The sequence below is a fragment of the Pollicipes pollicipes genome, unplaced genomic scaffold, assembly GCF_011947565.3.
Source record: "Pollicipes pollicipes isolate AB1234 unplaced genomic scaffold, Ppol_2.1 Scaffold_7262;HRSCAF=8765_pilon_pilon_pilon, whole genome shotgun sequence".
In the NCBI taxonomy this organism is placed as follows: domain Eukaryota; kingdom Metazoa; phylum Arthropoda; class Thecostraca; order Pollicipedomorpha; family Pollicipedidae; genus Pollicipes; species Pollicipes pollicipes.
The window spans coordinates 4236076-4300785 of NW_023597055.1; the positions used below are offsets into that span (position 1 = coordinate 4236076).

Genomic DNA, 64710 nt, shown 5'->3' on the forward strand with positions numbered 1-64710 from the left:
CCTCCAGTAGGCCGTCGTCGGCCCGCTGGCAGCCGGCGGGCCCGGCGCCTGCGCCGCGGGGCAGATGGGGGTCACTACCAGAGGGGCGCGGCGGCGGTCCGACCAATCACCGCACAGGCCGAGCTCTACCGCATTCGCACGAACGCGCCGCGGCAAGCGATGTCAGGCGATCACATTATGGTGGTCTGGTGAACAACAGCACGCCGTTGTGTTATGGAGCCAACGCTGGTGACTCGCGCACACGGGCGGCGTGGCGTCCAGATGGCAGCACCGTCGGAGCCTGCCCAGGTCAGCCGATGCCTGGATGCGCGGGTTCGGCGCGAGACGAACGGAGACGACAGGACACCACGGCGCAATGGATCATCGAAGACCTCCGGAGACCAGACTACGCGACTCTCGAAGTCCACAAAGCTTCGCCCCATCTCCGTAACTGAGCCACGCTTACCAGAACCAAGCCCCGCCGCTGCTGCGCTCCAAGACACCTGTGCGGACCCTGTGCCAGCCCAGTTCCCCACCACCAGCCCCGCCACCTCTGGACAGCACCCACCCTGTCCCAGCTCCCAGGGCCTGACGCCAGCGCCCCAGGTGGCGATGTTCTGCACCACCAGCGCCTCGATGTCGGGCAGCTCCACCAGCCGGCCGTCCATCTTCAGGGTCAGCTTGCGCTGCAGGTCCTTGCACTCGCGCTCCAGCACGTCCTTGGTGCCGTAGCAGAAGTAGATCAGCTGCGGGCGACAGGGCAGGGAGGCTGTCACACCCGGGGGTTGGGGGTACGTTGAGACGGCCGGAAGGCGTCGGAAGAGAGTCCGGGCACGCTGTCACTCACAGGCGCTTCAAGGTGGCGTAATCGATTGAGAGTCTGCCGACGCGACTATCTCGCGGACCACGCAAAAACGTGAGCGCACGTGCACGAAACCGGAAAGATTCAAACCCTAGTTTTATCATGGTAGAGGAGAATACGCTAAGTAAGCACGCAAACCCGAGAACGAAGTATCATAGACACCCGCAGAAGCCACAGTCAATGAGTGCTCAGCTGACTGAATAGTCACCTTTTCTTTGGATTATATCAGTGTCTGTGCTGTTTTGTGTTGCCATTATATGGATCAACTCATCAAAAGGGTCCAGAGTCTGGACTTCAGACATACATGTCGTTCAATTCTACTTGAGACACAAAACAGTCAGAGCAGATAAATGATAAACCACCGTCAATTAGGGAAACTTAACTACCCATAGCAAGTGAACGGGCAGCCTATGACCTATGAACATCTCCCAGATCTTCGCAGCGACCCCACCCGAACAAACACGCGCCACGTGACTCAGCCAAAGCTTCCGGAGCACACCCGGTCGGCAGGTCAGGAGTTTGGCTGAAGGGGCGTGCCCAGGCCTGGCCACGCGTCAGCCCGCCTCCTCTCGGGCCGGAGCGCACCTTGTTCACCAGCTGGCTGCTCCAGGTGCCGGCCCGCCTCCCCCTCTCCAGCCGACTGTTCAGGGAGTCAGCTCGCCCCCTCTCGCGCCCGCACGCACCATGTTCACCAGCTGGCTGCTCCAGGCGTCAGCTCGCCCCCCAGCCGGCTGTTCCATGTGTCAGCCCCCCTCTCCCCCCCCCCCCCTCTCGGGCCGGCACGCACCAGGCGTCAGCCCGTCCCCTCCCCCCTCTCGGGCCGGCAGGCACCTTATTCACCACCTGGCTGCTCCAGGTGTCAGCCCCCCTCCCCCTCTCGGGCCGGCACGCACCAGGCGTCAGCCCGTCCCCTCCCCCCTCTCGGGCCGGCAAGCACCTTGTTCACCAGCCGGCTGCTCCAGAGGTAGTGCGGCGACTCGCGCGTCTTGTGGAAGTTGAGCGTCACCAGCGCGTCCACGCCCAGGCTGACGTAGTTGGTCATGCGAACCGTGGAGCCGGGCAGGTGCACGTGCCGCAGGGGGTCCAGCTGCACCTGCAGCACGGCCAGGGCTCGGCGGTCAGCTGCTGCACCTCCGGCAGGGGAAGGGGCGGGGCGTTAGCCGGTACACCTCCGACGGGAAGGGGCAGGATCAGGTACATCCGCTTCACGGGGGTCACATGAGCCGGCAGCCAGTGTGCTCCACCGAGCAGTGCCAGCGTGCCAGGTCAGTAACGTACCTGGGAGCTACGGGATGTTAATTATAGCCGGACCTACGCGGGGGTCACGGGTCCGTTACATTCTAGCAGGCGAGAGGGTTGACCAGAATAAATCTACCTGACGGCTGTTGAAGCTTCTCTATAGTTGATCTTTCATGTTTGGGATATCAGACTCAATATTCGCATGCGTCGACATATGTATTAGTGTATTCGCAAATATCAGAGTGTTCCTACAGTTAAACCCATAGATATTCCGAAAACACCCAAGCTCAAATCGACCTTAACCAGCTCATCGCATCAGCTGTTTTTGGTTCTACCAACCACGGATTAGGCAGAACCACAAAAGAAAACTTCGCACACATTGGACCTCGCCTCTTACATAATCGCACAATCTCAGATATAGTTGATGCTGTCCAAGCGAGTATAATGGCGTCAGTAGATACAGTAGCTTAATTACTTTACCACACGTTTTAGATGCAAGCAAAGGCCTCAACAATGGAGGGGGGGGGGGGGGCTCAGTGGAGCAAATCATATCCTACACTGATGCCTTCCTATCCAGCTATCCCTGAAAGCAGGTCAAACCGCGAGGGCACGCCACCCGGATCGGCACAGCACCAGCTCAGTCAGCGGCGCGGCCGTCGCCGGGGCCCGCTCACCAGCCAGCGGTCGACGAGGATGACCCGGGCGTCAGCGAGCCGCCGCATGACCCGCTGCGGGTCCACCTCGGTGTAGGCCTCGCCCGAGCCGAGCACGCGCGACAGGTCGTTGCCGGTCCCCAGCGGCAGGATACCGACGGCCGGCGGCGGCTGCGCGACACCGCCAGCGTCAGCGGACAGCGCCACCAGCGGCGGCCCAAGCAAACACCGCTGCTGGTGGCGGCGCATAGATGGCGGCAGAGACACGGGCGGACATGTCGGCGCTCATTGGCTGGTGATCGGTGTGGAAATGTGCTTGATTACGGTTAACTCATGCTGGAGCACACCCACTGGCAGGACGGCGGTGGACGGAGACTTGATCGGTGCCAGTAAAGCTTTACCGCAGTGTGACGCCGCGCTGGTCGGTCAGTGTGTACATTTGGTACATAATCACGCTTCCCAAACACCTGATGGACATGAGACCATCCGACCACGCAAATAAGCTTCGCACGAAAAGGTTCAGGGCTTACAGAAACGGAAATATGTTCAACACGTTCAAGAAATATGTTCAACACAGAATGCTCTGCACCTGCCGTCCGTGCGGAACTGGTACAGCTTAACATAATCCAACTTCTTCAAATGCAACAATACATGGAGCTGAGCAGCGCAACTGGCAATCACAATTTTACCCTGATGCAAAACGACAACAGTGCCAGAGCAGTGCAGTGGACCTGCCTCGAGCTTGAGATTGTCGATGGCGTTCAGTACCCAGTCGACCGTGCCATCACCTCCGGCCACGAGAACGCGACACCTCTCGGAGCCCACCAGGTGGCACCACTCTAGGCCGTCCTCCGGCCGCTGCTCCGCCAGGTCCACCACCTGTCGGCGACATCGACAACTGACAGTCCGGATGTGGCTCACTAGATGGCACCATTCCCGACCGTCCTCCGCGGGCTGCTCCACCAGGGACGCGATCTGGTAGAGACACCGGCAAAGTAGCTGGGGTCTTCACCAGTTCTGGTGGTAGGCCTCCCCCCCCCCACCCCCCCCACTACCACCACAATGGCATGGTCAAATACCAACGCACAAGTCAACTACTGGGCAAAGACACTGTGAACTTATTTTGTTACGTGACCCACTGCAGCTATCAACATTGGAACATATGACAATGCTTGAATCCTTCATTCGAGCTGGTATGAAAACAAATAGACGCAATTATTGGTTAGTACTGACATCAGGCAAAAATGTGAACCATGATATGCGTAGGGAGAACGGAAGATGACAAAATCAACACCGTCACATACAACGACGACACGAAAGAGACACGACAACACGAGCTAATCCCACAGAATCCGCCATGTTCTGATCCACATTTCACCCAAACTGCAATCGCCGAGTCTATACCACAACAGCGACGCCGACTTCGGCGCCAAGCGCAGGCCTGGTCGGCCCCGTGGATTCAATTTCGGCTGGGGGTCGAGCGACGGGGCGTGACCGGGCTGGGGTCGAGCGACGGAGCCGGGCTGGGGTCGAGCGACGGAGCGTGACCGGGCTGGGGCCGAGAGACGGAGCGTGACCGGGCTGGGTTCGAGCGACGGAGCGTGACCGGGCTGGGGTCGAGCGCCGTGGCGTGACCGGGCTGGGGTCGAGCGCCGGAGTGTGACCGGGCTGGGGTCGAGCGACGGAGCGTGACCGGGCTGGGTTCGAGCGACGGAGCGTGACCGGGCTGGGTTCGAGCGCCGGAGCGTGACTGGACACCACCCGGTGCCGGCGGCGGGGCAGGCGGCGCGCTGACCTGCGCCGCCTGCCCCGGGCCTGCCTGCAGGCGGCGTGCTGACCTGCGCCGGGTTGAGATATCTCCGGAACGCCGAGAGCACCTGCTCGCCGTCATTGTTCCCCGACTTCCGATTACCTGCGGACAGGCCGCTCCACCGGCGTCAGAAGCATACGGGGTCCCAGCTGAGTACGCCCGCTGAGTACGCCCGATGGGTACAGTCACGTCAGAGGCAGACGGGGTCCTAGCTGGGTACGCCGGCTGGGTACAGTCACGTTAGAGGCAGACGGGGTCCCAGCTGGGTACGCCCGCTGAGTACGCCCGATGGGCACAATGACGTCAGGGGCAGACGGAGTCTCAGCTGGGTACGCCCGCTGGGTACGCCCGCTGGGTACAGTTCCGTCAAAAGCAGACGGGGTACCAGCTGGGTACGCCCGCTGAGTACGCCCGATGGGTACAGTCACGTCAGAGGCAGGTGGGGTCCCAGCCGAGCACGCCGGCTGGGTGCAGTCGCACGCCGCTGCGCACGAGGTCTGCGATGCAGAGCTGGGTGCAGAGCACGCCGCTGCGCACGAGGTCTGCGACCGGACCTTTGACCCACGCCAAACAAACAGGAGCGCGGCGGCCGCCGACAGTGAGTGCCTGCGATGCACGTGATCAGAATCCCGACTGTTCTGCCGATGTTCGCGTACACGCCCGCGGATCTACGCGGACAGAGCGACAACACAAATTGGAGGTACAACGGCAATATAACTAAGAGGTATAACATGTGTTTTATCTGGATGGTTTGAGAGCAGAACAAACTACCCAGCTACGCCCAAATTCTGTTAATTCTACAACGTGTGACGTCCGCTAAGATCGTAGATATCATCGTACTGTCCCGGCATACTGTCTACCGGGCTGCTGTCCACTGGGCTTATATTGACCGTACACATAACGACAATAATTATCCCACCTCCAGTCCGCCCCATCTGAGTATCCGTCCGTGACGTCACACGACCGCCGGTGGGCAGCGCGGCGCGAAGGCGTCCCCACCCCCGCGCGTGCGCGCCTCTGAGGCCACCTCACTCACCGATCACCACCAGCGGCGTCCAGTCTCTGTTGGCGGCCGCGCCGGGCTCTGCGACCTGGGAGATGGCCAGGCGGCGAGGCACGGTGCGGGTGGCGCGCACTTTGACGCAGTGCGGCGGCACCACGAACTCGGCGAACTCGCCCAGGTCACACACCTGCCGCGCGCAGGTGAACGTGAGAGAGGACGGGTCACGCAGGCGCGCAACATAGCCGGACGGAGAGGGGACCGGCGCCACGTGCCCTGTTTCAGGTACTACCCTTAAGGTCAAACATCTCCGATACCTGGTCGGACGGTTCCTTTGAAACACGCCCCAACAGCAGTCCTCACCATCATGACCCCCAGTGGTAGTCCTCAGGTCAGACATGCCCCCTTCCCAGCGGCAGTCCCCACCTTGGACATATGCTCCTAGCGGCGATGCTCAACATCGACGTGTTCCCCGTAGTAGTCCTCATCTCGCCTACGTTCTCCACAGCAGTCCTCACCTCGGACATATTCCCCGCAGCAGTCCTCATCTCGTTCACCTTCCCCGCAGTAGTCCTCACCTCACCCACATTCCCCACAGCAGTCCTCACCTCGCCCACGTTCCCCGCCGCAGTCCTCACCTCGGACATGTTCCTCCTGCACTCGTCGTGCACGGTGCGCTGGCACCAGCAGCAGCGCAGACCGACCAGCGCCGGCGAGTCGCCCACGCCCGCCTCGCACACCTCGCAGGCCGAGTCGAACGGCAGGTTCCCTGCGGCCGGCCGCGCACGCGCAGGTCAAGCGCCGCCACCCGCGCGCAGTCCTCTCCCCATCCCCTACATTTCAGTCCCCAAACGGCGCGTCTTCCCAGACGGACGCACGGTTCGGCCCGTCCGCGCGGAACCGCCGCGGGCTGGCGGCCGTCCAACGCGGACGAGCCGGAGCACGCACCGGACACGGTCACTGCCACTGGAGCCGGCCCTCGTCACTGGCACCCATGCCACTGGAGCCGGCCCTCGTCACTGACACCCATGCCACTGGGGCCGGTCCTCGTCACTGGCGCCCATGCCACTGGAGCCGGCCCTCGTCACTGACACCCATGCCGCAGGAGTCGGCCCTCGTCACTGACACCCATGCCACTGGAGTCGGTCCTCGTCACTGGCACCCATGCCGGTGGAGTCGGCCCTCGTCACTGACACCTATGCCATTGGAGCCGGCCTGCGTCACTGACACCCATGCCACCGGAGTCGGTCCTCGTCACTAGCACCCATGTCACTGGAGCCGGTCCTCGTCACTGGCACCCATGCCACTGGAGCCGGCCCTCGTCACCGACACCCATGCCACTGGAGCCGGCCCTCGTCACTGACACCCATGGCACTGGAGCCGGTCCTCGTCACTGGCGCCCATGCCACTGGAGCCGGTTCTCGTCACTGGCACCCATGCCACTGGAGTCGGTCCTCGTCACTGGCACCCATGCCACTGGAGTCGGTCCTCGTCACTGGCACCCATGCCACTGGAGTCGGTCCTCGTCACTGGCGCCCATGGCACTGGAGCCGGCCCTCGTCACTGGCACCCATGCCACTGGGGCCGGTCCTCGTCACTGGCACCCATGCCACTGGAGTCGGTCCTCGTCACTGGCGCCCATGCCACTGGAGTCGGTCCTCGTCACTGGCGCCCATGGCACTGGAGCCGGTCCTCGTCACTGGCACCCATGCCACTGGGGCCGGTCCTCGTCACTGGCACCCATGCCACTGGAGTCGGTCCTCGTCACTGGCGCCCATGCCACTGGAGTCGGTCCTCGTCACTGGCACCCATGCCACTGGGGCCGGTCCTCGTCACTGGCACCCATGCCAGTGGAGTCGGTCCTCGTCACTGGCGCCCATGCCACTGGAGCCGGTCCTCGTCACTGGCACTCATGCCACTGGGGCCGGTCCTCGTCACTGGCGCCCATGCCACTGGAGCCGGCCCTCGTCACTGACACCCATGCCACTGGAGTCGGTCCTGGTCACTGGCACCCATGCCTCTGGAGCCGGTCCTCGTCACTGGCGCCCATGGCACTGGAGCCGGTCCTCGTTACTGGCACCCATGCCACTGGCCCCGGCCCTCGTCACTGACGCCCATGCCACTGGAATCGGTCCTGGTCACTGGCACCCATGCCACGACGCCAACCACTCAATGCCACCTATGTTACAATGTCACTTATTCGATCATTGCGGAGCTCGAAGCACGTGCGTGGCAGAGCTGTTAGTTCGCAGCATGCTGCGAAAAAGCTCGATGTCCTTTGCTCGGGCATATTACTTTCGTTTTGAGACCGTTCTGAAGTGAGAATGATATACCTGGCAAAATCACACGCATTCCGGCCGAAGCAGCGGTTCCGTGGCTATCTACATCCTCCATCACCGTGTTACGATACTCGCAGAGCCACGTTGGTGCCGAAACAACTCTGATCGGACCCAACCCAAACTTCGCTCCGGCACTCTCCAATCGTGCCCACGCTTTGCCCATGAAAGGGAACGCGGCAGAGCATGCCAGGCAGCGGGCACATCCATTTGCATGGAGGCAGGCACGGTCCGCTCCAACCTCCTCGTCACATAGGTAGGCGACAAGGACTTAAGTTTGATTAACATGATTAGAGTTTAGATTTTAGCATTATTTCAATTTAAGGATACCTCAACTGCGGAGGTCATTCCACGCCAGCCGATTCCTTCCCACACGCTCTACCGTGGAGCGATCCTGATCTTCCCTACACGTCCTCCCTCCCTCTCTCCACCGGGCGATGCGCTCGGTGGCGCGTCACCGGCCGACTCACCCTGCACCCAGTGGTGTTTGTGGGAAGTCTCGCGTGACGTCACCGCCTTGCAGGTCAGCTGCTTGTTGGCCGAGCGCACGCACGGATGGCAGGCGCACACGCCGCATGCGTCACAGAAGGCGCCCTGTGACGTCATCAGCAGCGACTCGCAGATGTTGCAGTAGCTCGGCTGGACGGAGGGGGAGGAGTGTGAGGGCGCGGGTGGCGAGCGGAAGAGTCTAAGTGGGTTCCTGTTTGTGACAGCTTGTGAGGCATAAGGCATATAGTCCCCCCCCCCCCCCCCCCCCTGAGATAGCCACTGCATCTTCCTCTGAGCTAGCCAATGAGCTCTTCCATGAGCTAACCACTGCACTCCCCCATGAGCTAACCACTGAGCTCTCCCATGAGCTACTCACGAGGCCAATCACCGAGCTCATGACCAACCTCGGCTCTTCACCCAGCACCACGGCACAGCAGGACGCCCCGACGACCACGCCGACTCCGGATGGCTGAGCGCCACTCAGTCTGACCCTCAGTGTCCCACCTGGGAGAACATGCCGGTGTGGGACCAGCGATGGCCGCGCCGGGTGTCGCGGGTCAGCACGCGCGGCGTCCGCTTCAGCATACGGCGCACCAGGAAGCCCACCAGCAGCGCCACCAGCACCGAGGCGGCCGCGTCGCGAACTGACACCTCTGCCTCCATGGCCAGGGGCAGGCTGGCGCGGCCCGGTCACGTGGCGGGGCGGCGCCGCAGTAGGAGAGCGTGCTGACCGACGCCGGCGCGGTCGGATCAGGCTGCTGTGGAGGGTTCCTGTTAGTAGTCACACTTAGACTGGTATCGAGGAGGGGGGAGGGGGATGGGTTACCTCTCTTCATCCTTGCATAAATCTGGCATCACCATACAGGATTGCAAAGAATGGCAAGAAGGAGGGTACGCATTGTCCCCATCCCTCCAAAAAACTTTTAAGCATTAAAGTACAACTACTCATTGCTGATGGCCAGTGCCACAAATGCCAACCCACTTTGGACATGTGCCATGTGCCTACTGAACAGCAGCATGTGTCAAGCAACTGTTTACATCACTAAATCATGCCATCTGATGTGCAGTACCATTGACAGATGATAAACATCAGATGTATGCAACACTATCAGGCTGTGAACCAAACCATAAAAGTCAGGTAATTTTATCTGACAGGCAATCTGATCCAAATTGTCCTGGATAAAGCTTGCATACTGAGTCCAAGTCAAGATCAGGCTGCCCAGCATGTGATTATAATAGCATACCCAATGCCTCAGCTGGAGTCAGTATCATAATTTACAGGAAGTGTTGAAAAATTGATTCTAATTAGATTTTATTGAATCTGGAACAATGTACTCTTGACTCCTTTAATAAAATGTAATACTCCTGTTAGTGTGGCCTGGTACATGGACCAAACTCCTCCATTTTAAAACAAAGTTTTTCATCCAAGTTTACTCTTGCCATGCCACCATAACACCATATATAGATAACACATAATAATAGATGACTATACAAACCCTTTATTTTTCAATATCATATTTATCAGCCCAAACAAAAAGATAACCCCGCTTGCCAGATGTCTGCCTGGATTCCAAGAGTGGGTCCAAGGTCCTATAGGGTTTCACGCTTATGGTACCCTTTGGTAAGATTCTAAGATCTTTTTTGGAAGTTCAGGCATATATCTGCTGCTCACAGGATGACATGTCTTGCTTGCTCTTAGCTCATTCCTCCCAAATTCTACAGTTTCCTTAGTTTCTAACCATTAAATAAGCAACAGGACTTCAAAAAAATCAGCAACGAGAAATATGTTACAAAATATTCTTTTCCCAGGAGCTCTACTAATTTTCCATGAAATGGACATTCCTGAGATAACGGTAATTTCACCAATCTGGTAAAAATTGAGGAGGTATCAAAAGCTACCAAGTCTGATCATCCCTTCCTATTAAATGTATGGCTAAGATCAATCATTGGACATTATCATTAACATAAGTTGTACCAACATAAATCCAGCAAATCTTACAATCTGTTTTCCATTTCGACTTTCATAAAAATGCATAGCAAATAAAATGAACGGAAATCTAAATCTAGTGTGACAGTTAAGTTATCCTTGTAACCATAGTCCCTCCTGAGATCCCTCCAAGCCAAATTTGAGCTGTCTGCCATAATTACTGTGGCACATTTGTGACCAAATCATCGGCAAACTATTATTTACTTAGCTGCTCTGAGTGGCTAAGGAACTAGTCATTTTATCATTCCCGTGCCTGTTCATTTAGTCCAGAGATTGTTCTTTACTGGTAAAATTTGCCATGTTTTCACTTTAATCTGGTTCCTGCTAAATGTAGACATGAGGTACCAGTGATTAAATTGTGGCAGCATCTTAGTCCAAAGATGTTAAGCTGTCAGCTGACTGCTCAGTCCATGTGGCAATCACACCAGTCAATGGTCAATGCACATATGAGCCCCAGGCTGCCTAAAATACATATTATGCTAAACATGCCCAGTATAGCAGCAACATCACTACACAAAATTCAGCTCATGTACACCAGAACTGTTGCAGAAAATAGGTAATTTCAGGCAAAACTTTTAGCACAAAAATAATTGGAAAATATAATAGAGTTCACCCTGGCCTGAGGTTGACACATGCAAATGTGAGCTGTCGTGGGCCGATGTCGCGTGGGCGCCGTGGACAGAGTTTTTGCAGACCGGTATGAGCTTCTCTGGCGTCTCATTAACAATAATTAACCAGCATGGGATCTGACACCGGCACGCGCAGAGACTTCGAAAACACATACCACCCAAATCAGCCACAACGTACCTCACCGTATTTATGTGCACCCCGGACACTTTTTGCACCGCTGACAATGGTCACAGACCGAAGAGCAGCGTCATATCCTAACTGTCGCTGATACGTCGGATTCGTATACCAACTTGGGAATAACTTTATATCACTGCGCGTTCTGCAGCCGGCTTGATACTCGCAAACCAGCCATCTGACTTTCTTGAAATATGTAGCATTTTAACTGCAGTATACAACTACACTAACTGTTATAATTATGATGACTTCTGATCATTGTGTTAATTTTAACAAGTCACGGAAGACTTGAGTCAGAGTCAGAGGCCAACCACGGGAGAACAATGCGGTTGCCTCAGATTTCAGAAACTACGAACAAAATTGCTCGACCAACGAAAACAACTGAAGACTATGGCCCGCATATCACTCAGTTTGTTATCCAAAGTCATCAAAATTGACACGAAGCACACGGATTAATGAATCTTTCTGAAGCGGATGCTCTCAGGTCCCCATTTTGACCCGCAAAAGAGCAAGCTTACAAGGACGCGGGACCGGATAGGGGGGGGGGGGGGAGGGGGGGGCTGTAGTGGGAACAGCTCTGCCCCCGCCCTTCAACATAGAGGGCCTGTGGAGGGCCCATTCTGGTATGTGGATTCAGAGGGGAGAGGGGATATCGCCCCTCCCTCCTACACACACAACGACCACTAGGGGCGGGCAATGTAAATCGGTCATTGGTCGAAACCACATATTGTGTTCATCTCTGACAAGGCACGTTTCGAAGGCAATACGCCTTATTAGCCCACCACATATAAATCAACAACGAGGTATCCCAGCCCTTACGGCCCCTGGCCGCGGGACAGACTCTGCAACTGCAGTCCACCGCTCAGTTAGCGTGGAACTCTGTTGCCATCATTACCTTGACTAACGGACGGCACATGAAGCTCAGTAGGTGCGAAGATCTTTTCCGAACGTTCTGTCCGCCGGGCTGCGCCGTGCCCTGGACCGCTTTCTAACCGGGAGAGCAACTCGATACGCTCCATGGAACTCTTACGTTTTCTATGTCTTGGTTTGTGCGACCGAGTCGACTCATTCAGAATAGACCAGACGAGTCCGAAATCTAAGGAGTGCAAAAAGGCGATCTACAAGCCTGAATGGGCCGCTGTATATGTCAAAATGGACCCGTCACAGTCGGTAATTGGCCATCTGCAGTTCACAATGGGCCTCTGAAGGCCAGAACGACCCTCTACAGATCAAAATTGACCTTCCACAGTTAAGACCCAATCCCTTACAGGCTATAAGGAACTATCTACAGGTCATAACGGGCACTATTAAGGCCAGAAACGACCTGTCCTGAATGAAACGACCTGAATTCTGACCTGTCGATTGGTCATTCTGGCCTGTTGAGGATTCATTTTGACCAGAAGAGGGTTATTTTGCGTCTGTAGAGGGCCCATTCTGACCTGAAGAAGGTTTGCTTCTTATTGTAGTAGCCCCATGCTGGCCTGAGGAGATCCATTTTGATATGTAGACGGCCTATTATTCATCATGGAAGGCCCAATCTGGCGTGCGGAGGGCCCGTTCTGACCTTAAGAGGGGCCCATTCTGGCATATAGGCGGCTCGGATTGAGCTGTAAATGGCCCATTGTGACATGTAGAGGATCCAGTGTCAACTGTAGAGGGACAATTTTGAACTGTAGAGGACCCATTCCGACCTGTAGAAGCCCATTACCGATTGTGGAGGACCCATTTTGGTATGTACAGACATCTATTCATTCTAGAGTGCCTATTCTGGCCCGTGAAGGAGCCGTCATTGGCTGCGGAGGGCCATTGTGGCCTGTAGAAGGCGCATTCTGGCCTGTAGACGGGCTCATTCAGGGGTCATGTCGGCTGATGAGCAACTTACATTACCGGCAGATAGTGCTTTGAAAATGAAATCGCTTGCAAATGGTCGCAGCCGCAGCATACACATTTTAAATTTCACGCTGTAACTGCAAATCTTCACTGTGAATAGACCGAAAGTGTTAAATGGGTAACTGTAGGAAGGGGGGGTGACAAAGTGAAATGGATGTCTCCATCGTACAACTTTGTTGCGCTGGCCGATTGCAGCCCAGCAGCAGCATTATGGGAAGCGCACAGCCGCATTACTTGCGCAGTGTTGAAATCATTTTACCCGCACTGTTAAATGTCGGTAATCACGCCGCCGGTCGAAGTTAGCGATGGCGGTTAGCAATGCTTATCTCCTGGAAGGTTTGAACAGAAAATGTCGTGTCGCCCGATGAGCAATTTGTGTCGACCGTCAATGCTCCTTTTACACGTGGTCGCCTCCACGGCGAAAGACTAAATGTATTATAAATTGGACGCCGTCATTTTGCAATTGCTACTGCGGCCGGCCCACTATCGTTCAGCGTGGCACTCTGGGGTCAACCGAAAAAAATGGATTCCTAATCGGGCAAGCGTATTGCACTGGCAGACGATAGCCCTATCACCGTGTATCTCATGCACACGACCGAACTATTCGGGCGCGTTTGTGAGTTTTGTTTTTGCGCATTGATTTTGTTTCCACTAACCGCCGCATGATTGCAATTACGCTACGAGCCGGCCAGCAGCCTCTAGCAATGTGCCATCAAGGAGTGATTTGATTAAAAAAGTCACGTCGGCAGGTGAAGAGTTAACATTGTCTGCCGATAGTGATTCGATCATGGCATAGTGTACACATGGTCGCATCCACCGCACACCACTTAAAGGAGTGTTTCGCATTTGAGGATATTAAAGCAACCAACAGATATGATGAAAAACCTCACTTGTGACTTTTGATATACTTTGAAGTAGAAATGACTGCTTAAGGCAGCACAGTTGCTCTGTTTAATAAACATGCTCCTCGATGCGTCATTGTTTGATTGCATCATCTTACCTTGTGCAGCATCGATTGGGATCCATTTAACTGTCGTTATATACCTGGAGCTCTTGCTCACGAACGCCACATGTGAATGACTCGACCCTTACATTTTTCTTGACCTTGATCGCCGCAAAGTTTATGGGATGGCGGGATTTGAATGGCGTTAGTACAACGTCATGATTGCCAAGGTGACCTTGAAATACTCTCCCCGAAATGGTCTGCACATCCTCGCGTGTTTGGAGCTAAAAAACTAGAGGGGTTTAGGTCTAAGAAGAGCAGGGCTGTGAACTGTCCCCGAAACGGTTAATTTAATTCAAGTCCCCATATAAATGTGGAACACCACCTTAAAGGATTCTAAAGTTAAATGGGGGGTGGGGGGCATCACCATGCATTGATATGATTACTAACTTAGGGTACTCTGATACCGGTAATACAACAGTTATCACTTGTGTGTTGCCAGGCCATACGACGAACTGGGCGGTCGATTTTGCCGGAATGTTACAAGCACAAGGGAAAACGTCGTTACATATTGACCCAATGATAATTTTGGAACGAATAATGCACAGGCCTGACGTGACAGCTGGGGTACGTTATGTACCCAGAATTTAAGTACAACGAAGGCAACATATTGACCCCTTCGTTGACCTGCGGTGCCCCCGGCTGTACATACTGGGATGACGCGCCATAGTCAGGTCCACATTATACGTCAAATTGATAATCTCTCATGCTTCGGATGTTAAGTGCAGCTTGGGGGCGACTGTGAATTTTTCCGACTGCAATCAAATGATTTTGCCACGAGATGCTAAATGAGTTTCTGAGATGTTTTACGTCGTGATCTCCGCGGGGAACGATGGAGAAAGCCCCACGCGGCACGCAGGCCGCGGCCGATTGCTTGATTGATTGATTGATGAGTTGATTGATTGATTGTTTAGCCGGGGGCTGAAAGGTCCCACTCCTTACAGAAATAAGGGAGTTGGCTTGTCGGTCGATCTCTCCGCGACTCGCAGATGAGGTGGGACACATCCATAACGTGGGATTCGACTTTCAGCTGCCTTTTTGCGATTCCCAGAAGGTGCAAGTCGGAAAAGGGCATTGGGCTGTCGGAAAAGTTAGCTGTTTTTCCTTGATGGATTGGCTTGCGGCCACAGAAGGGGATTTCCTAAGATGACCATGAGTGACGGACCCTCCACGCTGCTCAAGAATTCGGTCACCGCGGGCGCTGTTGTTAGTTAATTCGGTCACCGCGGGCGCTGTTGTTAGTTAATTCGGTCACCGCGGGCGCTGTTGTTAGTTAATTCGGTCACCGCGGGCACTGTTGTTAGTTAATTCGGTCACCGCGGGCGCTGTTGTTAGTTAATTCGGTCACCGCGGGCGCTGTTGTTAGAATCATTACGGTGACTCCAGAAGGCGAGGTTCATACATATGAGCGAACATGTGATTCCGGCGACAAAGTGTTAGGAGCCGACGAGGGATTCCGGTGTGCCGTTGCGCGATTCCAGCGACAAAGTATCATGAGTTGATGTGGGATTCCGGCGTGCCAACGAGGCATTATTCGGTAACGATAGAGGGTGGGGGCTATGTGGTTAAGCTGCGTTGAGCCTTGCACCAGGCGGCTGTTAATTACTGGGCTAAGTCCGAGGTACACGTGGGGTGCCCTGAATGGGGGACCCTGGATATTGAATAATTTACAAACGTAAATGGCCTGTTCTTTCCAAAATACAAACTGCCTGCCAGGTACCAGGGTATCAGTGTGTGTTTTTCCGCGGGCCGCGGATGGAGAGCGGCAGACTCTCTCCCCTCCCCCCCCCCCCCCCCCACCCTCCAACTTCGGGCAGCATCGAACGTTAGCTTTATGACCGTGCGTGGAAAGCAACGAGGTACAAATCACGTCTTTCCACCCCTCCACCAATGTGCAACCGCAACGCTTGTTTCCGAGACAAAGATCGCACGTTAACCGCAATACACTGCAACGTCAATCGGCGTGAATGACGTCAATCGGCCGAATTATGCAAACACGTTTAGAGGCATGAGGTTGACAATGACCTGGGTATGACGTCACCACCTGAAGTCCGCTCGGCAAGCTACTTTAGGACCAGCTGGAGCCGGACCAGCGATGAGCTGCGCGTCTTGTCCAAGAAGTAGGGCGCCTGCCATATCATGAGAGAATCCAAGTCCTCCAACTGCCTTGGCTGTACTCATACCGACGTCGCAGAGGAAACATGGTTGCGGCGTTCCAGCATATTTTTGCCGGTGGGCAAGTTACCAACAAGACACGGCTCGGAAAGACATGCCACACCGACAGGGGCGGATCTAGCCTGGAGTTGTATTTTTAGGGGGGGGGGGGGCAACCGTTCGTCGCTAGCTGGCTGGTGTGGGGATCCGAGGTCCAGTGCATGGTGCCGTTCGCGAGTACCTAGTAGGGACGCCATTCAAAACCGAAAAAAGCACCGAAATGCTTTGAATCTTAAACAGAGGTTAAAACAAAACAGTTAAAACAGTTAAAGTTAAAACAGACGGTCAGTTGACGAAACTTTTATGAAGTTCTGGGATTTTTTTGGGGGGGGAAACATACTTTCATTTGTTTGGGTGGGGGCATGACCCCGTGCCCCCCCAGAATCCGCCTATGCGCACCGATCACATCCATAAAATGGCATTGTTCGAATGCCTGAGCGGGATCTCGAACAGACGGGGATTAACAGGCCGAGTTGCCTTTAAACTCCTGCAGTCGCGATTGGAAAATGTTGGTGATTTCAGACGTTAAACTTTATAGCTCGTTGCCGCAACTACTGACGTAAAGATCATGTTATGGACTGCTAACTAACGCTTTCTGTGGGTGGAGGTAAACAGGCCAACCAAGCAGAGAAGTCTTAGTTGCAGAACAAGCAATGGTCTGACGATATGAATCCACTTAACAAGTGATGACATGGAATACCAGCTACCGTGGGAATGCGTGAGGAATTGGTCGCAGTATTCACTGTTGTAAGATGGAAGTTTCGCTGTGACGCGTTTCTTATTTTGTGTGCACAACACAGCTTCCCGTAGATCCTCAACGTTATTTTAATGAGTAACAGTTTCTACAGTCACCCCGAAGCCGACGCCGCACAGCCCCTCCGACGCTCGGGGAAGGAGCACTCATTTTTCTATGCTGTTTGCATGACAAGCAAATATAAATAAAAGGAATAATTCTGCGGTGTAGGCAAGGCAAGAATGATGACGCCTCGGCATTCACTAGTTCCCTAGACGTTTCTACAAAGCGGACGCTAGTGTGCTTTTAACATTTTTATCCTCTCATCCGTTGTGTTTAATGCGCCAGTGATGCAATAAGCATTACATATATAGGTTAAGGGAATATATAATTCTGTATGACGGCGGTAATATCAAATTAAATATTAGGATTACCTACCTAAATTTTACTTGTACAATTACAGGAGTCAAGTGAAAAGTTTCCCAATAAGACGACTTTTGCAATATGACCTCCGCGTTTAACCGCACTTATGATCTTCTGTGACATCTGAGTATTAGTTTTTCGTCTATGGTTTCAGTTTCAGCTTGTAAAACAGTTTTCAATGGTCGTGTGTGAACCCTTTTTGTTGACCACTTAGATGTGATAAAGTTTACCTGACTGTTTTTTTGTGTTAAATTGCAGTACTTTAGTGTCCCCTCTTTAACCTGGTACCTTAAGTCCGTGAACGTTACCCACGTGGGGCTCATTCCGAAATCTGCCGGGCGGGAAGAGTCTGGCTGTGTTGGTGGTGCGGTTCGTGGAGATTGATTTCCCTCGGTGAAGCGACATAAGTCGCGGAGAGGCTTCTCATATCCATCATCAAACAGTGTCTAAGGGGGCAGCTTTATAACAGCACTTTTTCTACTGCACCGAAGTTAACGAAATGGTAAGGAACTATTTCGTGGAATGCACTGGACGTCCAGTCAGCAAAAAACTTCCTCCTTGCGTCCTCAAAGTTCCTCCAAACTAATCTGATCTTAGATTCTGCCTACACTGGTGTAGTTTTTTGCATACATTTTACTTAGATTTTACCTATAGCAGATTCTTGTCAGTTTTAGAGATATTTTCAGTTTTCAAACATTTTCCTAATATGTTAAGTGTGCATATCAGTGCAGCCAAGATTGTCTGATCCACATGTGGTGTATGTCAGGTTATAGAACATGGGCAGTTCAGCTCCAAGTAAACTTAGTTAAATATTGGTTAGAAATATGCAAAACTTTTTTTTGGAAACATTGGAGGCATTCAGAACTAGGACATGTGATGAATTCCATCTTGAAAACTTCACGGCTTCATTATTTATACCTCCAAACATTTGTGGTGAATGTATCGCTGCACAGATTGACAGTAATATTCATCTTTACATCCATATCTGATAATGAGAGCTAAACTTGATGCTGCTCCAGCCAAAGCAGAAGTTAAACAATGTGTGTTTGAATGGTAGAAATGATATACAGACACTTTTTCATAAGAAGATTAGGGTGCTGGTGCTAACCACTGTATTCTGATTGTGCCATGCAGCTGCTGTAGTTAACAAACCCTGTCAAGGTGTGCTCGATGCTTTTAGGTAAATATTTTGTACTGTTATGTGGGGAAAGCCAAAACAAGTGCTCAAAGCACAAGACTACAATAATTATTCTGAGAACTAAAAAAGGAATCATGTGAAAGTTTTGCATTGCTGCAGAACGGTTTTCATATAATGGCTTGCAAGGCTAAGGTGTTGGAAAAAGAGATCATTGATGGGCGTAGTGGGCTGAGGTATTGACCTAGCAAAATGGAACATTACCAACTGTGCAATCCTGTTCAGGCCAACTCTCCAGTTTTACCTTTTTATGGTGAGGCATTGTTCAAAAGCTAAAACTGTCCAACCTTTTGGAGCTACAGTTTTCTTTGTAGCTGTTCAGTACCATTATAATCATTGCTTGCTGCCAGGGAGATACAAGGGATATTACCATCCAAATGGGCAGTGTGCGGCTGACTTAATTTGAAAAGGACAGTGTATACCTATTGCCTCTCCCCTGTCTGTCTGTGTTGTGAAGGAGATGATCAAGGGTAGGGCAAATCAATGTTGTTTTGGGACATTTTAGTTGATGCATGTGTCTGTTGTGGCACTAGTTTCTTTTTAAAGATTTGATCCAGACTCTTTCAACAGGGGATTTCTGGGATCAGAGCTCACACAAAGCAGTGCTTGCACAAGTCCTGACCCCTACCATCCGATCATGCCGTCCCAGACAACAGCTGGAATTAGTGACAAAAGCTTAACATGGTGCCCGAATGCGAATGCTGGGCGATGTCCGTCTTGTCCTCTAAGGGTCACCTGACTTTGCGTGATGCTGCCACTGGCCACAGGCCATACCTGTGAAGGGCAAATAGGGAGCATTTAAGTGACAGAACTGACCTCGCCACAGGTGGGTTGATCGGAAGGCATATATATATATCTATATATATATATATATATATATATATATATATAATATATATATATATATATACATATAGATGATGGTTTATCTAGAATTGTAGGAAATAGTCCCAAATTGGCTTTCAGTGGTCCAACTATCATCAGGTTCAAATACCACCCTTGTTATGTATGCATGTATGAAGCTTGTTTAACTTTGCCAGTGTTCCTCCTGGCTAATCCCATGTAATCTTCTCACATATCAAGTCCAGAGTATTGCAACATTATAGAAGGCTTTTGTTTCAGATCAGCGGACAGATGTCAAAGTTCAGTGGAAGGGCTGCTTTTCTTACAGTTGTCATTCATGATTATCATCAACCCATGTGTCATGTGCTAGTTGATCAATTCTATGAAAGGATTGAGAGGGGGGTATCAGTACCACAAATGGTTTAATTGTTCAGACTCATCCTCATTTGGTTTGAATCCTGGTGATCCCAGAGAGAATTGGTGCTGTGCTGCATATATGGCTGAAAGGCAGACAGCCTCCAGTCTTTCAGGACTCAGTAATGCCTCACTACAGCTGTAGAGTTAGCTGGCTGAAATGTCGTGTACTTACCAACACACCTGACAGAACAGTGGTCCAAACAATTTTTCCATCCATGATCTGGTTTGTTTTGGTCTGGGTGCATGTCAGACATTCAAAATGTGTCGCGGTCTGAGTGTAGAACAATGATCAACCCTTCCTGCGATCTGTTTGTCACTGGCTAATGGCCAAAGAACTTTCAGCGAATGTGTCATGAAAAATTATTGCTTCATGAAATACTTAAATTGACCACAGGCGGAGCCGGAGGTGAACCCCAAGGCGTACCCGTTGGCGGACGCCGCTCTCACTGCCAAGATCCTGAACCTGGTGCAGCAAGCTGCTAACTACAAGCAGCTGAAGAAGGGGGCGAACGAGGCGACCAAGGCGCTGAACCGTGGGCTGGCCGAGTTCATCGTGATGACAGCCGACGCCGAGCCGCTCGAGATCCTGCTTCACCTACCTCTGCTGTGCGAGGACAAGAACGTTCCTATGTCTTCGTGCGCAGCAAGCAGGGTGAGCCGATGCTGATGTGAGGGAACTTACAGAAATGGAGATCACTTGCAGTGTGTTGATGGGAGTATTTTTTATGGCTGGGTGCATGCATGCACCCAGATTTAACCATGGTGGTTGTGCTTGTTTTACTTCACTCTCAACGGAGTATTTGGTGCTAGGCGCAGTCGCTCATGACAATTAATGATAAAGTGGCTCAGGTCGTCGGCCGGTCGTTGGGGGTTTATGACGCACTCAGCTGCTGAGGCTATATGGGCGTCGCCTGCCTCTCACCGTGGCAGGAAGGGCGGGCACCGCGGGGAATCGAACCCCGTACCTTTGGTTTCCCAGACGCGCAGTGGTTGACGCAGGCGCGTTAACCACTGCACTACCGACACCCCTGGCTCAGATGGGAGGTTCGATCCCTGACTTATGACCGGTTACTCAGGCCATTATTGAACTCTGACCTGTGCCGCAATCCTGCTGGCGTGGTATTGGTTGGCCTAACACTGAGTTCTGATGCCTCTGACAACCGTCAATGCTCTGCCCGATTGGTGGAACTGTGCCCTGACCCTGTGACCCCTGCCTGACCCTGTGACCCGTGTCGCCAGCGCTGGGTCGCGCCTGCGGCGTGTCCCGTGCCGTCATCGCCTGTGCGGTCACCGTCGACGAAGGCTCGCAGCTCAAGCCGCAGATCCAGAGTCTCCACCTGGAGATTGAGAAGCTGCTCATCTAGGCGGGCCGGCCCGCCGCCGCCGCCGCCCGGTCGGCTGACTGTGACGTCATCGGAGACCGGCGGGTTTCTGGTGACGTCACTGGATGACGTCTGACGTGGCACGCGGCGTCCCGTCACAGGTGTTTGCGAAGCTTTTGTGGTCGGATGTGTCATTTCCGTCGGCTCCGATGTTGTATCGACCAGAACTTCATATTGCGTTGTTTCATTTCATCGCGCCTGTTTGAACGATCCCGCGTCTCTATATGGCGTCGCCGACTGTTCTGATGACCACCAACTGTCAGGGGAGTTGTCTGTTAACCGCGCGGCGGGGTGCTGTTTGAGCTATTCCAAATGATGGGAAGGAAATCCATCATAGCGCCAGGGAGTGATTTTTTTGACAAATACACGACACATTGGCATAACGGCTTGCGTCCATCTTGGGGGACAGACCAGGAGCGAACATGATGAATTGGACACCGGGGAGCGAGGCCTGCGACAGAGTTTCCTAGTCATCCAAATATATTGTGGGTTATTGAGTTTGTGTAGAGTGCGTTCTGGCACATTGCAGATCGTCCAGTACTGTTGCAACATTGTGGATCGGCCAGTGCCGTTGCAACATTGTAGATCGTCCGGTACTGCCGCATTTACTGCATTTACCTAGTGCGACGCGGCGGTCTCAGTGCTTTGCATCACTAAACTAGTTAATATAACGTTCCAGATATTACGTTGCTCTGCGCGAGACGTTTTCGTAGATCTCGTCTTCATAAAGGGCTCCGTCGGCGTCAGGTATTGCGAAACATGCAAGACAGGATGCTAGCGGGAATGCCGATGTGATGCCAATCCAGACGTGTGGGGGTGAGCGTGTAGCAGCGCCGGGGCCCCTGCGTGTTGCCTGGCAGCGGTTTTTTAAACGGGCTATGTAGGTGAAGCGATTGAGGTGGGGGACGCGAGGCACGGGCCCCACCCCTATCAAAGTTTTGTTCGCACATAGACACTTGAAGATTCCTTGAAAATTGGAGAATCGAAATGAACACCGAAAACTAACCTAAGTGCAAACCGGTCGTGCTATAACAGTGTCATGAAAGAAACTAAGCGTTTATGTTGCGCGTGTGATGCTATTTGTTTGCAATGAATAGAGCTGCACCCCTTCCCCCTGGGAAATCCCGCTCACACCCCGGATGATTGCAATGCGTTGGCGCGGATTGTCAGTCACATATTGAATATTCCATGAGGGAAGTGTTTACATTTGCATGGGGTATTGAACCGAAATAGACCTATTGAAGATCATGCAGTGCAGTTTGCAAGCCATACCCTTTTAAATTTAAGAATATTGTTGGTCCCGAATATCACCCTGAATACACATGTAAATCTCGTGCCGACATGAACGCTTTTTATATCAACGTAGACACCTTTGAGGGTCGGTGAGGAGAAAATCAGAGGAAAAAGTACGGGAAGACAATATGACACTCTGAAGACATTTGACTGCGCTGCGTTTCTTGCATGCATTTAAATGGTCCTCCACGACGCTCGGCATGTATCCGGGGTTGTATCTGTAAAATTAGGGTGGTAACTTGCACGTAAACGATATTTCGAAGACAGCACCCAGGTGGGAAGGGTAACAAGCGTTTTTTTCTCTGGCCTCGTTTATGCTTATTTCTATTGCAGATGTGTAGCCGAATAGTTCAGAAATAGAAACACTGACTTGATCACATTTTCCCACACCTGGGAGTTGCTAATCTTTTCATTATGTGAATAATGAAATAGCGGTATACGTCAGCCAACCATTCAGTGATGTTAACTATGTAGGTGACCTTAATGACAAAAGCAATGTTTAATCAACTTATAACTGACCATTGCTCAGCATTTGCTGAAGGGACATCATGCAGGAAACTTTGGCTCTGCAGATATGCTGATATACAGAATATCATTTATATGTATATGTCTTGCCTGAGATAGAATGATGGGTACTGTTGCCAACTCCCCATCCTGTGGCTGTGGAAATCGCTTCTTTCTTTAACAGATAAGTTGAAGTCCCTTTGAATAGATGGATTTCTGGGATGAGAGCCTATGTAAAGCATTGTTTGCCATATGAACCCTGACTACACCATGTAATTATGAAATTTTAGGCCAGCATCATAGTTTGGTGGCTAAAGCTTAACATGTGCCCGGGTGGCCAGCTAGATACCCTTCACTCGGGTGGGGGGTCGGTTTGACCCCCTGATATCTCGGGAAGTAAGAGAGCTAGACACCAAATTTGCAGGATATGTTGATCTGTATGTGAACTCAGGTCAAAATTTGAGGTTTGCAGGTCATGACTTTTGGGTCAAATCGGGTCAAACAAGGTCAAGTTCCTGGTTGGTTTCCAAAGTATCTCCACAATCCAGCTATCTGTTTCTAAGCAAATAGCCACATGCTCATTCAAGGTCAGTAACCTTTTTTGACCTTTTGAAGGTCATGGTGACCAAAATCATACAAAACTGTTCCAAGTGTTGCATGTGGATAAGCGACAATGATTATGCTGGGCAGTATGTCTCAAAAGAAGAAAAATGTTGACTGGGGTCATTTTAGCTCAATGACCTATTCTGACCTGTAAGAAGTCCATGGACAATGTATAATGTGGTTTCTGTGTTCAGTAAATTTGAAATGAGCACCAGAAAGTACCCCAAACAGCAAGCCCTAGATTGATAAAACGGGTTGGTTTTGAGCTTGGTCTGGCTTTCATACCTGACCTTAGGTCAAGATAATTTGCTCATTCAATATTTGCATTGCCTAGTAAAGCATCTCAGAGATGTGTGACCTTGTCTAACTCTCCATCATTGCATCAGATTGAACGATTCCCTAGAACTTGTCTTCTCTGAAACCCTAGCTTGGCTCTGACCTGCCATAGGTCAACAACCTTACAAGGCCACAAGGTCACATCTAATTTTTGTACCAAACAATCTGCTATTCAGTTGTCTACAGCTAAGCGAAATTTGGCGCGGCTGTGCCGCGCCGCTCAGAAACCATTCTGGAAAAAACCTTTGGGAGGCTCAATTTGACCCCCCACCGAGCACGTGTTAATGTGCCCCAGTGCTTGGCAAGATCAGTGTTTGCCTAGCCATAAGTTGTATGCTAGTGGGAAGAACCCATTTTGGTCACATCAGCCATGAAAAATACCCTGTTTCTGTTTGTACACCTTTGTTCTTCCTGTGCAATGGTGTGTGATGGTGGTGATGTCCAGTTTGAAGGGGGTGGTTAGGAAGCAAATATATTTTATAGCCACAGCAGGATTTTTTCCAACCCATCCTGGTGATGTGTTTGGCATGCTGCAATATATTTCAAGATGATGTGTTGAATGTATGCTCATTGATTGTCTTAGCTAATTTGCAGGTGAATATAACTAAAAGCAGCAATCTGCCTGTGTATGTCTTGTGGTTATTTTACAGGCCACAACACTGCCCAGCCATGTCAGAATGTTCAGTACTAGAGGCTGCCTTACGGGTGAGTTCTGCAGTTATGAGCTGATCAGTCTTTGGTGTATGTGACACATGAGTTGATGGTTTGTAGTAATGCCAGACTCACACAAATGCATCTGATTCTGCAATGCTCTGGGAAGTTAGCTACCATTTTATTGCATGTTAAGGTTTCAATAGGTACCTAACAGTTCACAGCAAATGGTCTCCTTGCTTGCTTATGATGCTGCCTTTGGCTTTACATTCTCTCATGTCACCAGCTTTCACAGCGCTGTAATGCTGCTGGAAGTGACTGGCTCAGTTTTTTCTCTCATGTAGTTTTTGTCGTGTCTCTCAAAATGGAGTGTGGGTTTGTTTGTTTGGGGCTCCCACATTTCTCAACCTGGACAGTGTTTGTTACTGGACGAATTTGAAGCATGTATATTTGGTTTTAACATCTTGCACTTATGGATATTTCCATTTTGTATGCCATTTTATGTGCAAACTTTTTCCACATTGCCCAATAAGCCACCCTTATTGCACTGTTGAATGAGAGAGATTTTCCATTGCCACTCCTCCAGCTAGTTTTGAATATGTTTCAGCACAACCCGCTTTTTTCCTGGCGGCTCCAAACACACTGAAGAAGCGAACAGAGGCAAATTCAGAACCCAAGTAAGCTGCCGTCGATCAATCCGCTGTACGGAATCTCCGTAGCATATGTATTTCATAAACGTAACACCTGTTAACAGCCGTTGATGCCTGTAGCTAGTTTAAGTATTTACTTTTGCGTATAAAATCACCGGTTATATACGTTGCGCGATGGTATTTTTGTGTCGACCGTGCCCGATGGTTTAGCGGACGCACCACCGCCAGCGCGGAGCCCGATCCGCAACAGTCCCCGGTCACTTGTGCGTGTCTGACCTCTGCGCTGCGTCCAGGGCAGCCTCGGCGGCGACCAGCGGCGGCTCCGGGCCGCTGGACGCCCCTGCGACGCCGGAGGACCGACTGAGCGGCGCGGTCAGCCCCAGCGCGCGTGAGTTCGCCCCCGCCCGCCGCCACCCGCCGCCGCCTGTCGGCCCCCGCACGGCACAACGGTCCGCGCCGGGTGTGGAGGCGTGGCCTGCCGCCCGGCCGTGACCCCGGCAGCGGCGCTGGCCTCGTGACCAGCGTCGTCCATGACCGTTGGTCTTCATTCATGACCGTTGGTCTCGAGGCAGACCAAAACTGTTGGAGTAGGACACGCAGAGGGCGATGAGTGGACATGACTTTACCGCGCAATTACAATGCACCATGTTAGGACATTTGCTAGCACTATCGAACTTGTGCCCAGCTGCCATGCCTTTCAGACAAGCGTCAAATACTAATTTCCCGCACCCAGGTGGTTCAGGAATGTTCACGCTCGAGGACCATTGCTGTATTTGTATTCGCCAGCTGTACGCACCCGACTGTCGTGAGCGGCGGTGGTTTGCGAAATTGCACTACGTTAAATAGCGCAGAGATTAGAAAAGAATAGACTCGAGTTGGCTGTGGGGATAACTGTAGCGAACAGGATAGACTTCGGCTCGAGTTGACCACTGGTCGCGTCCCGTGTTGTCGGGGTCGCTCGCGATGCGTGACGTCACATTACAGGACGCCCCGGTCGTCGATCGTGGAGCAGAGTGGCGCCGTCGTTAAACGGTCGCCTTGTCCGGCGAAAGCGTTCACGAGCTCCAGTCCGAGTCCTCTAGTGGTGGCCTTCACCTGCTCTCACGAACCCTTGGCGCGTCGCTCGCGGTCGGCGGCGACGTTGGCTCATCAGCAGACTTCGCAGGCACACCATCACGTGCCTGGAGCGCTCTGTTGACGCTCTGTGCTCGTTGTGCAGGCTTCGCAGGCGCACCACCACGTGCCTGGAGCGCTCTGTTGACGCTCTGCGCTCGTTGTGCAGGAGTCCAGGCGCCCAGACTCTCCTCGTCGAAGGCGCTCAGTCGACACGAGCGCAGGCGGCGGAAGCTGCAGGCCCTGCTGGCGGTGGTGCTGCACAATGACAGGACGCGGGATGGAGGCAAGGTGGGACTGCCCGTTCGCCATGAATGGCTATAATTAGGACTTATGGACGCCACTACTTCATGGCTGTGTAGAGCCCAGCTGAACTCGATTGCTGTATGGCGGTGGCCTGGTTTTAATATGCAAACATTCCGATCATCCAGTAACACCACGGGATGGGGAATACCTCTCCCAAAAGGAACAGCGTGAGGAGTTTTTGGAACAAAATAATACACACGCCAAGGACGAAAATCCAGGCTTTGATACAGTCTGGCACACAGTATGGTGTGTCACCTGAGTCTACGGTGACCACATCTTGCGCTGATGTTTAAATGCGGCGACAGGGAGCGGCCTCCGGCGAGCACGAGTGTCGGGCGGGAAAGCGGCCCCCGACGGCAGGCTCCTCGGCGGCAGACACGACACAGGTAGGCATTGTGACGTCACCGGCGCGAGAAAGGAAGCTGTGACGTCACGGACGAGTCCACGAGCTGTGAAACCACGGATAAGAAGGATAGTTGTGACTTCAGAAGTGCAATGGGCTCACAATTCTGCTTGCTTTTCACATGAGGACTGCACAGTATGCGAGCATTCTCCAAATGGTTGTTTCGATCCTTTCATTGGACGCTGCCGACTCCAGACCAGCAGTGCCACTGTTGTTTCCCTGTTGTGTCACCAATATTATCTCCCCACTGTGCCGTGACCACCTGGACAATACCTGCCACGGGACCAGAAGCCGCCGCCTCGCTACGGTCGAAACGAAGGCCGGCAGCGTTAGTTGGCAGCCTTGTGGACTTGGACGCGAATATCTCATATATGTGTGCCGATTGGGTGCTTTTAAGTAGCCCTTCTAGCTGTATCCCGAACGAGAAGCTGTTAGGGATGGAAATGCTAGGGAAAGTTAATGCATATATATATATATATATATATATATATATATATATATATATATATATGCGATGAGGAGTGCATGCTAGTCGGAAATCTCTTTGGAAAGGGTTTTCAACGCCTCCTAGGCCCCGCGCCCACGTGACAGCACTGTGCGCCTGTCGGCTCCTGCTTGCCGTCAGCAGCGCCGTCTGACCGCTGTTCCAGGCGGAGCCGTCGGACGAGATCAGCGCCGACGACTACCAGGCGATGCGCACCTCGCTGCGGCGGAAGCGGAGGAAGGAGGTGAACGGCGGCATGGCTCAAAAAGTCACTCCCGTGGCTGTGTATCGGACTGACGCTGCGACTTGCCCATGATAGTTGACCCCTTCATCGACCCGATTGGAGCTAATGGCCGGACCTACGAGAAGGACCCAGTTCATAGGCACAGCCAGCACTGCAGCGCTACGAGTGTCAAATCCGTTGTGTTTCTGGGTTCCGGGTTGCGTTTGCGACCTGACCCGGTGACCTGATCCGTTGGTGACCTGACCCGGTGACCTGTTCCGTTCATGACCTGACCCGGTGACCTGTCCCGTTGGTGACCTGATCCGGTGACCTGTTCCGTTGGTTACCTGACCCGGTGACCTGTCCCGTTGGTGACCTGACCCGGCGACCTGTTCCGTTGATGACCTGACCCTGTGACCTGTTCCGTTGGTGACCTGACCCCGTGACCTGTTCCGTTGCAGCGGTGTCCGGAGTTCCAGCTCTCCTCCACGGGCGACCACGCCTCCCTGCTAATGGCCGCCCACAGCAGGACCCCCATCTTCATGCGGGACGTGCAGACGCTGCTGTTAAACGCGGTCGTGCCGGACCACGCGCCCTGGCCCACCAGGTCCGTACCACCGAGACGTCCCGATGGGGGCTCAAACATGCCTCTGACGCGGGGACGGGGTAGGCATGCGTGCGCTCTGGACCACCAGGTCCGCACTGGATCTGGACCTCCCGGACTCGGGACCCGGGACCTCCCGGACTGGACCCGGGACCTCCCGATAGGGACTCAACCACACCTCTAACGAGGAGACCGGGCGGGCCTGCGCGCCCTAGCCCACCATGTCCGTACTGTCGAGACGTCCTGATAGGGACTCAGGCATACGTCTGACGCGGTGACCGGGCAGGCGTGCGCCGCGCGTGCTCGGTTTGCAAGCTCGTTACTGCATACTACAAGGCGTAAAATGATTTCCAGCGTGGGATGGTGTCTCTGAGCTTGCGGAAACCTGCACAGTCGATCCCGTGTGTAATGAAGCATGACACTCGTTCTTAGAGACGTTGTAACATAGCATGATATGGACATCTCTGATAATGATATCGCACCACAACCGAGCCCTAAACGCGGTTCGTTTGGCGCCCTTGTTCCTTCAAGCATCACCTCGGCCACCATTTCCCTCCACGTGGTGTGACGTGCCGCTCCTGCGCACCGACAGGTGGTGCAACCTACTGAACGCGGACCGGATCTCCCGCACGGTGGCCATGGTGGTGGACGGCCTCTCCCTGCGTGACCTCCAGCTACACCAGGACCTGATGAAGTCCACGCTGACCCTCTTCCCGCATCAGGTACGGCGTGGACACGCCTCCGACCCATCCCCCCATCGGACTCTAGGGGGCGTCGCAGCTGCGCTGCCTTATTTGTGTATCGCTTTTTCATACCAATGGATGTAATCAGCTTTCAAATATGTATTCACAAAGATGATGATAGCAGTGAGTGCACTTGAAGTATGTTGATTGATGATGATTGTATGTTGATTTCACTCTCTACACTGTCGTTCCGGTAGGGGTTGGCTGCCATGTTGCCCGCCTTGACCCGTGGTGCTGACCCCAGGCACGTGACTGATGAGGTGCGATGCGACACGAGGTGCCGAGAGACACAGCTACCATTCACCGCTCTGTTCAGGTAGCGATGGCGGGGCACGATCCTGACGGTTGACGCGAGATGGGCGCTGCCGCAGACGGAGCTGATCTCGCCGGCCCACTACGGCACCAGCGTAGCCGAGGAGATCCTGAACGTGCCGCTCAGCATGACGCAGAAGCACCGGCTCGTTCAGCGTGAGCAGCATAGTACACCCCAGCGCTCGGGCCTGGCGTGCCACTACCCATCATCGGCATGTAGAAACCCCCCGGCCTCTCCGGTCCCGATAACATCACGGGATGGGGCTTGAGTGGCTGTGGAGGTGCTCGCGATCGGCACATTTGGGCTCGATTCCAGCCAGAGGGAGCTGCCTCTGTCCCACCTCCACACGAGCATGGCGACACTTAGGGTTCGCTGATACATGGGGCGTGACCGGAGGCGTCCCACCGACCGTGAGGTCATCCAATGACTGATCACGTCCTGCCGTCCGCCGCGATACATGGGGCGTGACTGGAAGCGTCCCACCGACCGTGAGGTCATCCGATGACTGATCACGTCCCGCCGTCCGCCGCCACAGAGCTGGGGAGTCTGGACGGAGCCGTGCAGGCGGGCCTCATCCACCGGCAGTGGGGCGACACCAGCGCCCCTGGCGGCGGCGGCAGCGATCTGCCCCAGGCGCTGCCGCAGCCGGCGGCCATTGGGCGCACGGCGCTGCTGCTGGACATCTCGCAGCTGATGGAGGAGGGCTACCCGCTGCCTGGCGCCGGCCTCTACAGCAAGGCCTTCCGCGGATTCGTGCCCACCAAGGACAAGTACAAGCCGGTTAGTCTGGGGCTGGAGTGGGAGGGACACTTTGAGAGTGGGATGATTTGGTTTAGTGGGTGACATTCCGGCGGATGGTAACTATTGCAATGCCTCAGAAAATGTCTGAAGATTTAGGAAGATGCAGACGTCACAGGTGCCCCGAGACGTGGATGTGCTCTCGTGGCAAGGTTGTGTTCGAGATGGTAGGAAATGGGGAGGGCACGTTGCCGTCGGCGGTAGCCAGTTATCACTTGAGAGACGCAAGCAGCAGACATTGGGGGTTCGGTTTTGCTGTGCAGTTGTGCGTGTCACGCTCTTGACATCGACACGATTTGGCCAGGTAGAAGGGCGTCGGCTGATGAGGTCTGCGCCGATCGTTTGCTCCGTCCTCACAACACCGACGTCGCTGACCTGGAGACTGCGATCACACGAACGCGTCTGAAGCAACGGCGTCGTATTCAAGCCCTCCCGCTCAGAGCAGCGTGTCGCTGAGGCGCCGGCCGGCCGCTGGTTCCGTGCCGTGACGGCCCGCGCTGCCTACCCCAGGTCACCGACGACTCGCCGATGTTCGCCGTTGACTGCGAGATGTGCCTGACGCGCGAGGGCAGCGAGCTCACCAGCATCTCGGTGCTGAGCGAAGCCGAGGAGCTGGTGTACGGCACGCTGGTGCGGCCCGACAACCCCATCACCGACTACCTCACCCGCTACTCGGGCATCACCGCCGAGCGGCTCGAGGTCAGCCGCCGGCCAGCTGTGGAGGGGGAGGGGCGGGCAGCGCCCTGTCGTGGACCGCGCCGCCTCTGCGGCTGTGGGGCCTGCGGCGGGCGCCGTCCGGGGATCGTGTGTGCTTGAGACGTGGCCACCGGTTGTTTTTTCAAGAGGGACGCAGGTGCGCTTGTGCACGCGTATTCCGTAAATTCACTGCTTCGCCGGAAAACAAGAACAAAAGCACTTGGGAGCACTCAACATGGCATGCACACACCTATAGTTTAGTTTAGACCAGCAAGAGCATAATGTGGCTAAATACATCTGATTTGGTGGGTATTTCGAAACAAAAGAGCGTCACTGTAACAGATGAACACGACTGCAACGAATACTTTGGAACGAACATCTGTAAACATGTTAATAACGCAATCCTTGCAGCCATGTGCGATTTGCCACACTATGATGTTAGTCGGCCTTATTCAATGCTTTTATGGTCGCGGCGATTGCATTGTTGCATTTACTGCCTTCCACCAACGGCGCGGCTCTTGGGTGACAGGCCAATCGCCGGGCTTGTCTTACATCAGCTCGGATAGCATTCCGTGGAACTAATCCTGTTTACCCTCCTCCGCCGCCGCAGGGCGTGACCACGAGACTGGAGGACGTACAGCGTGACCTGCGGCGCCTGTTGCCGGCTGACGCCATCCTCATCGGCCAGAGCTTTAACAATGACCTGCGCGCACTCCAGGTGAACTTCTTGGCGGAGGTCGCATCTGGATGGTGGTGGGGGTAGGCCAGGGTGCCCTCCAGGTGGACATCCGGGCTGAGATGGGGGCAGGTCAGGGGTGTCGGGTCAGCCCCCCCCCCCCCAGATTCGTTGAGGGCCGGCTGAGATCAGATTAGTTTTATCCGATTATGGAAGGATATGTGGGCTCAGGAGATCAGCTCGGACCATTTGATTGATTGAGCTTGAGTCCTTGCTCAGACCGGTGTGTTGATATTCGGCCACTTGAGCGGCAAGGGAGGCGATTGTTCATCCTATCGCACCCCGACTCGCGGTGTTTCTGGCTGTTGCTCCTCCCCTGACTCAAAATTGGCCAATCAGCATCGAGCCGGGCGGCGGTCGACCCGAAATCAAGGCGCCTCCGGCTCGACAGCTGGGACGGGCAGGACAGACGGCGTGGCTCGGGGTGTCGGAGGGCAAGGGATTACCAGCCAACGGATTGTGCGAGACTGGAGACCACTGGGGAGCTAGAGCTCCGGCGGCATCAAGTTATATTTACCTCTTGCGCACACTGCTGAGTGCATTTGGGACGCTGGCTCAGACTTGTACGCTGCGCTTCTTTGCTGCTGACATTCATGAGTGCAGAGCAAGCTGCAACCCGCGGGAGGCGCGGCGTAGAGCGACGGGAGATGGCCGTGCTTCTTCTGGCCGCAGTGGCGCGATCTGGCCTCAGCCAGCGAAGCGGAGCAGACTCTTGTCCCTGCTCATAAAGGTTTACGAGCAGATACCCACGCCCCTGCAGGGCTATACAACCGGTTCTGAAGCGTTTGCGCCGCTTACGCCTCTATCCCGTCGGGCCGCAGGGTGTGTGCCGTTCATCACCGTGACGTCATCAAAGGGCGGCTGCAAAGTCAATACGCAGCAGAGATTGCAGCTCGTTGCTGGCGACGGGTACTCATCCAAGGCAACTGTTCTGTCATGGGCTGCGGGATGGTGAAGTTGGCGGTGTTGTGGAGGACAGTCATCTTCAAAACAGGGGTTGCGGCGTGGCCGGACCGTGTCTTGTGACGTCACGTAGCCGGAGGCACGCTGACGCTGACAGGGGCGCACCCGTGGTGACGTCGCCGCCTTGCCCCGTCAGATGATGCACCCGTACATCATCGACACCAGCGTCATCTTCAACATCACGGGCGTGCGCCACCGCAAGACCAAGCTGTCGCTGCTCTCCTACATGTTTCTTGGCGAGACCATCCAGGTGAGGTCCTCCACCCCTCCAAACGCCCGATACAGGTGAGGTCCTCCACCCCTCCAAACTCCCGATACAGGTGAGGTCCTCCAACCCTCCAAACGCCCGATACAGGTGAGGTCCTCCACCCGCCAAACGCCCGATACAGGTGAGGTCCTCCACCCCTCCAAACGCCCGATACAGGTGAGGTCCTCCACCCCTCCAAACGCCCGATACAGGTGAGGTCCTCCAACCCTCCAAACGCCCGATACAGGTGAGGTCCTCCACCCCGCCAAACGCCCGATGCAGGTGAGGTCCTCCACCCTGCCAAACGCCCGATACAGGTGAGGTCCTCCACCCCGCCAAACGCCCGATACAGGTGAGGTCCTCCACCCCGCCAAACGCCCGATACAGGTGAGGTCCTCCACCCCGCCAAACGCCCGATACAGGTGAGGTCCTCCACCCGCCAACAAACGCCCGTCACTGTCAGACAATCGAGGCGACAACACGAGAGAAATCCTTCGGCCCGATTCCAACGGAGCGCCGCCCGCGTGCTGTCAGCGTCCCGTGCCGGTCCCCACCGCAGCGCCACTTCTAATCGCCTCCGTCGCCACAGCACAGCGCTCCTCCCCCCCCCCCAACACACATTACAGAGCCCCTCCTCTCCCCCCCCCCCCCCCCCAGAACGACGAGACGGGCCACGACGCCACCGAGGACGCGCTCGCCTCCCTGCGCCTGGTGCAGCGCAAGCTGGCGCGCGGCTATGCCTACGGCGACGCCGCGCAGGGCGGCTACGTGCCGGCGATGAACGGCACCGGCCCGGAGCCGGCCGACGACGGCGCCCTGCCCGCCGCCGTCAATATGGACGGCTACTACACCAGCCTGCTCAGCCGCATGGACGAGGTCGGCGTCACCAGTGAGTGAGCCGGGGATGGGAGGGGAGAGGGGGGTTATGGACGGCTACTGGAACACCCCACGGTCGTGTTGATTACTTTGCAGAACCGTGCGAGCGCCGGTATTATATATATATATATATATATATATATATATATATATATATGCATGTTTGCATGCATGCATGAAGGTATGTGTGTGTATTCATACATGCGTGTGTGTATTATACATACATACGTATATATATATATATATATATATATATATATATATATATATATATATATATATATATATATATGTAGTGTGTGTGTATGCATGTACACATGCCTGTATGTATGAGTGTGCATGAGAGCTGGTATGCACATCCTGGTGGTCTGCGAGCATCAGAATGTTATTGTGAACATCGAATGCATATAATCTCGTCCTTTTGGTACGTGCAGTGCCTTCAATGAGCAGAGCTTGCCAAGTTGAGACCATTAGCATGTGTCGAGTCAGTGCGCTCCTGATATGGCGACAGTATCAGTTTGTCCATCTGGAAGTATGCCGTCCACACGGCTGATCCGCATGAGCAACGATCCTTTTGACGAGGAAGCCGATTCCATACCGTGTATCGCTGCCGCTCGCTTATCCTGTCGGTCGGCTCACCGATGTGGGCTTGAGTTATGGGCGGCTGCTATCTCCCCCCGCTGTTCGGCCCGTCCTGCATGCACCTGCCGATCTCGCCAGCGCCGGTCACGGTCGGCTGTCATGGGCGGGCTCCGTCTGCTGCCGCCGCCGGCTCTTGCATGGCCGTGAACTCCGGATGAGATGGTCGTCAGATTGGGGGTTATGGGCGGCTACTGCCTGCTTAACTGCGCGGAGGAGCGGGTCGTCATCAGTGCATGCTATTTATGTTGTGTCACCAGCTCCGACTCCGAAAACGCGGCGCGATTACCGCACGCGTTTTCGCAGCATCATTGGAACAGAATGACACGGCATTCGGTCAGCCTTATGACACACCACACGTTGTAACTTCAGCGAAACCCTCGCCGCCTTCCGCTCCGCCGCGTCGCGTCTGTCGCGCGCGCCGTTTCCGCCGCCCGGGAGTGCCTGACGCCCCGTTCTGGCGGCAGCTGCGATCGTGGCAGTCTGGTCCGGGCGCCGACATCTACCGCGTGGCCTGCGAGACCACCAATCACCCGTCCCTGACGCTCAAGCAGGCGCCCAGCAACCGGCAGGTGGGTGCGCTGCTTGCTGCTGGCCTTGGGTCTGCGCCGCCGCCGCCGCCGCCGCCGCCGCTGCCGCCGCCGTCGTCAGCTGTGCTGCGGCGCCTCGTAAAGCTACATGGTGTCATCAGTCCTTGTGGACGCATAATCGCGCTGGGTGTACACCAAGACGAGCTGTATTCGAGTGATTGCGCTGTTGAATAAAAGATGGTTGCGTGGGCCATAAGACCGAGCGGTCGGCGCGGTGCAGAGTGCAGAGCGTCGTTACATCGGCGGCATGCCAATTTATATATATATATATATATATATATATATATATATATATATCTATCTTTTCCGATCAGACAGTATTATAAAGTGGAACGGGGACTGCAGAATGGAAGGTTCATTGCAGTGGTCAGGATGAGAGGCCAGGCGTCACGATCGGACGTCGCGAGATCAGGAGCACAGGAGCGTCCCTCTGTGCCTGCCCCCCCCCCCCCCTCTAGGCCGCGAGCCCAGGAGCAAAGGAGCTCCCTCTGACCCCCTCTCCGCGCCGCGAGCAACACAGGTAGCGTTCCTCTGACGTCCCCCCCCTCTCCGCTCCACGAGCGTAGGAGCGTCCCTCTGACCCTCCCCCTCCGCGCCGTGAGCAGGAAACACAGGAGCACCCCTCTGATGCCCCCCTTCCCCCTCTACGCCGCGAGTCTCCAGGAGCGCAGGAGCTCCCTCTGAACCCCCCTCCCCGCGCCGCGAGCAGCACAGGAGCGTTCCTGTGGCGCCCCCCCCCCCCCTCCGCGCCACGAGCAGGACGACAAGAGCACCCCTCTGACCCCTCTCCGCGCCGCGAGCAGCCACAGGAGCGTTCCTCTGACGCCCCCCCCCCCCCTCCGCGCCGCGAGCAGGAACACAAGAGCACCCCTCTGACCCCCGTCCGCGCGCGAGCACAGGAGCACCCCTCTGACCCCCCTCCCTCCCCGCCCCGGCAGGCGTGCGACCAGGCGGGCGCGGCCCTGGCTTCGGCCGACCTCACGCTTCTGCCACCTGGAGCTGCGCGACCGGCTGCACTGGTCGCTGTCGGAGGAGCAGGCGCGCCGCCACCTCCGCAAGCTGGACAAGCGTCTGCGCCGGCTGTACCGGGCGGCACCGCCGCACACGCTGCTGACGGTCGTGTGCGCCGGTGCCGGAGGCCAGACCTGGTCACGTGGAGAACGGCGTTTGTCTGACGGCTGTCAAACAGGTGAGCCTTGGCGGGTGGCCAACGCGGGTGGTCGGGTCTGAGGTGAGTGTGACAGGTGGGTGTTGGGGTGGGGCTCTGTGGGTGGATTTTCTTCTGATGATCTTCCCAGGGGCTTTGCGCTGATTTAGACCACTTTCCGACGAGGTTAGCAGACTGACAAGTGACTTTCGACAAACACCATTTGACGCTATACTTATGTTTGGGACATTTGACACGAGGGCGTGGCGATGAAGACTGCCGGTTAACGCAGTGTTGCACCCACCCGGAGGGGAGCGAATGACAGACGCTCTGTTGGCGTGCCAGACCCTCTGTTGGCGTAGCAAACACTCCGTAGGCATGCCAGACGTCCTGTGGTCGGGACAGACGCTCTTTGGGCGGATGACAGACGCTCCGTGGGCGTGACAGACGCTCCGTGGGCGTGACAGACGCTCTGTGGACGTGGCAGACGCTCTGCTGGCGTAACAAACGCTATGTGGGCGTGACAGACGCTCTTTTGGCGGATGACAGACGCTCTGTGGACGTGTCAGACGCTCTGTGGGCGTGACAGACGCTCTTCTGGCGTAACAGAGGCTCTGTGGGCGTAACAGACGCTCTGTGGACGTGATAGACGCTCTGTGGCGTGGCAGACGTTCTGTGGGCGTGACAGACGCTCTGCTGGCGTGACAGACGCTTCTGTGGACGTGACAGACGCTCTGTGGACGTGACAGACGCTCTGTGGACGTGACAGACGCTCTGTGGACGTGACAGACGCTCTGTGGACGTGACAGATGCTCTGTGGGCGTGACAGACGCTCTGTTGGCCGTCGATCATGCCTCGTCATGTCATGCCATGTCCCCTGTTCTTGAGTGAGTGCCTCTAACATGCACGCCGCACGGTATCCGTCAGTCTGGAGGTTTCCGAAGTTAACAAACCCAATGCCTCTTTGAGGGCGGCACGACCACCGCAGGGTGTCCCGCTCTTTAGGATAGTTAAGCGCGCCTCCTCGCGCAGGGAACCACGATACTGCCGACTTCCCGTTCAATTATCGCAATGTGCGTCCTTCAGATATGCGTGGTGGAAGGTATGGAAGTGGTGTCACGCGCTTAGCTGCGTTTTCGGCGAGATGATTTGTGCGAGCGGCTGTTAGTCAGCTCTGTTACAATAGCCGCCCTTCACGACTGGCTGCTGTGGCGCCTCTCCGCAATGGCCGCTCGTAAAGGGCTGCTGTCGTCCCAGCCGGCGGGCCCGCCACTCCGTGTCGTCCCCTCACCGACCTCGCCCCCTGCGCAGGCTGACGGGGCGGAGGGCGGCGAGGCCACGGACAACGAGGACGACACAGACACGCAGAGCTAGCGACACTACCAGTCGCCGGGAGGCGGCGGTCCACTCGGCGGCGAGCGACGAGACGAGCCTGCTGTGGATGAATTCGAAACTATGGGGCCCCGGCTGTGCCCAGGCGTCCCACGGCATGCGCATGGGACGCGTTGAGTTTGTTGCTGGTGAAATGTCGCACGCGGTGGCGCTGTCTTTGTGCACGTTGCGTGCTTTTAGCGTCGGTTGAGGCCGTCTTTTACTGGCGTTCCACCCACGGTTCGCCGCCTGGTATGGGACAGGGCGGTACAAAATGCCTGTACAATACATGTTTGGTGCCCGCATCGGTCGTTTAGGATTGGATGAAGTCAGACTAAAATAGACTAAAATGCATGGTGTAATGCATTGATCAATGCTAATGGATGATGATTGATCAATGATGATGAATGAACTGCAGGCCGTCCAGAAGACGGTCACACTCGGATCCGGATGAGCCTGTACGTTGACCTGACCCGGGCCCCATCTGTCGGCCTTTTTGACACCTGGGCCACCTTTTGACCTGGTCCGGGCCCGTCCTGACCACACTGGCCCTCCCGCTGCGGTCGCTTCGACAGGCTGATGCTAGTGCGCGATCGCCGCGGACGGGGGTCGAGTCCGGCCGCTGGTCATCCCGCTGCGGTCGCTTCAACAGGCGATGCTCTGCACGACCGCCGCGGACGGGGTCGAGTCCGGCCGCTGGTCACTCCCCGCTGTGGTCGCTCTCTTCGTGACCGCCGCACTGGGCGGTGTGGCCAGCCATATCTGCGGCCTCGGCGGGGCTTTGGAATGTCCACGCGGCGCTCAGATTCCGTCGGGGGAGCGGGAGGGGGGGGGGGGGGGGGGGCTTGTAACGCCGGTGAAGCCGACCTGGCGACGTTCTTCGTCGCCAAACGCCGTCCGCCGCGGCTGACAACGCGTGACGTCACACGCGTGCCGGACGCACTATGAAGGACGTGGGTAATTCTAGATATGCGCAAAAAGCGGAAACAGCAGATCCAGTCAACTGAGAAATAAAACGCGATAGTAGCGCTTTGGCTATGGTCATTTCGTGCATTTCACTTAGCGCTCCACCATTCCACTGCGCAACGTGATCATTTCTCCGCCGTGGAGCGGCCGTGTCTTCTATGCCAGGAGCAATGTTTTGAAGGCTGACTTGAAACTTTTTCCCTCCCCTCATTGAACGAAGGGCGGAGCTGGCGCGTCACCATCATCCTTCTGGGGAAGGCCGTGAAAACCCCAGCGGGCCGATCCGAGGGGGGGGGGGGGAGGGGGGGTGGGCGAGCTCTGCGCTGGTGATGTCTAGGTGCGAAACGGCCAGTGTAGTCAACGAACCCGAAAATTCGAAATATCATCGTCGTCTATAGGGTGTCCTTCGTTCTCATCGGAGACGCTAGCTGTCAAACCGTCAACCCGAACATCCTCGAACGCTTGGGGGCTTCCACATTGACATTGGGCATGTTTTTGGATGTACTTGGAGGTCGCAACGCTGTAGCCGGGGGCTTAGACGTTCATCGGCGAAATGCCCCCGGCCACTCAGCGGCCTAACACATTGGGTTCTTCCTGTTCACTTGGAGGGTCCTGCGTGCTCGCCAGAGGCCAGAAAACCTGTCGGGACGCTCCCGATCGCTTAATGACCTGCCGCGTCAGTCTCAGTCTTGGTTCTTTCCGTTTGTTCGGAGCCCCCAGCGCTGTTGGTGATATTATGTGATGATGTACCCTCGGACCCTCGATCGCTCGATCGCGGGGCGTTCACATTTGTCTGAGGCTGTCCCATCTTCTCGGAGATCCTACATCGATTCGTTAGACACTCTGTGAGATCTTAATCGAACGAGAATCATTTATTATTGACCCGATTTTGCAAGTCACGCTCAGTGGTATTTTTAGCTTGTACTGAGCTGAGAAAAAAAGATAAACTGCTCCATGCCATCTAATGAATTGAAGCTCGCTCACGTTGCGGCTTTCCAGTTGATGGTCATCCAGTTTCTGTCACGGCTTCGATGGGCATAGACTAGTGCCCTATATGGGCACTTTCGATCGCTCCGGGGCCCTCCACGTTTGTGATTGACTCTCCACAATTGCTCGCAGGGTTTTATGCCTTTCGGAGTCGAATGTGTCGACTTATCAGGAAAAATAGTTTCGGATGTGGTTTGCGGGTCCGGCAGCGTTCTCATCAGTGATGAGTGATCATTGTTGAGAACGTCATCAAAGCGGGCTCCTCTCGCGTGGCCACTTCCGCGGTTTTGTCCTTGAGTCCTGTCCTGATGGTGGGTCCACGTTCGCCCACGCCTTTTCCATCAGCTGCCATGTTCCGTGAATACTGGTCCGTGATGTGTGGTAGATGGTCCGCCCAGGTGCTCCCATGTGCGGGGTATGCACCCGGAACTGCATGCGGCCTTCATTCACCTGATCATCAGTGCCCCAAACATTATCAGGAACAGAGTGTGAAAACAGATCACAAAGGGTCTATGGAGAGAACAATGCCGCACCCCGGCAATTCAGCTGAAATTCTGGACACCTGCCCGGTCATAAACTAAAGTGAGTATAACAGGCAGATAAAAGTACTGGTAGCGAGAGAAAAGCTGTTCCCGGATGTGTAAAACGACAAATTTAGGATAGCGGCAGGTCGCCCACAAACTTGTAACATTATCACATAATACCATGTTTATAATACTAACACTTGGACCATCTATATATTCTTTGAAAGTAGAATGGATATCGCCAGTAGCCATTGAGCTTTCATTGTCTTGATCATTGTGATTGTGTGTTGATCATTGTGATTTCATTGTGTTGATTTTTTCCACTTAGCCGCTTAAGTTCCGCTGGCATCAGACAACGCTTAGCTGAAGCTAGTGGAAGTCAATGCAGTGATGTAGAACACACGCTGTGCCTGCGAGTCCCGAATTGGACGATTCCTTGTAGATCAGGAAGTAGGCGACATTTAGTGTTAAAACGTGTATCGCGTCTTTGTGTATGATGGATAGAGATGTTTCCCTCGTGAGGTGTTGAAGGAGTTTTTGCAGGGGCGGATCCAGCCTGGAGTCGTTTTTTTGGGGGACGGGGGGGGGGGGGGGCAACCGTTCGTCGCTAGCTGGCTGGTGCGGGATCCGAGGTCCAGTGCATGGTGCCTCTCGCGAGTACCTAGTAGGGACACCATTCAAGCACCAAAATGCTTTTGAATCTTCTATATACAGCATGCACTGTTTACAAAGCTCGTAGCATAAGCCGAGTATGACTAAGCCGCGTCAACACGCGTTTTGTTTTGATACTCAAATCGCTGCGAACTTTTCTTCATGAAGTTTTTCCGAAACGGAAGGAAATGTTTGACACCGCACCATCAAAGTTAAAACAGACAGTAAGTAGACGAAACTTTTATGAAGTTCTGGGAATATATTTGTGGGGCCAAAACATACTCTCAGAGTTTTGGGGAGATCATGGCCCCGTGCCCCCCCCCCCCCCCCCGCTTCAGGATCCGCCTATGGGAGTTGGTGACATTGAGCTGGCTCAGCTCGCTACCGTCCCATGTCTTCCCCTCTCGCCACAATATCCCGGCCTTGATGCAAGGACATGCCACAATATCCTGGGCTCGATGCAAGTATATGCATGTACAGTGTAATCCCCAGACCACGGCAGTAGTTTTCTAACGCGGTTTTGAGGGCTGATCAATGCAAAATTATGCTTCTCAAAGTTGGAGGGGGGGGGGGGGCCTTTCCAACTGAAAAGGAAATTACACCCCTGGCGCGTGCTATCTAAAGGTTACCAGGTATTATGACGTCATAGAAATATCACGTGAGCACCAAAACTCATTGTCTGCGTTTTCTTCATTAGCATAAAAGCATGACCGCGTATGTATTCGTAATTGCACCGATGTTAGATTGGGTGTTCCAACGACAAAAGGCAATTGGCTAAACATCGGTTTCAATAGTCTGATAGCAAACATGCTGACAACCGGCGTTACAGTCACCTGTTGCCGCGCGGTATTGACGCCGCAGCCGACACCTAGCGGCGGAAGCCGGGCGTGCAGAAACGACCGTATACACATTATATATATATATATATATATATATATATATATATATATATATATAAGCGTATTGTGTTGGGAAAAATGCGCTCAAAGGCTTTGGAAAATCATTTAAATTACGTTCAGGGTAGTCCCGGCCCACATTTCACCAGGACAGCTTCTAGATTGCACTTTGGAATTGATTATTAGTGGCGCGCAGCAACACGAACAATCGATAGTCCACCATGACGTCAGTGCTGGCGTGTAAATGTGAAGAGGCGTTCGCTTTACGCTCAGGTAACGCCATAACGGTCGCTGTTGTTAAAACTCAAGCTGGCTTTGAAGACCGTAATGGAATGGCTATCCATGCCTTAATCTGCCCAGGACTCAGAGCAGAGCGGCACGACTAATGCATACGTGGCAAAGCACTTTGGATATGGCAGCACCGTGACAGATCACGGTGTTGCCATATATATATATATATATATATATATATATATATATATATATATATATATCCAACGCGTTTCACGCAGACAGCGCCGTGACATGTTTGTAGAGTCCGAGTCGATTCGGTTTTGAGAATTATTGAGACTAAATCAGACTTCCAGATCCCGGCCGTTCGGAGTAAGGACAGTCTTTTCCCACCGGATCACGCTAAAATCGATCGCAGGTTTGAGTGTATCGTTAGCCACTACCAGTGTGCCGTCGCTCCGGGATCTGCATTACAGATGACGCCCAACGGTGTCCATAACGTACAACAAGGGAAAGTTGCCCATCATGTTGTGTCAAGGTGAAGATATGCGGTCCGCCAGTCTGGTGTTCTGGACGTCGGTGGTATTGAGACGTGTATTAGCACCGATGAGGACGGGAGATGAATTGTTGCGAAGCGTCATTCCGACAGTAGTTCAGCTAACGATTGTCCTGCTCATTGCAATTCAGTTTGAGGCAGTTTATCCGAAACAATAAATGCAACGTACTTTACAGTATAACTTCAAAGACAAACGATGCAATGCATCAGTCTCATTCAACTTCATGCATACTCATTCACTCACCATGCCAGGCACGGTTCGTGCTAAAAGCTCACTACAGCTGGCAGTGTGAACTCCGTCGTCGTCAACCAACTGTGCACACTGGGAAGCCGCCGCCAACCGTAATTACCTTCGGAGGGACTGGCTGTTGAGGCTAGACTGTTGGGCCATCCCCGGCGGCGAGGAGGGAGAAGGGGGGGGGGGGGAGGGGCGGGCGGCCGAGCTGTGCGGCCCCCTCGTCGCCTCCATAATCGGCGGCGGCGGCGGCGGCGGCGGCGGCTCCAGCCCGGGTCCGCCAGGCGGCCGGGCCGCTGCAGCCCCCCGCCGTCCCCCTAATCGGCGCCATCTGACGCCGGCGGCCGGGCCCACGCCGTTGGCTGGCCTTGTCGAGCCCTGGCGCCGCGGTCTCACGGCGGCGGACAGCGGCCTGCTGCCGGGCCGGCACGCGGCGGCCGCTGACGATGGCAGCGGCGCTGGCGCGCCAGTCCATCGGACGCAGCGTGGCTTAAGTGTGCTTAACATCACCGTAACTTAAGTGTGCTTAACATCGCCGTCACTTAAGCGTGGTTAACATCACCGTACCGCCTTTAAGTGAGTGTGATTAGTGTCAAGGCCGTTTAAGTAGGGTAAAACCGTCCCGTGGATGTAGCTAGCATTTGTCTGAGGCATAAAACTGTCCCGCGGATGTACTGTCGCAAACTGTACTGTCGTGGATGTACTGTCGCAGTGCGACATTTGTCTGAGGCGAGGTGACGTCGTTGATCAACTTAGCTGTCTGGTGCCTTTCTGTCCATGGATTCCTGTGAAGGCATATCTTCGTCGCACACATTAGTCTCGCACGGTGCAAGTTATATGTTGTCAAATTCGTCGGTTGCGGTGTATCCTAATTATCTGCTTTTTTAGGGGATATTTGCACTTTACGTCGCATAGTTCTACAGACCTTTAGCTTTTCCATTGACCACAAAAATGAGCGGGAATATATAGCAGGGATTTACATGAACCACTATGATGACCAAACATCCAGCGGGCAGATGGCCTGGTCTGGCCGGCTGAAATCTCAGACAACACACTTCGTTCGGCAATCACTACCACATTGCTTTCATTCATGTCCGGCGTCAGCACGTCACACCAAGCACCACCTCGGCTGAACAGCCAGAAGAGGACACCTTGAGCAGGGACATGCAATGCACGATACCTATCTGATCCTCCATGACCTGAGGTGCTACAAGCCCATCATATATAAGTCTCGCATTATCCATGGTGAGCATACAAATAAGACAAGATTACGGATGAATTATGGCATGAAAGCATTGGGTGCACAGCTCCACATGCCTGGCCCGCCGTGGCGTCGTACATCACACGTCTGCCAGTCATCATCAATGCCTTGCAATGTCGCAATGCCGATGCCTTCAGTCATCAACAACGAAGTGAAGTGGAGCCGATGAGGGCCACCATTCTCCGCGCATGGCATTATGCCGTGCGACTCCGCAGAAAGGAATCAAGGCCCTAAACGTAATAGCGGGGGGCCAGGCATGTGGAGCCAGGGCCAGCGTAGCGGGCCCTGCTGCTGCAACCACGCGGCTACCACCGGCCTCAGAGGGAGCTGCGAGACGCAGGTCCGGGGCCCGGTAGCCCCAAGTACACTGAGCAGGAACAGGTCAGGGGATGGGGCTTCCGCCGATGGCGTAGAAGCTTTCCACCAGTGCACTTCGCCGCTAGCTTTACAAAGTCTTCCGTGGCCGACGGAGTAGCTAGATCCACAAGGCCGTATAATAGTGGGTACTGTTTTCCAATTGACGCAGTCGGCGTTGCCGTGCAACGCCGCCGCGCAAGCCGGTGTGACTTTGTGACGTCACCGCCTAACGTTAACGAGCCGCCAGCCCGACCAGTTTCTCAAGCTGCGATGATGACCCCCCGCTAGATCCGCTAACCGTGGGAGTAGCGAAGTTTTCATCGTTCAGTACGAGCTTCGCACGTGACGAAGCTATTTCTCTTGCCGCCGCGCCGCCGCAGCCTCCAGCTTCGCTTGGTTAATCCTAGGGCGGGGTCGCAGCCGGGTGATCAGTGGTTAGCGGGGCAGTCCCACGGTCTAAGCTGGGCTGTTTCCCCAGGTGCAACTCTATCGGGTGGTGGTTTATGCCTGAATGCCGGTCTGCATCATGACACATCACATTTTTTGAAGGTCACCTCAATCCCCTCCACGACATTCATCGCTTGGTAGGAGGACACTGTAAGGCGGAGCTTACTTTTATCCAATGCCGCGTGTGTATCTATTCCTTTGTTAGTATCGCTCCTATTACATCCCCCTCCCTCACCATGTTGCAGTTCTTACTCCGCATAGCAGCCGGGCCGCTATACATAAGCCAGAAAGCTAGCGACAGGTCAGCCCACCAGGCAAGGCGCCTGCGCGCACAGGTCGCGCCGCAGGGGGGGGGGGGAGGGGCAACTGCGGGCCCCGCCGATAACAACGGACGACGTCCCTGTGGAAACGCAGCACGTGCTCCGCGATGACTGGGCTGTACACCCAATCCCTAAAAGAATGTTCACAGCAGGAGCCAGCCGGACAGCGGGGCCTCCTGGGGGGAGGCCCCGCTGTCTTGGCGGGCTTTCCGAAGGGAGGTGGATGGTACCGAGCTGAGCGAAGCCATTTGCGTTGGCACTCCCAGCCTGCGGTGCAGGTGACAACACTAGCATGCCACAAAGCCGGCAACAACAGGCGAGTGTTTTGCGGTTCAAATGGCAACAACGGCGAGTATTTCGCGGTTCAAGTGCGTTTCGTCGTTCTGATGTCTATCCACCCCCCCCCCCCCCTCTGGTCACAATCTTCAGCAGGCACAAAAAGATGAAGATGACGGTCATGATAATGTTAATGGTTGTTATTAGCACCATTATCAATTCAGGCATGTGTCTGCCTCCCAGTGTTGGTTCCTGGTTCCCACTTCTCCATCATAACAGCGATACCCTGGATCCTGGTTCTGGTTTGTGGTTTCATAAACACGAACGCCAGCCTTCTGGATCCTATCAGCTGGTTTGCAAACACCAGACATTGGTTCCCAACCCCTTCAGATGCATGTGTACATGGGGAACTAGTAACTTGTCATTTCCGTGACGGAATGGCACGATCTTTCAATTACGGGCAGAGACCAGGTACCAGGAATGATGTGATAACATAGACGGGTGCAGCTTTATCCTCCAAGTAGTCCGAGCATAACAAGACTTAGTATACTTTGAAAACCTGCGTCCTTTTGTATCAACTGGTGGTTTCTGCACCAGCTTATTTTTCGTTAGGAACCGAATAGAACAACATCGCCTTGCGTTTCGTGAAAATTGTTGAATGTGGTTACATCACAGGGTGCCATTATAGGCACAGATGACCATCACCAGATCACGAACGTTAACTGTTGTAATAAGTGCGTGAACAATAAAACGAGCGCTGAGAACAGTCGTCGTAAGATGTCGGAAAAGCTAAGATGTAAGATGCTAAAAGCAAAGGTAAGAAAAAAGAAGCAAAGCAAAGCAGCAATACGAATCCAATGTTACAACCCGCTCAGGCACGATACAAGTAGATATAACCGATGTCATGTAATGTTGAACATGCACAACATTGCGTAACGGTTTTAGGCGCCGCGCCGGTGGTCTCTATCTGATGGGCGTCAGTTTTTATACACGGAGTATTTATTGGTCGTCCACCCGGATTCTCCGTCTCTTCCGGATTCGGCGGTTGTTTACGCGGTGCACGGCTTCTTGCGCGCTTGGCCGCGGCCGCTGCGACTTCGGCTGCGACTGGCGCAGGCGGAAGTGCTGGGATTAGGTCGGCTGCTGCCGGGTCGTGCCGTCGGCGCTTGTGCTCCCCAGGCTTACGTCATGCCGCTGTGGGGAGATAAATGTGCTGACTTGCCGTTATCGCAGCGGACCGCGCTCTGAGGCTGCCGCACGAAGGGCAGCAAAGCTGGAAACTACCCTACCCACCGGATCTCCGCGAACACGGCGCCAACGTTGGTATTTCTGGTCGGCGAGAAAATTCCGCTGGAAATGGCTGGGTTTCACGTAAGACCGTTTGACTTCTGCACATATTTTGCTGCCGGGTGCCGTACCCTTTTTGTTCGTCCTTATTTAGCATGTCCTACATATCCTAAAAAGTGTATATCACGATCCCACAACTCCTGTAAGCACGAGATGAAGAACAATATTTATTTTTGACGCTAGGTTCCTTCTTATTTCATCGGCATTGATGAAAGATCGGTGGTGATAGCGTGCAGCTAGAAACGCCCGCATTGAACTCACCGTGCGTTTGGTTCGCTTCCACCGTTAGGTCGGCAAGGCCAAATTTTGAGATCGCTGTGATCTCTTTTGGTTCATATTTTCTACTGGCGCTGAGGCAGTACAGGCGGCAGCTCGAGTCGATCTGTTGCATTCGAAGGTCCAGCCATCTGCGAGAAGTGCATGCACGAATAGTCGCCTGCCACCTATCGTGGATTGAGTGACATCCTACTGGGTGGGTACTGGGAGGCAGTGCATGCATGCATGAGGCGCACGCACGTTAAGAGCCGCATGCCACCTATCGTAGATCGAGCGACATCTTACTGGGTGGGTGCTGGGAGGCAGCAGTGTGTGGAGCAGCAGCTGACCGCCTCGGGGTACGCCATGACCCAGCCTCAGCGCCTATCGAAATGTTGACTCTCAGAGGATATGTCGGACGGCTCTAGCCGTCTTAAGAAAATAACATCGGAATAATGGGATTAGAGCATGCTTTCGTGCCGGCTGAATCTCCCTAGGACCGCGAGTCTTCGAAGGTAGGTTACTTTATTGGGTGGACCTCGGTTGCTAACTGAGACGCTGGGCGGATCCTCATCATTTCAAAACGATTCTATTAGCTCTGCGTTATGCTTTGGAAAGAATGAACACATCATATCCGTTTGCACTCGGAATTGTTCTGGGTAACGTCTTACCCCTGACCACTTTTCTGATTTCACGCTGCTTATATCATGCCTAGTTTTGCCAAACCTGTCATGCAGTGGCTACTTGGGTGGCAAATGGACCCATGAATCCAAATGATTTCATACCTCTCAGGTAAAAAAGGCGTCACATCCAATCAGCGCATTCAACGTTGCTGGTTTGTTTCTCAGCGCCCTGCTGCGATGTCAGTATCAACATTCAATGGACCAAGCCTGGTCCGGTGGTCCAATAACTGGTCCGCTTGTTTGATCGCCGATCGGATGGTTCAATGGCTGGTCCGATGGTCCGACGGCTGGTCCGATGATCCGATGGCTGGCCCGATGATTCGATGGCTGGTCCGATGGTTCAGTAGCTGCTCCGATGGTCCGATGACTGATCCGATGGTTCGATAGCTGGTCCGACGGTCCGATGGCTGCCCCGATAGTCCGACGGCTGCCCCGATGGTCCGATGGTCCGATGGCTGCTCCGATGGTTTAGTAGCTGGTCTGACGGTCCGATGGCTGCTCCGCTGGTCTGATGCTGCTCCGATGGTCCGACGGCTGCTCCGATGGTCCGATAGCTGGCGCGATGGCCGGGAGTCCAGCAGAGCGTTGCCAATGGCCGTGATCACATGTTGCATCCCGGTTGTCGACCGGACGCTTATGCTCCTTAATATCGCAGACCGCTTGTTGATTACAAGCAATCATCGCCGTCTTCATCATCTGGCACGTGCGAGGAAGTCTGACATTGAAATATGCAGTGATCACAACGACACTCGGCTTCTTGACGTGCTCAGACGTTCTGCCTTATCCGCGGCGCGGCAGAACGTCATTGCGATTTGAATACGACTGGTGCGTATCACCGCGTGCGAAGAAGGCACTGGGCCGTGATCTCACTTCATGTTAAAGCTTAAATTTATCCTCACGATGATGCATGGGAGGAATGGACTCGAGCAAGAGACTTGGCCCTTCCACTTCTTGGAATGAATCTATTTCATCATATTTTTGGTGTTATTCGCGGCATCATGCTGCCTACCGCACAGTGCAACCGCTTGAACATACGTGGTGTAGTGCCTTTGACGCCAGCTCTAGGTATGTTGTCCATGTCCTTTGGGGAAGTAAGGCTGTGGATGATTGCATTTCGCTTTATAATGCTATGCGACTAAATTGCATTAATTAGTCGGATAGCGGGAGTCCAAACTGCCAAGAAAACAAAAGATAATAATTTAAAGCTCTTGTGTTCTTAACCACTTCAGTGAGTCACATCAAAGTCATTATTATGACACACAAAGTGTCACTTAAGCATTAACTTGCACTATGTTGTACTTCACAGCGTGATGCAATGCGGCGAGCAAGACTTGTTGAACTTGCGATGCCAATATCGACTCATCCGTTGAGGAGCACTAACCCTATGCTCTTAGTTACATCGGTCAGTTCAATGTTTAGCTAAAACTTGCTGAATAAGGCTGCAGAAGCTCACTTAACTGTTGGATGATTTCATGTATTTGCGCTTTGCAGCTGCTTTATGGATGGAGTATCGGAATTCTTGTAAGAAAAAAGCAATATACAGGGCTCGTGTCGTCAAAGCTCGCCGAGTGCGACGCTGCGGAGAAGTCATTCAGGAATTGCCAGCATATCCGCATGCCGGATGGGCATTACATCAGTTTTGAGCAATTCTTTGAGCTGGGCCGTTACACTCCCCAACAGCTTACAGACCTCTGCAGCTTTCAGCAACAAGAAGCCCGATCCTCTATACGGCGTGCGATGTGAATCGTTGGTAACTGGCATGCCAGGTATTTGACCAGATTCTCTGCAACCTTGCAAAATCGCCGTGACTTGCTCCCCCCCCCCCGCCCGATCAACATGGAAACGAGAAGCATCTCAGCTGTAAAAAGCAGCTTCAAAGAACATGTCGGAGCCGCGGAGCCGGGTCCACGGCTCGACGGGGTGGAGTTGCAGCAGCACGAGACAGATTATAACTTGCGGAGGAAAGGAAACGAACTGTCGTAACGATAAAAGAGTGTGTCGATGAACGCATCTGCAGATCACACGACGACTCGCACTACCTTACACAAACCGCGGATCTGCCTGCTTTTGACACTTGTAAGAATTACTGGCAAAGTTCAGCAACCAAAGCGAATGAAGATGTGACACCAGCTGAATGATTGAGACAAACGTACCGGTCACCGCCCCGAACAGACCCCAAAACTGTCCAATGTAAAGGTCCGTCGGTAATGGACAGGACAATACGACAGAGAAGTTGCTCCATTAAACTGTTAACGGAGCATGTCACATCAGGCTGTCAACAAATGACTCAATTAAACATTGAACTATGTATGGACAAGTGGCTTCATCAGACATTAAACTATATGTGGATGAGTGGCCCCAATACACTGCTATTTAGCGTCATTTTCGTGATGGCAACTGACAGCTTCCCATCTGCCACCCCCTCGCTTGTCCCACATCGCAAAAGCCGTTTAATCGGTGCACCGAAGTACATCTTCCAGTGGGCTATCCTCACATCTGCCCACGCCCTTAGCACACAGACCGCATCGCATCAAACATCCCTCTGTCTTGGGCGGTCAGGTGTTCTTCACCGCCCTGCTTCACCCGGCACTCAGTGTCACCCGATCTCGGAAGTCTGAGCCGCACGCACGCGCAATCAACTTGCACAACGTGTTTGCAGCTCACGCGGGAGCAGGCGCTGAACTCCCACGGTGACGTCACGCCCCGGCTACCGGCCGGCCGCTGGCCTCCTCGTGTTTATGCAGTCGGGTGTTCGCTTCACCGTAGATTTGTGTAAATGTTTGCCGTTTTTTAGCGCATGCTCGTCAGTGCAGGCGCCTGCACGACGTGCGGAACATGCAGCGATGCACGTGTGCTGGATTGGGCCGCGGCCGTCGCGCCCGGGCCGGCCCCAGCCTCGTTGCAGAGAACTCAGGCTCTGGAAACTGCGGCTGTTTAAACATGGCTTACTGTCCCTGGACCCGTTTTATGAAGAGCGCTCGGTGACCGCGATCAACAGATACCGTGGAACCGGAGATGGAACTGATGCGTTTGCTGCTGTATGATCTTGCGGCGTCGGCAAGGGGCTTTTCTAATCGTCATTTCTCGTTTTCATATCGTTTGCTAAATCGCGCACATCCAGCGTTTGGGTTATTTGGTTTGACGCTTATCCGCCGTGGGCGTGAAGTGTAAAAAAGGGCGAGGCCATTTTTTTCAGCTCTGACCCCGATCAGGACGCGGCCACTGACACTGTCTTGTCCTCGAACTCGATAGAGGGAACGCTTGATGACAAGCGCTTCCGAACACGGCCTCGATCCGTTTGCTTATGGCTGATGTTTTCTTTTCGAAAATGAAAGTGCTTCTGGCAATATAAAAAATAAGAGGGTGTTTTGGCACACTGAAAGCGTTTCCGGGCTACCCCCAGTCACGCTCCTGTCGTTTCCGGGCTGCCACCAGTCACGCTCCTGTCGTTTCAGGGCTACCACCAGTCACGCTCCTGTCGTTTCCGGGCTACCCCCAGTCACGCTCCTGTCGTTTCCGGGCTGCCACCAGTCACGCTCCTGTCGTTTCCGGGCTGCCACCAGTCACGCTCCTGTCGTTTCAGGGCTGCCACCAGTCACGCTCCTGTCGTTTCAGGGCTACCACCAGTCACGCTCCTGTCGTAGACCACCGTAAGTCCCACAGTCTCCGCGTATTCATTGATGAAGTAGCCAGCTCTGTCGACCTGACATCGCGCCTGACCGAGCGCCCCGCCAGATCCACAGGCATCGTTCCTCTAGCTCCGTCGAGCCTGACACCGCACCGCGCCTGACCGAGCGTTCCGCCAGACCGAGCCATCGTTCCTCTAGCCCTGTCGACCCTGACACCGCGTTTGACCAAGCGCTCCGTCAGACCCCAAACCATCGGTCTTCTAGCTCGCTGGCTGTGGATTGTTCGTGCCGGATTAGCCCGCCCTGCTGCAGGACAGACTACTCATCCGCTGCAGAAAAAACAGCGATGCGATAGAGCTAGAGACATCCGAGAGGCTCAACATAAGACAGCGATGCTCACTGTTGTCCACAGAAGTGCAAAGATCCCCCAGGAGCCCGATTCTGAACACAATTGGCTGCGCCGTGTCTGTATATGGGAAACCTTTAACAACCGCGAGGGTACCGCAGCGTCTTAGAAGTTTCTAGCTGGCACAGAGCGTCACAGCTTATGCGGGGTTTCCATAGGCCTGGTCACGATGGCTTCGCACAGCATTTATACAACAATGAAGGAATGCTTTGCTTGAAATTTATGAAGGTCGAAAACACCGATGACCAACGACTTATCGAAATTATTAGCTGGCCGCGCCGCAGCCTGAAGCTACAATTGAAGATGATGTTCCGCAATCAGAAGATAACAGAATTCATATCAGACATGCAATAAGTGAGCGTTAAGTCCTACGTTTGCTCACAGGACAGCCCTGGCCTGCAAAGAAATGCTTGCGCCAATGGCACGCGACAGCAAAATACAGTCGTCATTGATCCCGCAGGCAACCGATTCGTGGTAGATGTTGTCTGGTTCACGGATCTTGGCAAAATAAGCGGCAGCCCCCACGCGGCCCTGATCTGTTTGTTTCTGTCTTTTTTATTGGCGCGTCATAAGCGGCTAAAGGCGAATCTTGCCGATTCCTTAAACAGGCCTTCCTGAGCGCTAGGATTAAGGCTATTCCAACTGATCAATGCCCTTTGATGCATTCGGGGTCCTTTCCCGCGGCATTTGAGCATGTTCTACCGCTGCCTGTCGCTTGTCTGGTTGCCACACAGAAGGAAGATGCAGCAGTTCCCTACTACCAAGCGATGCAGATAGTAGCGTGCCTTTGCGGGATACGCTTTTATAATCCGGCGTGGCTGCCAAGGTCTGGCTAGAAATGGCCTTGACATACAACACACGGGAGGCGTAAGCCGATTTTCGTGGATACTAACCGGTATCAAAATTCACTTAGATCAGACCGTAGTATTAGCCTTATTTCTTGGAGACAAACCAGGATAATGGAGATATAGTTGGGTTGATATTTCGGAAACATGCCTTCATCGAAACACTAGCAGAAGAGATGAATGCAGTTATGTATTCCCCGCTAATGCACTGAACAACTTAGGTATGAAAATTTTACGAGCGGTCCGCCAAGCACATCAGCTAATTTCTTAAAGCGTTTCCACAACTTCACACGGTAGCCTCTACAGAATTCACTACCAAGGCGCACGCGATACGAAGCTATTGCATCCATGTTCTCTGCGCCGCGCCGAGCTCTTCTTACCGGCACCCTCGAGAATGAGGTACATGAGGTACTGCTCCAGCCCCTCCGCGTCAAGTAACGCTTTCCATCCATTTACTTCTTGAGTTTCAGGAACAGGAAGAAGTAAGCAGGGGTCAGGCCAGGCGAAGAGGGTGGCTGCCCGGTCGTGAATGCCCCACGTTCCCTGAAACAAACATCGTTGCCTCATGTAACGTGTGGGATGGACGCTGCCTGGTGTGGACAGGCTTAGCTAGAATATGTAGCCTCGCTCAGATGACTGTGTTCAGTCCCGGCCCTCACCATCTTCAGTGCCGGCGCGTACCTTGTGGAGTTGATTGTTTCACCGCTAGGAGCAAAGCCGACGTTGATGATGCCGACTCTCTTGAAGAAAGCTGTGCATACACATGGCCATCCAACGAACGCCCCCGAGTCTGGGACGAATTGGGATCCCTCGCCGACCCCTTCCACTCTTGCTTTCACTTTTGGTCATAGAGATGAACTAATATCTCCGCAACAATGATCACTGAGTCCAAGAATTATTGGCAGCTAGACTCGCAATGATAGAGCCCATGCTGCACAACCTTCACCTGCGCATCCTTCTGCTCTAGTGGGAGATCGTGCGGGTGCTGCGGCCGTCAAGGGCACAGTCAAGGTATTTCACAACCCGTCTTTCTTTGGCCTTGCTGGCACTGACACAATCTTTGGCCCTGCTGATGTTGCTGATGTTATAAATGCAACGCCCCTTTTTCTTACGAGACCATTCCCTCTGTTCGGTACTTGACGTCAGCTGTGCGCATGCGCTTTGGTGGTCACTTTGCCCAGCCTGTTCTCGACAGTTACGGAAGGCTCACATAGCACGGTCTGGATGTCAGGTTCTCTTTTGGCAAGGGCCCGTTTATGTTGTGGTGCGACGTTCATTAAGACCTCGAAAATCAAGTTATGAACGCTACCTGTTTACTTCCATAGATGACCATTGACAGGGGCATCGATTTTTAAATTATTGGGGGGGGGGGGGGGGGAAGAGGCGGCGAAGCCGAAAGCTTGACAGCCTACCATCCCCCCATCTTTTTCTCACCGGTTTAGCCTACTTCATTGTGGTGAAAGGAAATATCTGCTGCTATTCTTTGCATAGTTTATAAGTCTTTAATTTAAGCAGCATAGAAGTCATTCAGGAGTGGATTCAGGGAGCCGGCACTGGACCACACGCATCGCTCCTAATCGGAAAGTGAAGGCGTCCCTTTAGAGGCCACCTTAGGGTGCCGATGGCGCCCTTGAGAGGCGGCTCGTATTTTGGTTGTGGGGGACGAGGACGGGGTTAGCCATGAAAGAATTAGGACATCCACATTCCAGAGCTTTTCATTTTAACCTTACAAACCAACGCGTGTCTAGACCCTGGGTATGTGAAGTTTATTGCATCATTTTTCCACTCAGCTGTTACGATTTGTATCTGGCGGCGAGAACATCCATGGCTTTACGTTATGAGAGTAGTACGAGACGCCGCTACGCAGAAACATTAAATAAGGTAGCCTTTTTGTTGTGGTCATCCCTTACCTACGTTTTTTGCAGCGGTCCAGTCAAATATATTGAGGGATCCAAGCCAACACTGGGAGGACTCAACTCAACATTGGGGGGCTAAGGCCCCCACAAAAAAATACAAACCGACACCAGTTACCACTGATGCCGTACGATTGCGTGCACCCTTGATTGCATTCACAGACATAGTCAAAGCGCATGTATCTCACCAAAACATTCAAGTCAGTGTGCCGGGGAACTGCGCTCTGCGAAACGATGCGCTCTTAAGCAAAAACCACCGCAACTTCGTCGCCCAGGGAGGGTTACGTCCCCACTATGAACGACTCCTACCCCTCGCCATGCAGCATGGTTCACACAAGACGCGCGCAAGGTCCGTGAAACTGACAGCAGCGGATCACCTGAATTGACACACTGATATGGCAGCGATTACGTCACGTTCATTAACAGAGCTCACGGAATCGGCTCCCCGACCCAATCACTGGCGTAGAGGCGGTCTCCCTGAAGGAGCACACAAGCGCTAGCGCTAGCTAGCGGGAGCGCTAGCCGAACAGTGCGTTATCCACGGTGTCGTTGATATGGGTAGCTCCTGGTCACGAATGTCACACAATTTCCACGATTACATCACATACAAGTGACCAATGGGTCACAAGGTGCGACCTCGATAAAACCGGTCAGCTGCAGTGATGGCAGATTCATCAGACGGGTATGTGCTTATAAAGTTGAAGGCAACGCAAGCGTTAAGCTGTCAGTAGTCGCCCATACTGTCAGCCCCTCTTCCTCCACGGCTCTCGCGGCATTCACCAAGCTGTGAGAACTTGCCATAGCTCACAACGTCGCGCAGCAAGACGAAAACCCGGGGCGCCGACAGCACCCACCCGGCGATGGAGCTGGGTGATGGTGGTGGTGGGGAGGGGGGGGGGGGGGGAGGTTGTGCGCACGCCTAGAACACGCTGAGATCGGCACGGGGAATGGCGAACGAATTGCAGTCGCGCAAACTGTTAAAGAAGACGGAGGGTTGCCACAGCGCCAACGGCTGTACCGCCTGCAGGCCTTGGATGTTGTCGCAGAGGATACGCGCCCAGCTTGACTGCTGAATCTCGCGTACTTGCCGGAATGACAGACTGTGGGGCATGTCAGCCGTTGTCGTGGAAGAACCTGCGGGAGCGATAGTGGTCAGGAGCTGCTGCGACTGCGAATTCATTTGACGGCTCATCTGTCTGCACAGGGTTCTATGATCCGATGGCCCTTGAGGGAAATCACTTATGTAGTGGGATGAGGATCTGAAAAGTCGATTTAAGTTCCACGCGGAATAAGCGCCCATCAAAAGTTAATCTATGGCGATAACACCTCGGATCCGTTGCATGCTTCATTGCCTCTAAGCGATTTAGATGGCGCAAAGATGCAGCTTCGTTCTAAAAGAACATAAAATTGCAGACTGCGTAATTCTGCCAATGAGCTTTAAGCCTCTACGACAAACAGTGTAGCTTTAACTACACGAATCGAACTACAATCCAATCCAAAGTCCATAAGCCACGGATGCCTCTCATCTTCTCCTTACCTGTCCCCGTAACGGGTGACGAAGAACTGCTCGCCGATGATGCACTGGAACACCTCGCCGACCAATGCACCGGGCTTTCGCTTCTCGGCCACACCACCGATGAAAAGGTCGATGTCATAGATGCTGTCGTAGACCGATTGCAGGCTCTGCAGCACTTTCGGATCGAAGAACGGCGCCAGGGAAGACCACTCGCCGTCGAGCGAGCGCTCCAGACAGTTCTCCAGCGCCGTGACGTAGGTCGGCAGGCCGTGGTCTCGACCGCGGTTGATGTTGAGAGCGATCAGATCCAGCCCGGATGGCGCGCCCTGAGCAAACAGCTTCTCGTGCACAGAGGCGGAGAAGGTGTTGTCGACCGAGCGCGGCTTCTGGCGCGTCAGTGCGCGCGCGAATTGCGCCATAACACCCGGTCCGGTGAGTAGGTCGGGACGGAAGAACGTGTCCTCCATGGCCAGCGTCTTCAAGATGCGGCCTGTCTCGCTGCGTAGGATGAACAAGTCTTGTACCTGTGGAAGCGGATGACGTTCGGTCAAAATGGGCACGTTTCCGCCAGCATGTGCGGCCGTGATGACGCGACGTGTGTAGGTGATTATTTGCTAATAAAGCGAAATATACTGAAGGAAGGGTGGGTGCCGTGGTTATGACCGTGGCATAAAAACCGAAGAGCAAGCTAATGGCGGTGGCCAGACAGCGACAGGGCACTGAAATGGGGACATCCGAAACGGACCGGGCTCCAAAAATGCACACATGACCAGAGAGTATCTAGAACAGATCCGGCTTGCAGAAACTCGAACCTCTAGAAGGGAGACGAGCTCGAGAGGAAGCACTGACCTGTGAATGTCCGAAGCGGAAGGCGGCTGTTGAAAACTCGGACGTAACGCTCGGGTCCACCTGACCCGTGTAGCCAAAGGAGTGACCGAACGCTGGGTCGAGACCATGATCACGCGTGTACTTGAAGCCAAGTACAGTGGGCAGGTATTCGTTGTAGACGACGTTCTGGTACTCGCCGTTGACAATGCGGCGCGCCTCCTGGAACAGCCGCTCGTCGTCCCAGTCTCGGTGGTTCTTCGCCAGCACCGCTGCCACGCGGTTGTGCTCGCGTGTCCAGATGGTGTGCATGAAGGCCAGCCCAGGGTTCTCGCTTAGGCGGCCCTCACCCGAGATGAACCGGCCGCCAACCTGCGGCAGGAGGTTGCCGTCGCTGCTCTTGATGAGGGCCACCGGTGAAGGCACGAAGCCGGTCCGCCTGCTCCTTGCTGCTGCCGTAGATGTTGGAGGAGTCCAGGAACTGCGACACCTGGTTCAGCTGGTTGGTCGGACCGGCGATACAGTCCTCGAACGGAGCCGGTTGCGAGCGCACCTGGCTCATGCACTTGCGGCCGAACTGCGAGTAGAAGGGGTCGTCGTCCGGCACACGGATCGGGTTGCAGCCGATGGGGTGCAGCGGCTCATCGGGGAACGAGTTGTCACTGTTGCAACAAGCCAGTCCCCCCGCCGCCCGGCACCGTGAACGCCGCCGTTGAAATCATGTCGTGGTTGATGAACTGGCCAAACAGCATGACGGAGAGCGTGCGGGAAGTTGTCGTCGCGCGGGGACGTGTTCGCCACGCGCTGACTGACAAGCCGTGCCGACGGCAGCGGGCCGCCAAGGCCGGACGAGCGCGGCTTGAATATGCCGTCTTCGTACTCAGGCCGGGAAGAAACGCGAGAAGGCCGTCTGCGCGCGCCCCAGCCGCGGCTCATCCTGGTTTGTTGCATTCGCCATTGAAGGTGCGGAAGTTGCCTGATCCGGCACAGTTGGGGCGCGCGGGCACCTCGCAGCCGGGAATCTTTGTCGTCGCCGAGAACGGGGAAGGCGGGGAAGTTGGCGCGGTTCCTGCAGACCCACTCCGAACAGTGGTGCCTCGGCGCTGAATGCCTTGGAGCCGACGGCGCGCATCTCCTTCAGCTTCGTCAGTACCTCAACAGACTGCAGCGATGCCTCTGCCGACCGCTCAGCCTCACTCGACTGCGGTCGCGAGAACAACAGCTGCAGGCTCTCTGGTGACCTGGCGCGAGCCCTGTTGGCCCCTCTCTGAGCGAGCTGGTTCACCACCCGCCCCACCTCCTCTAGTCTCTTCTTTGCTTCCGCTACCACTGACAGCTTCTGAAAAGCATAGAGAAAAGTTAGCGTTGAAAAAAGACCTGCGTCATTGTGTGAAAGCCACCGCAAAGGCCTCAAAATCTCTCGAGGGTTTTAATAGAAACAATGCATATCACCCAGCACCAATCTGATCTGTATTGTCTTCACATGTACAGCCGACTCATGCAAGGTGGACCGCTGGGGACCATTCCAGCGCCCCGTAGCATATTTCTGAGTTGAATCGCTTACCACTGGCCGCAAAAATCCACAGCCCAAGTAGTTCATGACGGCGGCAGCTTTGAACAGGACTTGAGAACGGCCGAAGCATATAAACCAAAAGCCCTCAGCGGCGAGCCGTACCTGCACAAGGTTGCTGATCACCAGCTCCTGTCGGTCCTTGAGGCGGTTCTTCAGGGGCCGCAAGTCAAACACGCCCTTGCTGCCGGTGATCTCGCCAGGGAAAAAGATGCTCGGAGAGGGCGCCGCCGCCTGCGGTCCGCCGAACCTGCAGCCCGTGAAAAACACATCGTGCTCGTCAGAAAACACATCGTGTCGTGCACCAACAACCGTGCTCGTCAAGCGGCGAGACGAGTCTGGTTACGCAGGAAGAGCTGCAACGTTGTTGGGGATAGTGACATGTCTCCTGGGCATGACCGAAGTCTGGACTTGTCGTGGGCACTGAGCATGGCGCAAACCTCTTCCAAGAAACGTTGGATTCTTCGTTTGATGCACGCTGAGCTCGGGCTTTCATACTAGGCCCGAGAGGACAGCCTGTGGCCGGTCTTATCCAATTAGACACACGTAAAGTAAGGTAGGCTAGCAGCATATCACGCGAGCGCAGAGTGGTCGCGTGGAGTCCAGCGTGAGCTTACCTGCTGATGAGGCCGCTAGAGCCGCACAGCACGCCAACGGAGCCGTCACTTGAGCGTGCAGAGCCGTCCGGCCGCGAACGGGTCCACGATGGGCTCCTCCTCCAGCAGCTCCTTGCACTCCAGGAGCGGCATGCACACGTCGGTTCCGCCGCCCAGCCGGCCACAAGGGCCAAACAAGTGACCTAGGGAGGGAGAGGGTCGGTCACATCCACTACCCTTCGGTTCGTGCGTAACCTCTTTAGCCGAACCTAAGAAATAAGTTTGCGCCACAAATCGCGTAACTGCGCAACAGCAGCCACGACAAAGGAGCAGCACCCAATGAAGGTACAACAGAGAGCCTCGCAACCATGCCAAGGTTTTCTGAAATTCCAGTGCGTTGGCTGGAACGTGAGCTGCGACAAGTCGCAAAACTTGCCGTTGTGTGATCAAACCAGGTCATCGATCTTAATCATGCGATCAAATGCACTTGGCACGTGATGTTGCGGGGAGCAGCTTGGGTGTAGCGTCCATCTGTGTAGAACGGACCTACGGCCCTGGTGGCCGGCAAAGCGGTAAGGGTGCCAGCTAATCTGTAGCTCAGGGTGGTCAGTCATTTCCCGACATCCATGTGAACATGCTTGCCTGCAATTCGAGCCAGTTTCTGGGAAGACTGGGTCGTGAGACAAGGACAAGTGGTGGGCAAAACCCGCGCGAGTCTTTAATTGCTGGTGTCCGAAGCCCTGGCACCGCTTTCTGAACACGATGCTAACACTCTCAACGGCATTCGACCCTGGCGTTGGTGGCCTGCCGCGAATTGGCCCACCTGATTAAACGCCGCACGATAACGACCTATCGCGAGGCGCTCACCGCTAGCACACATAGACCCATTTCAATTGGCAGGCGGCAAGATTCACCCTGTCCTGTTCTTCAGGGCGTTTTGAGAACTTCAACTCCAGGCTAAGACTAGCATAGAGACTCATTTCTATTCATCTACACATCTACCATGCACTATTCATCTACACACATAACAGGACACACACACAACACATATATATATATATATATATATATATATATATATATATATGTGTGTGTGTCCTGCCATGAGGGAGATCATCTGATCCAGATTTAAGTCGGACAACTGAGATACCAACTCCACCGTTTCAGCACAGCGCCGACCCAGCCGACGCCAGCTGCCCGACAACAGACAGTTCCACGTAGCACACAAACGGTTTTGCAAACGGTTTCTCCTGAACCCCCTGGTGTTTTCACCAGCGGTTGACGTCAAATGGTTAAAGCTTCCTGGCGGCTAAGCATGCTAGTCATGACTGACCACGAGCTTCAACCCTTGACCGATCATCAAGGTCATTTGATATGACCAAAAAATCACGTGCTGCGCAATAGAGCGCTCTGGCATACGATCCAAGGTTGAAGTAAAACGTCTTCACTGGACGTGAGTGTGTGCGTGAGGTGGTTGTGAGACATTCAAGCTGATATGACGTGCAAGTGGATCGCTATGCAGGCATTCTTATGTCTTGGGGGCGCCATTCCTTCCGCCACAAATGCGACAATAGACATTTCAGTTGCACTTGTACGAAACTAAATCACATAAATGGCTTATGTCAACAACGCAAGATGTAGATACTTGAGTTATCAAAGCACAGCAAATCCATCCTTGTGAATACTGCGCGAAGCAGGGGCGTGCGCATGCTGACACCCCTCAAGCTGCAGGCTACTTGCGGGAACCCTTGCGTCATGCAAGTGCAACTGTCTTCGATGTTTCTCTCACCGTTTTGGAGGCATTTGGTTAACTCGTGCAACCATATCCCTCTTGCGGAGATCCTATCTTCGCATTAGGTGCGATGCTGAGTGGATTTCCCCGCCCTTCAGCCGTCTAGACACGCTCATTGCATCCGTACAGCAAGCAATACAAGAGCACGGAGGTGCTGTAACCGAAGGACTACCAGCAGTTGGGACGGCTGCTTTGCAGTTGGGACTACCAACAGTTGGGACTACCAACAGGCTACCAGCACTTGGAATGGCATGCCTTGCACGGAATAAACAACGATCGTATGTGAGCGACGTTCAAAAACTGTTTGTGTCTGTTCAAAGCCAGCGGAACGTAGCATTCCGTGTCCCCAACGTCCAACAGCCCGTGTCCTGTGATGTACACGGCGCCGGCTGACGAGACTGCGGCCGGGGCAGACGGGGCAGCGGTCGAGGCAGACGGGGCAGCGGCCGGGGCAGACGGGGCAGCGGTCGGGGCAGACGGGGCAGAGGTCGGAACAGACGGAGCAGCGGACGGGGCGGACGGGCGGCGGTCAGAGCGGACGGAGAGCGGACGGGGCGGACGGGGCGGACGGGGCATGACGGGGCGGACGGGCAGCGGCCGGCGACGGGAGCAACGGACGGGGCGGACGTAGCGGCGCCAGGGCGGACGTAGCAGTGGCCGGGGGGGGCGTAGCAGCGGCCGGGGCGGTAGGTGGCGGCCGGATAGGACGGAGTAGCGGGCAGGGCGGACGTAGCAGCGCCCAGGGGGACGTAGTGCGGGGGCGGGCGTAGCAGCGGCCGGGGCGGTAGGGTGGCGGCCGGATAGGACGGAGTAGCGGGCAGGGCGGACGTAGCAGCGCCCAGGGCGGACGTAGTAGCGGTTGGGATGGGCGTAGCAGCGGCCGGGCGAACGGGGCAGCGACCGGAGCGGACGGAGCAGCGGACGGGGCAGACGTAACAGCGGCCAGGGCGGATGTAGCAGCGGCCAGGGCGGACAGGGGCGGCGGCCGAGTAGGACGGAGCAGCGGCCGAAGCGGACGGAGCAGCGGACGGGGCAGACGTAACAGCGGCCAGGGCGGATGTAGCAGCGGCCAGGGCGGACAGGGGCGGCGGCCGAGTAGGACGGAGCAGCGGCCGAAGCGGACGGAGCAGCGGACGGGGCAGACGTAACAGCGGCCAGGGCGGACGTAGCAGCGGCCGGGGCGAACAGGGCGGCGGCCGAGTAGGACAGATCAGCGGCTGAACCGGACGGAGCAGCAGACGGGGCGGACGTAGCAGCGGCCGTGGTGCACGGGGCAGCGGCCGGTACGGACATTGCAGCGGCCGGGTGCACGGGGCAGCGGCCGGGACGGACGGTGCAGCAGCCAGGCGACACGGCCAGCGATTGCCGGGGACTGGGTGTCGCCGCCGAAGCCGATCACGTGAGGTCATACGTGAGGTGAGATCTTGGTTAGGCGAGGTCCTACGTGAGGTGAGGTCACTCGTGAGGTCAGATCATAAGTGAGGTGAGGTGCTCGAACGCCATCCTGCATGTAACATGCCTTCACTGTCTGTCCCCAGCAAAGCCGCCTTTGCGGCATCCTGGCGTGGCAGCAACCAGCTAAGCCCGTGACGGGATTGTGGCTTGGAGGGCCGCCGGGCGGAGGGCCCGACACGGGGTGTATACACCGCGGAATGGAATTCGCCGAGATCAAGGATCGCAATACGGGTCTCAAAGACAAAGGAAGGCGCCGCGCACTCGTAAAGCTTGCACACCCGTGATATCTGACTTATATGACGATACTTCGGTCGGTAAATTGTGTAGCTGGATACCCGATAAATGTACGATGCTCGTTGACAAGAACCAAAACCAATCTCGAAGGTGCGAAGATAGCATTATCTTGTGATATACATCTCCACGAGGCAGGACGTATGATGTTGCGCTTGGTGAGCACATACGTTATCATGTTCGTTTTTCCATTATATCTATCCAAAGGTCTTTTAAGCCCATGTACTGTGACCATTGCGCTTATACAAATACAGAACACGACTAGAAACGCATGCCAATACGAGTCTTACAAAGCGAGATTATAGGCCCATCTCTCTTATGTGGTTGGCATGTAAATAAATGGAAAAGTGGCAGCTATCCTATTGCCGTAGTATTACGAGCAGAAAAGTATTCTGAGCAGTATTTACTACGCCTTTAGAACAAACCGCAGCACAGAGGACTAACTTGTATCACTTGACACTGTTATACACACTGCGTTTAAAGAGCGCCTCCACTTAGAGACAATTTTCTTCGACATTGAAAAGGATTATGACTCCACCTGGCGCTGCGGCTTTCTAATGAAGGTCTCGAAACAGCGTATTTGTGTTGTCATGGAAACCTTTTTAGAGGTTTTCGTCGGAACGTCTTGTTTACGCAAGAGTTTGCCACCACCTCACAGATCGTTTTTTATAGGCGGATGGAATGCTGCAAGGAAGTGTTTTAAGCATGACATTATTTCTTATCATCATCAATGGCGTAGAAGTTTAACTTCCACAATCCAGCTGCCCATCCCTCTCTGTCAACGACTTTGCCATATAGAACGTGGTTCGATGGGACCTCTGCTTTTTCCGGACTAAGAAAGATAGCGACTAGCGGAAATCACCAGTAAGTTGTTCTCAACAGATTTGCGCGCCTGGCAGAAAGCTGAGTGCTGCTAGGTCAACAGCTCATGTCATTTTCCCGGGCGGAAGGTCAAATTTTCCTGAAAATCGACCTTCTTTAGATCCACTTGCTTATACGTACGTCACCATGCCTTAAAGTGCACGAAACCTATACAGGCCTGTTCCTGAGTCAATCCTAAGTACACTGGCATGTCACTTGACCGGGTTTCGAGTATGCACGTCTGGTGTATGGCTCCGTTAATGTAACAGGGTCGTCCCGCCGCACGCGGCCGGCGGATTCGTCATTCGCCCCGCCTCCCGCGCCACCCGCGGATCGCTGTACAGTGTTTCTAAAAAGAGCCACACTTCCTTGAATAAGAAAAGACCAGCAATATGTTTTTGTGATGTGAAAAACATGCGAAATGGATGGTCTCACGAGCTACCGAAAATTTGCGCACGATTGCAAGATTGCCGGGGGGGGGGGGGTGATCTCCGGAATACCTAAGGGGTGTCGCAATAACCCCCCCCCCTCCGCTGTTAGAGCAAAGGTTAACTTTTGGTTCGGTATGTCCACTTACCAAAGTAATAAACGCCCGGCAACAGCCCGTTTGGGAAGTTCTAACATCTTGATTAAGACAATCCTATAGGTGTTACATGATCGCGTAGCCGAAGCGCTCAAAAGACACAAAGCAACACATTTAGGTAACACTTCTACACGTCGCGGTTCAGCGCGAAGAGTGACTCCTCCCTGAAGCCGAGCGACCGCGGCGCGCTCCGCCATTCCCCAACGACACTTACGTAAAGCACGTTCATCCCAGGGCACTGCCGGCTCCACTGCATGGGCGGTCCGATCCAGCCCCTTATATCACCTCGATGGACCGCCATGGGGACTGGTCGGTCCCTCCACCGCTGGAATCCCGGTGACGTCCCAGACGTCATGCGCAGGTGCTCGTGACGGAAGCAGAACTGACGTCGGGCTTCCACGGGCGGCTGTACTCCGCCGGATTTACGGGAGTGCTTGGGGCCCACAAACGCAGACCACAGACCGCAGATCCTGCAGACGCCGGCGTTCAGACACCGCTTCGTCGGGTCAAAGGCTAGGCGTCACTGTTCTGTGCTGTGCTGCCTGTCGGCTAAACGCCGGGCACCGCGGGCCTGTGCTGTGCTGCCTCTCAGGTTAAACGCCGGGCGCCACTGGCCTGTGCTCCGCTGTCTGTCAGGTTAAACATCGGGCGCCGCTGGCCTGTGCTGTCTGTCAGGGTGAACGCCGGCGCCGCTGGCCTGTGCTGTGCCGTCTGTCAGGGTTAACGCCGGCGCCGCTGGCCTGTGCTGTGCTGTCTGTCAGGGTAAACGCCGGCGTGCTGACCTCAGTTTGCTGTCTGTCAAGTTATACGTCGGGCGCCGCTGGCCTGAGCTCTGTCTCAGCACTGCAAGCCCGTAAAGTGTGTGTGGGTGGGTGGGGGGGGGGGGGG

The 64710-nt window shown here is 54.4% G+C and overlaps 3 protein-coding genes, 1 long non-coding RNA gene and 1 pseudogene across 4 annotated transcripts in view; 3 read left to right on the forward strand and 2 right to left on the reverse strand.

The window, feature by feature from the left end:
* LOC119114117 (diacylglycerol kinase epsilon) overlaps positions 1 to 9031 on the reverse strand; it is a 10554-nt gene extending 1523 nt beyond the window's left edge. Inside the window, exons 1-10 of the mRNA XM_037238332.1 lie at positions 8873 to 9031; positions 8350 to 8518; positions 6182 to 6312; positions 5580 to 5733; positions 4572 to 4645; positions 3469 to 3612; positions 2755 to 2904; positions 1779 to 1934; positions 548 to 725; positions 1 to 48 (exon numbers count right to left, since the gene is read on the reverse strand). The exon at positions 1 to 48 is cut by the window's left edge and continues 89 nt beyond it. Of these exons, the coding sequence (XP_037094227.1) occupies positions 1 to 48; positions 548 to 725; positions 1779 to 1934; positions 2755 to 2904; positions 3469 to 3612; positions 4572 to 4645; positions 5580 to 5733; positions 6182 to 6312; positions 8350 to 8518; positions 8873 to 9031 (1363 nt within the window). The remainder of the gene's footprint in view (positions 49 to 547; positions 726 to 1778; positions 1935 to 2754; positions 2905 to 3468; positions 3613 to 4571; positions 4646 to 5579; positions 5734 to 6181; positions 6313 to 8349; positions 8519 to 8872) is intronic.
* An 8731-nt stretch (positions 9032 to 17762) lies between these two features.
* Positions 17763 to 21241, forward strand: LOC119113660 (NHP2-like protein 1; annotated as a pseudogene).
* A 4036-nt stretch (positions 21242 to 25277) lies between these two features.
* On the forward strand, positions 25278 to 34918 carry LOC119114119 (RNA exonuclease 5-like; the record flags this gene model as incomplete). The annotated part of the gene is made up of 14 exons (XM_037238333.1): positions 25278 to 25323; positions 25590 to 25684; positions 26579 to 26700; positions 27021 to 27101; positions 27769 to 27846; positions 28287 to 28432; positions 29022 to 29151; positions 29544 to 29640; positions 30021 to 30265; positions 30794 to 30982; positions 31590 to 31697; positions 32815 to 32928; positions 33583 to 33814; positions 34908 to 34918. Coding segments are annotated over exons 5-14 (1308 nt in total), but the record flags the coding sequence as incomplete, so codon positions are not given.
* Positions 34919 to 36175: 1257 nt separating this feature from the next.
* LOC119113661 (uncharacterized) lies at positions 36176 to 37853 on the forward strand. The gene is made up of 2 exons (XR_005095916.1): positions 36176 to 36219; positions 37489 to 37853. It is a non-coding gene; the product is annotated as an uncharacterized LOC119113661 (long non-coding RNA).
* A 17399-nt stretch (positions 37854 to 55252) lies between these two features.
* On the reverse strand, positions 55253 to 58993 carry LOC119114120 (peroxidase-like). The gene is made up of 7 exons (XM_037238334.1): positions 58911 to 58993; positions 58350 to 58494; positions 57739 to 58013; positions 57188 to 57336; positions 56699 to 57126; positions 55871 to 56373; positions 55253 to 55433 (listed from the first exon to the last, which is right to left on the reverse strand). Exons 1-7 carry the CDS (start codon positions 58991 to 58993, stop codon positions 55253 to 55255), a joined length of 1764 nt encoding a protein of 587 aa, XP_037094229.1.
* Between the last annotated feature and the right edge of the window lie 5717 nt (positions 58994 to 64710).

Excerpts from the sequence above, each read along its gene's own strand:
- LOC119114120 (XM_037238334.1), bottom strand. The coding sequence starts at position 58,993 with ATGCCGCTCCTGGAGTGCAAGGAGCTGCTGGAGGAGGAGCCCATCGTG. Across the intron at positions 58,014-58,349 it reads TGATCAGCAACCTTGTGCAG|AAGCTGTCAGTGGTAGCGGA; the intron begins GTACGGCTCGCC and ends TATGCTTTTCAG. Across the intron at positions 55,434-55,870 it reads GTCACCCGTTACGGGGACAG|TCTGTCATTCCGGCAAGTAC; the intron begins GTAAGGAGAAGA and ends CATGCCCCACAG.